At 34.6% G+C, this 72,089-nt stretch overlaps 5 protein-coding genes across 9 annotated transcripts; 2 read left to right on the top strand and 3 right to left on the bottom strand.

Moving 5' to 3' along the window:
* Positions 1-20,923: 20,923 nt before the first annotated feature.
* On the bottom strand, positions 20,924-22,560 carry LOC130981423 (uncharacterized). The gene is made up of 2 exons (XM_057905024.1): positions 21,850-22,560; positions 20,924-21,079 (listed from the first exon to the last, which is right to left on the bottom strand). The coding sequence occupies exons 1-2, from the start codon at positions 22,558-22,560 to the stop codon at positions 20,924-20,926; spliced, it is 867 nt and encodes a 288-aa protein (XP_057761007.1).
* A 7,138-nt stretch (positions 22,561-29,698) lies between these two features.
* Positions 29,699-38,477, top strand: LOC130981029 (protein FLOWERING LOCUS D). 2 transcript variants are annotated; one of them, XR_009086950.1, is made up of 7 exons: positions 29,699-31,727; positions 32,310-33,071; positions 33,196-33,241; positions 33,323-33,447; positions 35,205-35,262; positions 37,657-37,795; positions 38,032-38,477. XR_009086950.1 is itself a non-coding variant. In XM_057904668.1 (6 exons), the coding sequence occupies exons 1-5, from the start codon at positions 29,942-29,944 to the stop codon at positions 35,234-35,236; spliced, it is 2,751 nt and encodes a 916-aa protein (XP_057760651.1). In that variant the 5' UTR covers positions 29,699-29,941; the 3' UTR covers positions 35,237-35,262; positions 38,032-38,477. The 2 variants fall into 2 exon arrangements, 1 of the variants encoding a protein (XP_057760651.1); XM_057904668.1 differs by lacking the exon at positions 37,657-37,795.
* Positions 38,478-41,370: 2,893 nt separating this feature from the next.
* LOC130979248 (polynucleotide 5'-hydroxyl-kinase NOL9) lies at positions 41,371-48,434 on the bottom strand. Of its 4 annotated transcripts, none has more exons than XM_057902638.1 (9): positions 48,045-48,434; positions 46,395-46,713; positions 46,022-46,055; positions 45,615-45,784; positions 45,318-45,501; positions 45,007-45,187; positions 44,612-44,711; positions 43,726-43,853; positions 41,371-42,041 (listed from the first exon to the last, which is right to left on the bottom strand). In XM_057902638.1, exons 2-9 carry the CDS (start codon positions 46,675-46,677, stop codon positions 41,988-41,990), a joined length of 1,134 nt encoding a protein of 377 aa, XP_057758621.1. In that variant the 5' UTR covers positions 46,678-46,713; positions 48,045-48,434; the 3' UTR covers positions 41,371-41,987. The 4 variants fall into 4 exon arrangements, 3 of the variants coding, with proteins under 3 accessions (XP_057758621.1, XP_057758620.1, XP_057758619.1); XM_057902637.1 differs by having other exon boundaries at positions 41,372-42,041; positions 46,395-46,727; XM_057902636.1 differs by having other exon boundaries at positions 41,372-42,041; positions 46,395-46,704.
* A 12,243-nt stretch (positions 48,435-60,677) lies between these two features.
* Positions 60,678-62,728, bottom strand: LOC130981422 (uncharacterized). The gene is made up of 5 exons (XM_057905023.1): positions 62,679-62,728; positions 61,641-61,820; positions 61,239-61,332; positions 61,056-61,185; positions 60,678-60,967 (listed from the first exon to the last, which is right to left on the bottom strand). The coding sequence occupies exons 1-5, from the start codon at positions 62,726-62,728 to the stop codon at positions 60,678-60,680; spliced, it is 744 nt and encodes a 247-aa protein (XP_057761006.1).
* Positions 62,729-63,015: 287 nt separating this feature from the next.
* LOC130981421 (protein FAR1-RELATED SEQUENCE 5-like) lies at positions 63,016-63,741 on the top strand. Its single transcript, XM_057905022.1, has one exon. The coding sequence runs from the start codon at positions 63,016-63,018 to the stop codon at positions 63,739-63,741; it is 726 nt and encodes a 241-aa protein (XP_057761005.1).
* The last annotated feature ends 8,348 nt before the right edge of the window (positions 63,742-72,089 follow it).

The raw sequence follows: 72,089 nt of genomic DNA, 5'->3' as shown, positions 1-72,089 counted from the left end.
TATGTGTGAAAGTGACTTCTGGTTGTGGATTAGAGATTGTTACATTTTGTTTCGGTCCGTCTGCTGAGTATATTGCTCTAAACGATCTTTTCCTTGCCGAGTTTGAGTATCCTCCACTTGCGTATCCTCCTGAAATGCAATTAATTATACCTCGTGGTCTTTCATATTGGCTTGAAGATGCCTTTTCTTTTCCTCGGTGTTGTTCAGAGAGGTCGGTTGTTGTGGAATTAGGGCCGCGCTTTTGGATGTGACCACCAATGTATTTGTCAAGGTGTCCTTGTCGTGCCAGTCGTTCTAAAAGATCTTTGGCTACCACACAATCATCGGTATTGTGGCCGTGTTTCTGGTGGAAAGTGCAGTACTTTGATTTGTCCACGTTCTTTGCATCTTGGTATGTGCCAGCTTTTCTCGGTGGCTTGATTAGTTTGGAGTTCAAGATTTCCTTGATTATGTCTTCCCTCTTGATGTTAAACTGTGTATAAGAATCGAATCGAGGTGTTAGTTTAAAACTTTTCTTAAGGGATGAGCTCTTATCTTCTTCACGGAAATGTGACTTGTCGGATTTCCGAGCTTGTCTGAGCTCCTCGATGTCAATTTGCCCTTTTGCTTTCTCTCAAAATTCTGCTAGAGTTTTTGGTTTTGCCACTGCGATCATCTCTTGGAACTTCCCGGGTCGGAGGCCGCTTTTAATTGCGTGCAGATGGACCTCGGGGTGGAGGTCTGGTATGCTGATTGCGACCTTGGTGAAGTGAGTCATATAGTCCTTTAAGCTTTCATTTGGCCCTTGCTTGATAGTGTTCAGGTAATCGGAGTCGTGCAAATATATTGCGGATCCGGCGAAATGTTCTTCAAATAACTTCGCCAACTGATGAAAGCGCGAAATGGAACCTGCAGGCAAAGCACACAACCAATCAAGTGCAGGACCGTCTAAATAATTCGGAAAACAACGACATAAGACTGTATCTGATGCACCATTGACGATCATTATTGATCGGAATTTCTTTATGAACTTCTTCGGGTCACCGAGTCCATCATAAGGCGTGAGGGTCAACGGCAGGGTGAACCTCTTTGGTAATTCGAAGTTCATTACTTCTTCTGTAAAAGGGCCTACAGAGTCCTCAGACTCTTCTTTCTCGTCTTCTGGCTGCTGCTCTTCGTGTCGAGCGGTTTCTGAAACATGAGTCGGTTGGGATTGATGCTCCTCGTCTTCCGCCTGACGAGCATCGTTGTGTTCTATCCGATCATGATTTAGTTCGGCAATTTGAGCAGCCATTATTTGGTTCTCGTCAGCCATCCGTTGATTAGCTTGTTGTAGCTCAGCTACCATTCGCATGAGTTCGGACAGTGAAGGAGGCGGTACGTCAGCCATGGATGCAGATGGAAGCGATGGGACCAAAAGAAAAAATATGATTTCCTCGGCCCCACGGTGGGCACCAATTGATCTTGCCTGGTAAGTAGGTCGGCTCTAACTCCTTGAAATTAGCCGAGCTATGTGCTACCAGGTTGAACATCTGTCCCTCAAGGTCCGATCTTCCTGTGTTCGTTGTAAATATGAAAGTGCGAGCAATACAGAGGAGGCGGAGTGTACCTGCAAAGGCACTCCAATGCTTAAGTCAGTAATGATATCCAGTTCAGAATAATCCAAAAAGATACTTTACCTTCTCTTTTATAGATATTTACTCGTCCGTTACGTCTTTGATGATTATTCGTCCGTTTCTGATGATCGGTTTCGTAACCGACCCTATCCCTGCCGTTTGAGGCGTTGGTTATAATAGTATTGATTTTGCCGAGTTATAGCTCATAAGGGCCGAATAATAATGGCAAATGACGAGTTATGATTCGTATTAATGGTGACCATATCAGAGGGTATGATTCTTCGGTAAGGAAATGTGACCTCCAAAGACAACATAATCAAAATGATCCTTCGGTAAGGAAGGTAATTGAAAAACTTTTAGGATAAGAACCTTCAGTAAGGGAAGGAAACTCCCATCAATTTTATATAATAATATCTCTTTGTTGACACAACTCCTTTCTTGCGTAAATTGAACTGAGGGAATGATCCTTCGAAAAGGGAAGGTGACCCCAAAGACAAGATATCGATATGATCCTTCGGTAAGAGAATGTGATCAACCGAGATGATCCTTCGATAAGGGAAGGTGATCGCCACAATGTTTGGGATAAGAACTTTCGTTAAGGGAAGGAAACTCCCACCTTTTATACCGGTTTGAGCTCAATACCTTCCATAAAAGCGATGAGAAAAAGTAACGAAAAGAACAATGAAAAGTGTGATTATGATTGTTCTTCTTTTATCCTTTTTGTTCGATTTACGATTATATTTATTATTTCATCTTCTTTGATCTAAAGTTCTTTTTTGTTTGATTTATGATATTGTTTAAGATCTTTATTTTATTCAGATCCATTCTATTTTGACTTATCTATGCCAATATTACTATTCTTTTCTTATTTATTATTTATTTTATCTTGTTTTATGGCCAATAAAAACATCAAATCAAGATTTATGAGTTTGCATTCTATAATTCCCAAACTTCTTAGGGGTGATCAACACCTTTCAGTTACTATGTATTTTTAACTAAACATATTAGTCTATAATAAAAGAATTGAATATAAAAATTAATTTTTCTGACGAAATAAAAATTTAAGATTAATGAAATAATTATAATTTATTAAGAATCAAAATATCTAATTAATATATTTTAAAAACTAATTTTAATAGTGTCATTAATAAAATGATTTTTGTTACAAAAATAAAAATTAGGATTTGAAAAGAGAAGGAAGATAAAAGAGAATAGAGAGAATAAGAGATTATTTTATTTATAATTGATGTTGTAAACAGAATATCACAAGTTAGCTATTTATAGCTAAGAGCTCAACTTCTAGTGACTCAACTACGTTACATTTATAATTAAGTCTATCTACTTGAAATTTAAATTATAGTTATAATTTAGTACATCCATAATAAATATATTTATAATACTATTCTAATAAATATATTTATAACACTATTCTTTGAATGTCCTTAGTATAATACGTTAGACAGCTGCCTTGTTAAAAACCTTACCAGGAAGGTAGGAAAAACTCGGAGTAGGATAAAAATTATGGTTAGGAAAAGAGTACAGCCCGTATTACTCTCCATGATGATTACATCACTTGATATCTCTTAGACAGCGCATCCCAATCTTATATACTAGCTTTTCAACTATTGAAGTATGTAGTGTTTTAGTAAACAAATCTACTAAATTGTCATTGGAACGAATTTGTTGAACGTCTATATCAACACTTCATTGAAAATCATGAGAGTAGAAGAGTTTTAGTAAAGCATGCTTTGTTCTATCTCTTTTGATGTATTCCTCTTTTAGTTAATGTATGCAAATAGAGATGTCTTGGTATTTTCTTCAAAGGTAAACCACATATATCTTGAATATGTTGGGTGATTGACTTAAGCCAAGTATATTCTAAAGTTGTTTCATGAATGGAGTACTAATAGAGTACTCAATGGATGTGCCTTGTCTATGTAAAACTTTTTTCAAAAGTTTTTCAATATAAGTTGATTGATGGATGAATATACCATTATTTAAATGTTCAATTTGTAACCAAGACAAAATTTTGTCTTGCCAAGATCTTTTATTTCAAATTCTCATTCTAAATAATCTACAATTTTTTGGAATTTTTTCGGGTAGTCCAATAATGTTTAAATCATCATATACTACAATAATAATTTAGATTTAAATATTTTTATGAACACACATAGACATACACAATCATTTTTGTAACCATCTTTCAATAAATATTTATTGAGTCGTTTATACCACATAAGTCCAAATTGTTTTAATCTATACAAAGATTTTTGAAGTCTTATTGAACAAATTTCTAGAGAATTATTATATGCTTAAGGCATTTTGAATTTTTCAAGAATTTTCATATAAATTTCTTTATCAATTGTGCCGTATAAATAGTATGTAACAACGTTTATTAGACACATGTCAAGTTTTTCATGTACTGCCTGACTAATAAGATATCTTAACGTAATTGAGTCCACAACCGGTCGTGCTTTTCATGTACTAATCGTGCTTTATATATTTCTATTTCATTTTTTCATTCTGTTTGTGCACAAAAATTTACTTGTATTCCATTGGTTCTATATCTTCAGGAGTTTTGACTATAGGACAAAAAATTTTACATTTTCTAAGAGAAGTTAATTCAGCTTGAATTGCGTCTTTTTATTTTGGCCAATCATTTCTCTATCTGCATTCTTTGATAGATTTTGGTTCGTGATCTTCATCTTACTTTACTAGTTCAACAACAATATTATAAGAAAAAATGTTGTCAACAAAAATATGCTTTCAGTTTCATATTTTTTCAATAGTGACATAACTTATTGAGATCTCTTCATTTTCAGGTACCTGAACCTCTATAGAGATTTTATCAATATTTATATCTTTGGATCTCCTTTAAGTTCTTGCCTCCATATTATAACCATTATGATTAATTATCTCTCTTTTTTCGGGAATTGTTATCCTTAAAACCGATTGGTCTTCCATATTTTTTGTGTGGATTGCTTTCATTTGCACTAACAATTTATCTTTCTGAGACATTTGTTTTTATTGGTGCATTTGTAGTTAGAATGTGAGATTTGGTTACTCTCTTTAGGTCCGTAAATGCGTATGACAATTAATTTGTAATATTTTACATATGAATTAACTTTTGTACTTTTAGTTCACATTATCTAGTGTGAGGATCTAAATAGGATAATGGCAATGTATTTTAAGTAATCTTTTTTTTTAACTGCTTATTTTCTCCTCCTAATTTTGAAAAAATTATTTCATCAAAGTGACAAGCAGAAAATCTTATCTTAAATAAATCACCCATTGTGCGTTCAAGGTATTTTATAATTGACAAAAATTCATAACCAACATATATCTCCAATCTTCTTTGGGGTCCCATCTTTGTGCGTTGTGGTGGAACAATTGGGACATAAATCGCACATTCAAATATCCTAAGATAAGAAATATTTGACTCCTTACTGCAAACCAGTTGTAATGGAAAGAATTTAAGGTAATTTGTTGATCTGATGCGTATAAGTGTTGTAGCATAATAGCATGCCCCCATGTTGAAATAACCAGTTAGTTCTCATAAGTAATGGTCTAACTATTAATTAGAGGTATTTAATCAATAACTCAGCTAGACCATTTTGAGTGTGTACATGAGCAACAAGTTATTCTATCGTAATTCTAGTTGACACACAATAATTATTAAATACTTGGCACCTAAATTCACCATCATTATCAAAACGTATTGCCTTTATAACATAGTTTGAAAAATGAGTTTTTAATTTAATTATTTGAGCTAGCAATCTTGTAAACGCCATGTTGCGAGTTGATAGTAAACAAACATGGGACCATCATGAAGATACATCTTTTAAAATCATAAAATATTTAAACGGTTAATATGGAGGCAAATGGACCCACATATATCACTCTGAATACATTCCAGAGAAGATGGTAATTCAATCCCAATTTTTTCTTGTGATGGTCTTGTAATTAATTTTTCTTGAGAATAAGTAGCACGTGAGAATTCATTAAATTGAAGAATTTTATGTTCTTTTAAATGATGACCAGATAAATTCTCGATGATTCTTCTCATCATGATTGAACCTAGATGTCCTAATCGATTAAGTCAAATTGTAAATACATTTGTATTTGTAAACTTTTGATTTATTATGGTATGTGATTCCACATTGCTAATAATAGTGTAGTACAAATCAGAAGAGAGAGCGCATAGTTTCTCTAATACACATTTTTCTCCTGATATCATAGTTGTAATATAGAGATATTTATTATTTTCTTCTCTTGCGATTTTTACATGGTATCTATTTTGGCAGATATCTTTAAAACATAGTAAATTTCTATGAGATTTACTTGATAGTAATGGATTATTTATAAAGAACTTAATTTCTTTAGGTAATACAATAGTAGTCTTTTTGGAGCTTTCAATCATTTTTGTAGTACTAACAATCATACTTACATTTGTTTTCTTTGTAACAAAAGAGACAAAATGTTTTTTATCTCTAAGTATTATATGTGTTGAAGCACTGTCAGTGAGACATACTTCATTGTTAAATTTGAATGAAACATGAAAAATATTCATATCTTCATTATGAAAATAAAAAAATAAATTACTATTAATAAAAAAATGCAAAAATTTTAAAAACAAATAGAGACTGCAACTAAAAGAAAAAAAACTAACTATGAAAAAAGAAAACATATAAAAAAATGATAGATTTCTAATTAATATTTTTTTAAAAGAAATTTGATTCATCTAAATGAGTAACATCACTTGGTCACCAAAATAAGTTGGTTTAGATTTGCATGGGTTGCTAATGTCAAGGATGTCATCAAGGTTAAAGATATCATCCATGAATTTTAGTTCATTTTCAATACCATTAATTTTAACTTTATCTCTTTGTATAGTCAAATTGGTCTCTTATTTTTGTCTTTTATTTTTGATAAATTCTTGATATAGTTTGACAAAATGTTCACGGATACAGCATATACACGACCAATGATTTTTTAATGCATATTGGTAGCACAAAATTTTCACATTATGGATCGGAACACGCTTCTCATGTTTATTCTACTTTTGGTTATGAGTAGGAACCCTATTGTTCCATTTACCACGTTCACAGCCACAACCATGATTTCGACCGTTATTCTGACCATGGTTTCTTTTGTGTTCACGGGATGTCGCATTCACTTCAGGAAAATTGGTCGAGCCAGTTGGACGGATTTTATAATTTTTCATTAATAATTCATTATTTTGTTCCGCCAATAGAAGACAACCTATTAGGTCAGAATATCTTTTGAAACATTTTCACGATATTGTTGTTGTAACAGTACGTTAGAAGCGTGGAATGTGAAAAAAATTTTTTCATTAAGTCCTTGTTAATGACTTCTTGGCCACACAATTTTAGTTGAGAACTTATTTTAAAAAGTGAAGAATTGTATTCACAAACTATTTTTAAAATCTTGCAGCCTTAAATATATCCACTCATACGAGCTTTAGGCAATAATATAGTCTTTTAGTGTTTGTACCTTTCTTTTAAATTTGTCCACAATTCTTGTGAATCTTTAATAGTCAAGTAATCTATTTTTAACCCTTCGTGAAGGTGATGACGTAGAAAAATAAGTGCCTTAGTCTTATCTTCGCTTAAGAATTCTAATTCTTTTTTATGGTATCTCCAAATTTTTTGGATATCGAATGAGTTTCAGCATTAAGTGTTCATTCTAAATCATTTTTGCTCGTTAAATCAAGAGCAACAAATTCAAGCTTTTGCAAATTTGAAATGATAGATCTTAACAAAAACAAACAAAAACAAGTAAATAGCTAATAATAATAATATTAATAATTCATATAAAAAGAAAGAAAGATAAGTAAAAGAAAAAAAATAAAGGGTAAAGTATATTTTTTGTTCTCGAAATTTGACAAAAATTTTAAAAATACTCCTAAGTTTTATTTTGTTTCAATTTTATCTCGAAAGTTTTCTATTTGCATCAAATATATCCTTAACGGTTAAATTTTCAAAAAATTTAAGACCAATCTAACAATAATGCATGAAAATTATGCTTGATTTGCTTGTGTTTAGGGTTGTTCTTATGAAATTATTGTTGAATTGATTTTAAATTTTTTGAAAAATTAGCCGTCAATGGTATATTTGATACAAATCGAAAACTTTTGGGATAAAATTGAAACAAAATAAAACTTAGAGGTATTTTTGAAACTTTTGTCAAACTCCAGGGACAAAAAGTATATTTTACCCAAAAATAAATCAATTTACTTCAAAAATTTGATAAAATATATTATTTCTTTTAAGATATTAAAAATAAATAATTAAAATTATATATTCATTGCTGAGAATGTAAATAAAATTATGATACTATAATACTATGAGTGTTATATCTTTATTTAAAAGAATAATATTTTTAATATATATTCCTTTTAAAAAATTATTTATCATTCACTTCAGAAAATGGTTAATTATCATTTACTTCAAGAAATAATTATGTTTATAATTAATTATTATTCATTTTATGAAATAATTATCTATATAATTAATTATCGTTTATCTTAGAGAATAATATTAATATTAAATAAAATATTATAAAAAAATTAAATAACAATAATAATGTAACAAATAAGAGAAAAAAATAGAGAGAAAAGAGAAATAACAAACTAAAAGAAAAAATTAAAAGACGATCGAAGAAAAAAAAAAGAAAAAAACATGGCGTACATGTTATAGATTAAGAAGTAAAAATTACTATAAAAAGTGCATAAATTAATATGTACAGGATATATACTTCATATAATAAGTACGTACATGATATGCATATAGTAAAGGAAAGCATATCAAGCATCATAAAAAAAATTGATTCAATGCTATGGATATAAAATAGTTTACGTGTGGCATATACAAAAGAAACGTGAAAATATAAAAAAAAATAAGAATGAAGTTTAAAAATAAGGAAGAGGAACATAGTAATTGTGGGGTAGAAAAAAATGAGAAGAGTAAAAGGGATAAAAAGAAGATAATTATTTAGTCTTAGAATAGAATTTCATATTGATAACGTGTTATAAAAATAAAGATTAAGTTTTGAGAAGAGAAGGAAGATGAAAGAGAATAATAAGAATAAGAAATGATTTTATTAATTATTGGTGTTGTATATAGAATATTGGAAAAGCTCTATATTCATATAAAAATTATATGAATGTTACATAAATGGTATTCAAGTACCTTTCACTCCACGCGTTTTCTCCCACCCATACACTCGTTTGTTTTACACGCGCTCATATAATGTATAAACGTAATCCTTATTTTGCGTGATCAATCTTTCTCAACGTAAACCTTTCTATATAACGTAAACCTTTTTCGCGTTCTTCTTCTTCTTCTTCTTCTTTTTCTTCTTCTTCAACCTAATTAAATTCGTTGTTCTCCTCTATTCGCATTTTTCTTCTCTGCATTATGGATCTGGATTGACTTCAACGTAATTAGCTTCGTCATTCATCTTCTTCTTCGTTTTCTTCTTCGATCTACACTTTTGAATTGAAACAATGAATGAATCAACTTTAAATCTGTTGAATTAGTGCAATTTGGATAATTCTTTCAAAACGCATCAATTTGATGAGGTTTGGATTATTGGATTTTGAATCAAATTCAATGGAATGAAATTGCTAATTTTATTTGAAGTGAATTGAATAGACTGAGGTGATCTATATCTGAATTGAATTGAATTGAATTGATAATATGTAACTGTGAGTAACTGTGAGTGTGAGTCACTGTAAGTAAATGTGAGTAACTTTTCGGTTCGGTAATTACTAAAGAGTTGATTCACCATGTGCATGTGTTCGGTTCGATATGCAGAAAGGAGTCTAAAAATAATTAGACGAATATAGTGTTTAGAGTTTAGTATTCAGGATTCAGGGTTTATGGTTTAGGGTTTAGGGTTAGGATTTTGGGGTTTTAGGGGTTTAGGATTTATGGTTTCTGGGTTCAGTGTTCAGGGTTCTGGGTTTAGTGTTTAGGGTTTAGGGTTTAGGATTTAGTGGTTCAGGTTCAGGGTTTAGAGTTTAGGGTTTAGGGTTCAGGGTTTATGGTTTCAGTGTATTTCTAACTTTCGGTTCGCTCAGTGTATTAATTTCGATTCACCGTGTTCAGAGTTCATGGTTGAGGGTTTAGATTTTAGGGTTAGAGGTTTAGGGTTTAAGGGTTCATGGTTCAGGGTTTAGGGTTTAGAGGTTAGGGTTTTAGGGTTTTAAGGGTTCAGAGTTTAGGGTTTAGGGTTTAGGGTTTAGGGTTCAGGGTTTTAGGGGTTTAGGGTTTAGAGTTTAGGGTTTTAGGATTTTAGGTTTAGGGTTTTAGGGTTTATGGGTTCAGGGTTTAGTGTTCAGGGTTCTGGTTTTAGTGTTTACGGTCTAGGGTTTAGGGTTCAGGGTTCAGGGGTTCAGTGTGTTTCCAACTTTCGGTTCGTCCAATGTATTAGTTTCGGTTCATTGTGTTCTTTTGGAGTTCGTAATGTATTGGTAAATACACTTATTGCAATCACTGAGAACCTGAAATAAAACAGCAGCCAAACCGTTTAAACAGATATATAAATTAACATCTCAGATGAGTAATCCATCTTGAATCAAATATAAATATTAACATTAACATTTAGATTAATATTCACATATATACATTTGAAGTAAGCATTTTTTGTTTTTTAAATAAGTTAAACAAAATATTGTTAATTACAAACAGCTAATCATAGTATATGCTATTTACTATCTAAATCCCTAGATGTGAATTTACAATAAGGGCTGGAGAGGGCAGTGAATTTACTATTATAGTATATTTTTCTTTGATGATTAAGGTAGCATTTGGTAGAGAGACAGAGACTGAACGACTGAGACTGAGAGACAAAGACTAAGAGACAAAAATCAAAATAAATTTCAGTATTCTGTTTGGTGCAAAGTGAGAGACAGAAATTGAAACAAGAATAAAACTCTAATTTAATTTGCAAAAAAGATAAAATTAGAATTAATTAATTGAAATGAGAGTATTTTAGGTATAAAATGTTATTAAAATTTCAGTCTCCGTCTCTAAAATTTCAGTCTCTTGTGTCCCTACTTTTTGGAGGTACTGAAATACTGAAATTTTAGGGACAGAGACAGAAATTTTAGTACCAGTCTCTGAGCCAACAAACATGATACTGTGTCTCAGTCTCCCAATCTCTGTCCCAATACCTCAAAACAAACGCTACCTAAATGCTTATGACATTTTATTCAGCACATGAATGATGTTAGGTTCAGTAGAGTTTGTCATTTTGGTTCATTTCTATTCTGCACAATTTAAAACTCTTCCTCCTCACCTTCTACTGCTTCTTCACAAGGGAGAGAAAGAGGAAAATAAAAAAAAAATACAGCAGCAATAACAACAAAAGAATGAAGATAAGGAGAAAACACGTGAAGAAGAAGGAACACGAAAAAGAAGGAGGAGAATGAGGAGGAGGAGGAAGGCGAATCTCTGTTGCTGTTTTCGTTCGTTTCTAGTTGTTCCTTGCTAAATCTTCTCGCGATTCTTCTCCAATAGTAATTTTTCACAGAAAACGTGACTGAAGTTTGTGTAATTTTGAGAGAGATTCGAAGAGAAGAAGCGGTTTCATATTGAGGAAGAAATAACGTTTTTTCATAATGAGCGCAAAATAACGAAGAGTTTTCGAGCGCGTGTTTTCACTCGTCATTAATGCGCGTGACTCTATTTGGACTTGGGCCAACTTGATTACATGGTTACATAGATATGTAGCGCGCCCGACAGAATATTACACAAGACTATTTATAGCCAAAGATCTAACTCCTACCTGACTCAACTAGATTACATTTATAACGGACTCTATCTACTTAGAATTTAAATTATAGTTACAGAAGAATTTTTAATTTTGATATTGGATTTATAGAAATGTTTTTTAATAAGGTATGAAATTTGATATTTTATTTTTAATAAATATATATAGATCTGCCTCTCTGATTTATGAACTTTAATTTTTTTTTTAAAACACAAGATTTACTCTACGATTTGTGAAATTTAATTTTGTAAAATTTTTAAAATACAAAACCTGCCTTCTGATATGTGAACTTACACAAATCTAACTTTCTAATGTATATTTCAATATAAAAGAATTTTTTAAATATACAAATATGATCTTTTGATTTATAATTATGTTCATGCTAAATTAAAACACAATTTTTTTATAATATAACAATAATTTTTATATAAAAAAAAATAACTTAAGAGTCTAATACATTGTAATAAATATATTTATAACAATTTTTTAATTTTTGAAAGTAAATAGACTAAAATAGTGATGCTGTGATGGACATATGAGAGAGACGTGAAAATATTAACTAAGCAAAACAAGCACGCTTTCTCTTCTGGTTATGACCTTTCCTGTCTACGAACGAAACACCAATTCATCTGTCAGTAATCTTATTACCAACTATCAACTCAAGGAAAAAAGGTTTTTATGATTTTACATCATCACCGCGCGCAGACAAAACTTCTTAACCTTAGCTAAAATAATCTATGTGATTTTAGCTTTCATAAGAGTGGGGCACATTGCTGAACGATTTCACCCGTATTGCTTGGGAGTTGGGAATAAAGGAAGCTCCTTGATAAACTCACATTCGACATTTTGCTTAATAGACAAATTGGACTTTTTATAGTCAAACGACCTTATAATAGTCTCTGAAAAATATGTACTCATTTTGAAGTTGCCTAACCATCTTTAAATCTATGAATTGTATTTAGAAATTAGAACTCTAACCATTACTATCTCATATATCTTTATTATTGTTACATTATCCTGTACCAGCACCTAATGTTGCTAGTTGTTTAGCAATTTTTTTTTTTACCAATGTTATAATCAAGTTAATAAGGTAAATTTTTGCTATTCTTATCAAGACGTTTCAAATATGTCAAATCGTTGAAAGAAAATAAAATGACGTGATAACTGCAAAATTAAGTTAAAATAAAAAGAAAGTTACTGAGAAGTGAGAACCATAAGTTCAATAAAACAAATAGATCAAATATACCACAATAATTGGGGGATGTAGACCAAACATTGTTTTTTTATGAATTTAACTAATTTATCTTAAGAACATAAGTTAAAAGTACACATTGAAAATTTTTCATTAAAAATATAAAACATTTAAATTTTTTAATTTTAATATCTTTATTTTGAATTTATTAAAAAAATATTTACAAATTTTTATTAATAATAATCTTATAATATAATTTTAGTAAACATAATATCTATTAGCTAAAAGTAGATACTTCCATGATGACATCTTCACATAAAGATAGCATTGTAAACCATTAAATGAGTTGATATATTTGACTAAATATATTTGATTAATCATCTAAGAATTTATAGAGTTAAACACCAAAATAGTCCCTAAAATTCACAAAATACACCGATTTAGCCCCTGACTTTCCAATTGCACTATTTATGTCCTCGACTTTGGAAAAAATGCACCTAGTCAGTCCCTTCCCCCTTTTTCGTCGAAACTCCTTCCCGGTGGCAATGATGTGGCAATTTTTTTGCCATGCTGGACTATGAAAAACGGCGTCGTATTAGAATTTGGCGCTAAAAATGAAAACGACGCCGCTTCAAGAACGAAGGAGTTACCAAAACTTATAACCCCCATATTCAAAGAGATCACTTCGCCACTTCATTTCTTCATCACGTTCGAACTGAAAGCTCCATACCCTGGGTTTCGCTAGTCCTACTGAGGTTTTCTGTGGTGACGCAAATTGGAGAGGGTCGAAACATGCTCATCGGTCGTTCAAAATTGGAGAAGGAAATAAAATATTTTTTATTTATCTTTTATAGTGTTAAGGTATCCATTGTTGTGAGTTTGAAATGAAAATTTTGTGTTGGTTGATGAAAAATCATTGAATGTTATATTCTTAGGTAGGGTTTAGGGTACTGGGTGGTGTGGGTTTGGATTTTGTGAATGCTCTGTTTTCTCACAGTGAATGAAGGTGTTTCTACAATGGAAATGTGATGAAGTATCTGTTTTTAAACAATAATGGATTATTTTGTACCGTGGTTTGTTGATTATATTATCAGTAGCATACATTAGATAAATTGTTATACCTGTTTTTCACTGTAGATGAAAAAATTGCTGGATATCATGTTCCACCATGGTGGGACATTTAAGAAGAATGATCATGAAAAATTGGTTTACTCACTTGACAATAGAAATTGTTTAGGAGATTTAGATGAGGATACCCTAGATGTATTTTTCGTGAGAAACTATTTCAAGGAGCTGGGGTATGAAAAGGTAGTTGAGTGCTGGTGGCTGGTTCCCGGAAGGAGCTTGGAGGTAGGACTGAGAGCTCTGACCAGTGATGATGAACTAAGGGAGATGTGCTTCCATGTAGAGAGGAATGATGGAGTAGTTGATGTGTATTTTGAACATGGAGTTTCCACACCTGAACTGATGGAGGAAAAAGGGGCTGTGATGTTACTTGATTATGAAGCAGAAGAAGTTTTCCATGGTGACTTATAGACTAACAAGAAAACACCTGTAGATAGCTCAAATCAAACCCCAGATGACAAATCAACTACAAACCCAATTCCAAACCTCTCAACTGCAAACACAATTCCTTCTACTGCAACTCCCAGTCCAAACCATCCTGCTGCTGACCCCCTCACTACAAATCCTACCAATGAAGAGCCCAACCCCATGGATGAACCTGATAACCCTAAACCCAACCCAAAATTCAGTAGAAAATCCAACCCAGCTCCCATTGTGAAACATAATCACAAGCCAACTCCAAAGACCAAGAACCTTCTAAAACCCAACAAAACTCAATCAAAGCCCAAGTCCAAATTCACTTTCAAACCCAAACCCAAATTTAATCCACCTAAAAGAATAACAAGATCTCAAGCAAAGGGGAGGAGTACTAACAAAGGCAAGCAACCTCTTCATGTGGATTTAACTGTCAACGAATCAACAAGTGATGATGGCAACTCAGAGGATACATCTTATGTCCGAGTGCAAGAGGCCAACTCTAGCAATGATGAAGAATTGGTTGTAAGAATTTCGAAACCAATTAGGAAAGAGGTCAAAAAGGTTCAAAAGAAGGCAGACATGAGAAGATAGGAAAAGATAATATAATGCAAGATGATGATGCAATAGTTGAGGATTTATCAGATGTAGAGGTGGACCTAGATTTTGTAGGAAATCCAGGTGAAGGAATTTGGTATGAAGCTCTCGACCCTGGTGCAGAATCTGATGGAGCCAACTCATGGCACTCGGAGGAGATGAAAACTCCTCCTAACTCAGAGGATGAGTTGGAATTCGATGGGGATTCAGATGAATTTCCCATCTTCTAAGGGGGCCAGAGGTTTGGTGAGCTGCAACTTCAAGTGGGCATGAAATTCAATACCAAACAAGAATTCAGGGAGGCTGTGAGAGAGTTTACCATTCAGGAGGGAAGGGGGATTAAGTTCGTTAAAAATGATAACATCAGGTGTAGGGCAGTTTGCCAAGTGGAAGAGTGCTCATGGGTTGTGTATGCTTCAAGAGATCACGAGGACTGTTGCTGGCAGATAAAGACATTTTATGATGATCATACATGTCCAAGAAAAAAATCAAATAGGATTGCAAACAGAGCATGGTTGACTGGTAAGTTGGTTAAAAAGGTTAGAAAGTATCCTAATTTCAAGCAATGTGAGGCTGCAGTGTACTTTAGGTCGAAATGTGATCTGATTCTGCATAGAAACTCACTAGCTAGAGCCTTGGCCGATGCAAGGAATGTTGTTTATGGCGATGAGAAGGCACAGTATGCCTTGTTAAGGGATTATACTGAAACACTTCTGAAAACGAATCCCGAATTCACTGTGAAGATTGGGGTGATTTCATTGCATGATGGATAAGTCATGTTTGAGAAAATGTACGTTTGCTTGAGTGGTTGCAAGAACGGGTTCAGATCAGGGTGCCACCCATTAATTGGACTCAATGGAGCATTTCTAAAGACACAGATTGGAGGCCAGATATTATCAGCTGTAGCCCAGGATGCAAATCATTAGATATATGTGATTGCTTGGGCTATAGTCAATGTTGAAAATAAGGAGAATTGGAAGTGATTTCTTGAGCTACTCCATGATGATTTAGGAGACTATAAGGCAAACGGATGGTATTTCATTTCTGACATGCAGAAGGTAACCAATTCCTAAATATAACTTATTGTGTTATTCAATTAGTTACACATTTGTTAATTTGTTCATTTTCTGGACTATATGATACTGTATGAGATTGGTTCATTCTATTATAAGTAGTTGGTTGATTCCTGGATATTGCTTGATTGTCTGAATATTTCATACTGATTAATCCTATTTGGACTTTATAAACTATATGATTCTCCATTTAACATAAATTTACTGAAGTTTGCATAAATATGTGGAAGTGGTTGATCCTACTTAAGTAGTTTGGATTATATAGTACTGTATGAGATTGGTTCATTCTATGATAAGTAGTTCATTGAGCTATGGATATTGCTTGATTGTATGAGTATTTCATACTGGTTGATCCTACTTAAGTAGTTTGGGCTCTGCTACATGTGTTTGTCATAAACAGGGATTGATTTCTGCTGTAGAAGAGGTCATGCCACAAATTTATCATCGTTTCTATGTATGGCACTTATGGCAAAATTTCAACAAACAGTGGAAGGATCTTGAGCTGAGGAGACTCCTCTGGGATGCTGCTAGGTCAACCACATTTCAAGACTTTATTGATAACATGGACAAAATAAAAAGGGTCAGTGAGAAGGCATGGACATACCTGAACAAGTGGCCAAGGCATTCATGGACAAAGTCTCAATTTAGCCACAGGCCAAAGCTGGATAATATTTACAACAATGCATGTGAGGTGTTCAATGCACGAATCAATGAGGCTAGGAGCAAGCCAATCATCACATTGCTTGAAGAGGTAAAGATGTTTGTTATGCGATCGATTGCAAAGAATAAAGTAAAGTTGAACAACCATGTGGGGAAACTACCTCCTGTTATTCAGAGCCGATTGGAAAAGGTTTGCAAGAAATCAAAGAATTGGGTTTCTATATGGACTGGAGGTGAAGAATATGAAAAATTTGAGGTCTATGGACACCTAACTAACATGGTTGTTGATTTAGATAAGAGACTTTGCACCTGCCAGTTCTGGATGTTAACAGGTGATATTATATGCCTTTGCACCAACTTTATTCTCTTCTTCATTATAAATCGCTTTACTTCATTGATTATATTGGCTGGTGTAGAGTTGATCATTTCTTGGTTTATTCACTATAGACATTCTTTGTGTTCATGCTTGTGCTGCTCTTGCACGGGTGAACAAGAGACTAGAGGACTTCTGTCATCCCTTGGTCACCATGGACTCATACAGGAAGACATATGAACATCACATCAATCCTCTCCCAGGCCAATCCCTATGGAAAAAATTAGTCTACAATCAGCCCCAAGCTCTTAACATTAAACATAAACCTAGAAAACTGACAACCAAAAGACGAAAGGATGCTGATGAGGGTACTAGTGGAAACAAGAAACCTAAGGGAACCGTTACTCTAAAGAGACAGCTGAAGCCGTTCACATGCACATACTGTGGAATAAAGGGCCACACCAAGAGGGGATGTAAAGAAAAAAGAGCCGATGAGCTTGCTGCTGCAATAGCTGCTGTGGCGGCAGCCAGGTCCAAAACTATCCCAGCTGAGAGTACACCTGCAGATGAAGCTATGAACACCACCAATGTGGCACCACAAGTAGATGAAGCTCCTCCTAGTGTAGTGTCCAGAATCATGCTCAAGTGGAGGTTACAGACAACCTTCCACCACCAGTGGCTGCTACCGAGATTGACTTATCCAAACCAAATTATGATGGAACACAAGATGAAGTACATGTATGGTATATAATATTTTCTAACATTTTTTTATTGCTTCTTTTTCACACTAGTTTCCTAACTTTTCTCGGGCCCCACCACCACCACCAACAACAACAAGGCCAGATAAATTACCAACCAAAAGGAGGAACTCACCACCACCGTAACTGCTTCTATTGATCCCTGATGATTGGATTTTTGATGGTTTAGAATTTCACAAATGAAATCTCGTTGAAGTACAGTCTCTAAACCAACAATAATCCTTTCATGCAAAAATTTGTTTGTCACAAGTACAAACCCCTAAAATCTATAAACCGAAGTATTTAAACCTCGGGTCGTTCTCCCTAGGATTTACAATAAAGTGTCTTGTTATTGGTTGTGAATTATTTTTGGGGTTTTTGATAAGAAGCATGAAAGATAAATGGCAAGAAAGTAAACTAAGGCCTAAAAAGGTCTTGGCAAGGGTTGGTGGTCAAGGATCTCTATCCTAATCACTAACCACAATATGAGAATTGGCAAGAATTAATCTCATTAAATCATCCTCTAACTAGTAGTAAAGGAAAGTCAAATGAGCTATATCAATCCTAGTCCATAAGTCCTAACTCTCCACTAATTCAATTAGTGAGAACTAGGGTCAATGGATCCCAATCATCAATTACTTGGACATTAGTAACTCAAGAGTTCCTAAGTTACCTTTCCAAGCCAAGAACATAAAATTCTACTCTAAAATCCAACCAAGCATTTCATCAAACACTTGGAAGGTACAAAAGAAAAGCATAGTAAATCAACAACAAGAACAAAATTTAACAACAATTATTGCAAAGAATTAACAACTAACAAAGCAAAAGGAACACAATTATTATGATTTACCTTGAATTGAATTAAAAGAGAAAGGAAGGAACAAAAGTAGATCTACAACAAAGTATAAGAACAACATAAAGGAAATTACAACAAAAGAATAGAGGAAGATGAATGTAACAACAAAGAATTGAAAGGTAGAAGTAGAAGAAAGCAAAGATTAAAACATAGATCTAAGAACTAATCCTAATCCTAATCCTAGAGAGAAGTGAGAGTTTCTCTCTCTAGAAACTAACTCTAACTACTAAACTATGACTAATGGTAACTAACTTCCTCATCTCTCTTCAATCTTTGGCTTAAATAGCATTAGAAATGAGTTGGATTGGGCCCACAAGGCTTGTAAATTCGCTAGCCACGAGTTTGCATGAAGTGATCACGTGCACCAACGGTGCGTGCGCGTACGCGTCCTTATACGTATAGCAACTATAGAAAATCTTATATCGTTTCGAAGCCCCGGATGTTAGCTTTCCAACCCAACTGGAACTGCATCATTTGGACCTCTGTAGCTCAAGTTATGGTCATTTAAGTGCAAAGAGGTCGGCTTGACAGCTTTCTGGTTCTTTCATTTCTTTATGAGTTCTCCAACTTTTCATGCTTTCTTTCTTCATTCCCTTGATCCAATCTTTGCCTCCTAAACCTTAAATCACTTAACAAACATATCAAGGCATCTAATGGAATCAAGGTGAATTAAATTTATCTATTTCAAGACCTAAAAAGCATGTTTTCACTCTTAAGCATAATCAAAGGAGAATATACAAAACCATGCTATTTCATTGAATAAATGTGGGTAAAAGGTGATAAAATTCCCAAAAATCAATACAAGATAAACCCTACAAATGGGGTTTATCAATCCCATGCAAGGAGCAAGTGCAGCAACGTCTTCTAGGTTGGCAAACTTTTTGAAGTTTGTTCCAACTCCAGGGTTCAAACCACCAAGAAAGAAAAACACTAAGTAATTGGATGCTGTGGCTGCTGAAGTCTTATTGATTACATATGGAATTTGGGCACTAGTTGTTTCCTTATTTTTGTTATTTTCATTTAGGAGTATCACATAACCAGACTGTAATGGTTAACTTTTACTTTTGGTAGTTATAAACCGTTAAACTTGGAGCTCTTATTGTATTCCTTTTTGGTGCTGTATTATGGTGTTTATCAGGTGCTACTCCATTGACAGTGTTTGACAATATCTTAGTTATAATCAAAATATGGTCTTATCAATTTACTTGTTCTGTTCTATTTATTCAATTTCGTTATTATCTTTGTAAACTATTTACTCGGACCACACCAATAATCCAAAGATTGCCCATTCATTCATAAACAATACACACTTGTTACATTTTTACAATCACAACTAGTACAACAACTAACAGGAAAAAAAAAACAATCCTAACATTTATATTACATATTTCTGCCTCCTTAATTCAGCCTCCAAATTGCCAATCCTCAATGCAAGACTCACGCTCATTTCTTCATTGTTATATGCTGCAGCTTCTTCAAAATTGCCATTATCATCTTCTACAACATCTGCCCATCGAAAAAATCCATACCACCGTTTTCTACTACACTGTGAGCAGTAAATTTAGGGATTCAGAAGTTGAACATTAAAAAACAGAAACAACATCTCTTAGACTCAAATTCACATTGTAATTCGAACATCCGAAGAACGGCTTGTCTGGGTGGGTATCCGTTCCAGACCATCGGAGCACAGGGCATTTCCCACACCCACAGCTCTCTGGCACTCGTGAGGCTCTGCTGCGACTAGGCGTCCTTGTCGTCGATCGAATAGAACTCCCGTCTCCCTCATTTGCACGTCCAACCATGGTTAAACCCAGCACAGCAACGACGAATGAAACGAACATGGAGGAGGAATCGTACGCTACTCCATCATCAGTTAGGGTTAAAAAAGGACTCAGGGACCACATTGGGTTACAAACTTTCGATGGCCACGTCATGTAACTGTTAGTTGCTCCAGCATGGCTAAAAAATTGCCACATCATTGTCACCGGAAAAGAGTTTCGACGGAAAAAGGACTGACTAGGTGCATTCTTTCCAAAATCGAGGACATAAATAGTGCAATTAGAAAGTCAGAGACTAAATCGATGCATTTTGTAAATCTCATGAACTACTTTAGTGTTTAACTTAAATTTACAATATTATCTTTATATAAAGATGTCATCGTGTAAGTATTCTCCTTAGCTAAAACCCTTCTTTTTTATTAACTCCATTGTTCACAATGCCTTAATGCCTTGAGGTCCACTTTATAGAAGTCCTGGGAGATAATAATTACTACTTAATTAGTAAGGAAATATATGATTGTTGATGATCCAATGTTTAGTAGTAATGATAGAGAAAAAAAAAAATAACTCACTTACTTTATTTAATATTTATTAATTATAATTAAATAAGACAAATTTAATTGTTTTGGTCCTTTTTTTTTTCTCAAACATTATTAAGATTCGGTGTAATAATGTACAACGGATTGTGAAGCTACAAGTAGTTAAATACTAGTAATTTCTAAGATTAATTAATTAATATTCTATAACATTTGTTGTTATTGTTACAAAAGTCACACTCACTGCCTTCAACCAGTTTTTTGTACAGTAGTCTTAAACAAGAGGATGTAAAACTTCTGATCCATAGAGAAATAAAGAAATCCTCCAACTGAATGCGTCACAAAAGACCCAAAATTAGTCCCCACAATGCAGTGCCATGCCGGTCCATAAACCCCATCAAAATCCTGGAAAAGGAAAAAAGACGAAAATAAAACCACCAAACAAATCCATCTACCAATCAATCACAAGAAACAGACACTTAACGTTTAAACTTGCATAGTTGCACACACAGGGGAGGGGATGGAAATTGAAAGCCGAAGTCCCAGGTCTTGAACTTAACAACCGCAAGAACAGGTGCCATAACTCAGTTTTTCAATTCGTAGTAAGAGGGACAAGCAAGTGAGCTTTACACCTTTTTTGAGTTATTTCTCTTGACTTCTTTTTTGAAATTTACTAAATAATAATATTATAAAGACATTAATTAAAATTAGATATTTGCTTAAAGTTACAAAATATTATTTAATCTTAACTTTTAATTGAAGAATAATATTTAAAAAAAAATCAAAGGATAATAATTTTAATTTATATTAGTAAGCATTTTTAGTTAATAATCAAACACTTTTATCTCTGCGTTTCAGCATTACATAGCTAATATACTCGCTAATTGCAGGCCAGAAAAATAAATGTGCTGATCCAATATTATTGCTCAAAAATTAAAATTTTGATATATTCCTTTTTTTAAGAAAAAAACTTCTTGAGATATTTGTTAAGCATAATTATAGTAAAGAAAAAATATTCTTTCAATCAATAAAGTATTTTTTCATGCTAAAAATACGAACAGATAGACTCAACCCAAAATAATAATAGTAATAATAAAAAAAAAATGAAAATCCAAGAAGTTTAAAGTACCATAATAATAATAATAATGCAAGAAGAAGTGGTAGTGTAATCTAACCTTCTTGAGGGTGCAGGCAAGGGTCTTAGATGTGAACTTTTCCATGCTATCAAAAGCTTTTCTGGCAGAATCCACAGCATGGATCTGCATAAAAGGCGGCATATCCGCTGAAACAACTTTTACCCCATTCACTGCAAACACATCACCCAAATCCACCTTCGATGATCCACCACAGAAGGATCTCCTCCTCCCACCACCACAACCATTGTTAGAAGGAGGAGGAGGAGCCAGTGAAACAGAGTGCCTCTCAACTACCTTAACATCCTCAAACTGAACCCCTCCATTACTGTCATCAAGCTTCCTCCTTTCCTGTTCTCCCTGGCGTTTCTTGAGCTTCTCTTTGGAGGGTGCTCTCTTTGAAGGCATGTTCCTCTCTTTCTCATTCCTTGGTGGCCTCATGACAGCAATGCTGTCCTTGGAGAAATCACATATGGAAGAGGATGGCAAGGCCTTGGACTTCAAGTGAGGTGGCGATGGTGGCGGTGGCGGTGGCGGTGTCGGTGGAAGAGAGTGCTTGTGAGGGGAAGGTGGTTTGTGGGCTATGGCTATGCTCGACAAGTGCTTGAGAATGAAAGAAGGCTTATAATAAGGAAGAGTGAGATCTGGGTTCGGCGTTGGGTGGTGAGAAGTGGGATGGGGTTGCGGTGGTAGTGGTAGTGGTGGTGCAAGCAAGTTGAGTTGTTGTTGTTGGGAAGTGGAGCGGTGCGGCATGGTGAAAGAGTGGGAGTGTGTGTCTATTTGGGAATGGGAGAAGAGAGGGGTGGGTTGTGTAACTTTTGTTTCTGTCTGTTGCCATTGAAAAGGGAAACAATAAGTTTTGAATGACGTAAACTACTATATTTTCAAAAAAAATTTTAGAATAATTACCTCCGATTTTTTCTAAAATAAAATAAAAAAATAATTATTTTTTAAAATTCTATTTTTTCAACTTTAGTTTTTTTTAAATACGATTTTTTTATTTAAAGCAAGTTTGTCGCAATCCGTTACAGAGCTCGTCTAATCCCAAACAAACTTCACTTCAAATTTTAAAAAAATTGTTAACTCAAATTCTTATGCATGTTAGACAAGTGGTAAACGCTAATTGGATAGATTTGCAACACTGCGAGGTGAGTCCTCTACCTATAAAAACCGAAATTCGTTACTATTTTACTGTATTATGAGAGAGGTATTTTCTTCTACTGTTGGTGTCATGCAGGGCACTACAAATATAGTGATTTACTACAATAGTGAAGTTATACGAAATACATATGAGGGCGAGAGTTTTGCTTGTGAGTACATTTTTGTTTGTGGTTCTGTGTACTATAACGTTTGTGGAACTACAGTATGGGTTTTGTCAGAGCATAGAAAATGATATTTTAAAGAAGGTGAGCAACATTTTCTACCAGAGTCCTGTTGTCGTATTTGGCGGCTTGATACAGTTTAAGGTTATGCCAATCGTTGATGAAACTAGTATTCAACGGATGTTTCATATTCACCAACAAACTCAGGTGCAACATCCAAGGATTGAGTTGTATGTTGAGTTTAAGCATATAACTGTGGATGAGGTTCAACATGACCCAGATGTGCAAGATGATTGAACTGAAGCGTACAAAGGAATGAACAATGATAGTGACGAGGAATTCGAAGCTACGTACGAAGCTGGTGATGAGGACAAGGACGGCGATGGGGAGGTGAGGCAGTCGCAAAAACTTTAGTGGTTCCACCCGCAGTTAGTCAACCGATGGACGTTCCACCTTCTATGCGTAGCTTGGATCTTTACGCGATGCATGCACCGAAATTTCCTGAATATGCAAACATAGGTACGCGATGCATGCACTGAAATTACCTTCTATGCGAACATAAGTATGTTTCCTTAATTTTGTTTTGACGGATCGATGAGCGACAATTTATTCTTTTTATAGGTGTTGCTGATCTTGAGGATGGAGAGTTTAGGATCGAAATGAAATACGGTTCTAGAAAATCAGTCATTGCGGCAATTTGGAGTTACACTATCTCTAGAGGAGTCGATTATGTTGTTTATGAATCCGAGTCATAGACGTTCTATGCAAAATGCAAGAATTATGGGAATGTATGCGATTAGCTTATTCGAGCCAGCTTGATACAGAAGAAAGTTTGTTGGAAGATTTAGGGGTATAATGGGAGGCATACATGTTCCATGGGAACGATCTTACAGGATCACTCCAAGTTGGACTTGAACACAATTGCTGAGGCTATGAAACCATTGGTTGAATCCAATCCATCCATAAAGGTAAAATCTAGAATTGCGAAAGTTTAGGCAAGATTTAACTACATTATTAGTTACCAAAAGGCTTAGTTGGCAAAGCAAAAGTCAATAGCCAAAGTTTTCAGTAGATGGGAAGAATCTTACCAAGTTTTGCCTTTGTGGTTCTCCGCAATAGTTCAGAAGATGCTTGGTTCATAAGTCCAAATAGAAACATGACCCCTATATAATGGGAGTGAAGATGTGACAGGTGTTAGGATATTTCATCGGGTATTCTAGAGTTTCAATCCATGTATAAGAGCCTTCAAATAATGCAAGTCGCTGGTTCAAGTTGACGGCACCCACCTATACAAAAAATATAAAGGTTGCCTTTTTTGTTGTACTTGCGCAAGATGGGAATAAAAACATTGTGCCGATTTCTTTTGCCATCATAGAGGGTAAAACCGCTGATACGTGACACTTTTTTCTTAGTAATTTACGAAGGCATGTTGTAAGAACAAACGTCGTCAGTATAATCTCCAATCGTCATGAGTCAATCCGGGCAGCAATAAATCGTAGCGGAGGTGATTGAAAACCTTTGAGAGCATGGTGGATGTTTTATATTCGGCACATTAGTAGCAACTTCTTAAAGGAATTCAAGGTCCCGTATTTGTAAAAGTGTGGTCAACATTGGGTATTCAAGGACGATGGACGAATACAACGTCAACTACAAAAAGTTGCAAGAATGAAGAGAGGCATATACCCGTTGGTGCGACAACATCGAACTACCTCGGTGGTTATTAGTATTTGAGGAGGGACATCATGGGGTCACATGATGACAAACCTTATCGTGTGCATTAATTCAGTGTTGAAGAGTGCCTGACATCTGTCTGTCTTGGCGCTCGTCTGAGTAACATATTATCGATTGTATGATCTATTTACGTGGAAGAGTACTGAGGCTTACCAGCGCAAACGTGATGGATTTACTTACTCTGAGTTTGTTACTCAGCGGATAGAAACAAATATGCAGTGTGCAAGAAACATAGTCGTGCACCGATTTGACAGAAGAAATGAGGTGTTTAAGGTGCGCAAAATGCCAAGCAGAAGAGTGTTAGTAGTTGATCTTGTGCGACGGAGATGCGACTATGGGCATTTTTAGGTGGAGCGACTTCCATGTCACCATGTTATTGCGTGTTGTGCTAACCAGTGCCTTGATTGGCAGATGTATGTCGGTGATATATACAAGATGTCAAAAATTCACAAGGTCTACAGAATTGAATTTGTCCTGTTGGGCGACACAGAGATATGGTCTGATTACCTGGGATCGATGATGATCGCGAATCCTGCCTTGAGACGAACATCAAAAGGTCGTCCCAAATCGACTCACTATCTGAATGAAATGGATTCATGGGAAATGTGTGGTCCCCGGGTATGCTGTCTTTGCAGGAGACAAGGTCATAGTCGTAGTAGATGTTCGCAATGTGCTGGATCGAGTGGGATTGATGGCAGTGGTGGTTCATATGGTTATTTTCAATTGTAGAGGTTCATTGATCGTTGTAGTTGGATTCAGAATTTTTAATTTTATGTATTTTTAAGTTGATGGATTTGATTTTTGATTTTGAAGCTCATGATTTTGTAGATTAAATCAACTAAATTCAACTCGACTGAAGATTAATTATAACTAATACAAAGATTAAATAATAATGAGTTCGACTCAATTGAAGACACATATAACTAATACAAAGATTAAATAAAGTAAGTTTGACTAAACTGAAGATGAGTGCAAATAATACAAAGATTAAATAATATTGAGTTTGACTCATCTAAAGACGCATACAACTAATACAAAGATTAAATAAAGTAAGTTCGACTAAACTGAAAATGAGTGATACTAATACAAAGGGTAAATAGACTAAGTTCGACTAATCAACTCACGGCTTCTTCTTAAAAAGTCTCATCCCCTTGTTCGCTATCTTGTTCACACTCAATGGAGTGAACCTGTTCGGTAGACGGATATCTGTCCGTAGGTTGTACTGATGACCAACTGCCTGTCCCTCTATTGGACCTAACCCACCTGCTTCTGTCGAAGCAGAAGGACCAAGGATATACTCGTCAACAACCTCCTGTGTCGGCAAATTCAAGTCAAGACCGCTCGGAGCCTCTGTTGGCACATTCAGATGACCTCGATCAATTTCAAGGTGTGGATCGATGAAACCACTCGCTCGACTATTGAGTGTAGGTGTACGATGGCTTCGACGAGCCAAACCGTCCTTCGATACCTGGTGTGACTGCAATGACTGTTATGATGGCATTGCTGGAATGATATCCTCCTCAAGAGGACCACCACTAGCAAGGAAACGATGGATTAACGCATCATCCGCAAACGTATCTTCCTATGGTGACATTGGGGAGAAGTTTGCAAACTCGAATCCTAGATGGCTATGCTCATTGTGAGGCAAGATGTGGTGCTCGCTGTGGTGTTGGCTGTGATGCAAGCTGTGATGCGACGATTGGCCATCATGGGAGGTGTGATGCAACTGCTAGCTGTGATAGCTTGATTAGCCATGATGCAAGCTGTGGCGTTGGCTATGATGGTTGAGGTAGTTGCGAGCGATGATAAAAAAATGGCTAAAACACTGCATAAGATTGTGTTGGTTGTTGGGGTGGTTGTTATGAAATGAACTCCGACAACCTCAGGTACATCCAGAATAATCTAAGGTACCAACTACGGTAATCAGTAGACAAGATAAAGTCGGCGATTGGTTGCAGATTCCTATCTTACAATCGACTGTTGTGGTGGTTTCCCCATTGCTGAATCCATATGTCGAGTTTGGTGATCCAATCATGGCACCGTACTCTCTGAAGAGTGTAACAATGCTGGTAAAGAGGGATGGCCTGTGATGCTAGAGGGGGACTGTGTATACCCGTACTAGCAAACCACTCGGTCTGCAGGATGCAATTCGACAAAATTCGAATGAAAGCAACAGCCCTACCGTGTCACACCCATCAAAGTGATGATGTAGTTCAGCCGGATGATGATGTCGAGGTATGGTCGCCAGACACACTGCAAAATATTGCATGGGTTATTCTCAAGATGCATTAACGATGATGCATTTCAATTAAGTTCTTTCTTAAGTGGTTTATTCTCTCCCTCTAATGTTAAAAATATTGATTCATTAAAATGATAATCTGCAAATCAAGGTTTAAACACATCTCCTATTTGTATCTCAAGATACCTCACTATAGAGGAAAAATCATATCCCACATAAACTCTCAATTTTCTTTGGGATCCCAATTTGGTGTGAGAAGGTGGGATAATTAGAATATATATTGCATACCCAAATATTTTCAAATGAGAAATATTCGGCTGCTGGCCAAAAGCTAATTGTAGAGGAGAGAATTGGTGGTAACTTGTTGGCTTTAAGCGAATAAGTGTTGTAGCATATAAAATGGCATGCCTCAAACAGAGGTTGGGAGATTTGTTCTCTTAAGTAAGAGTCTAGCAATTAATTGGAGCCGTTTAATAAGTGACTCTACTAGTCTATTTTGTGTCTGAACATAAACTACTGGATGTTCAACACTTATACCATTGGCCATACAATAAGCATCGAAAGTTTGAGAGGTGAATTCATTAGCATTATCAAAACAAATTGTTTTGATTGAATTTTCTAGAACTGTGCTTTTAATCGAATAATTTGAGCAAGTAATCTCGCAAACGTTAGGTTGCGAGAAGACAATAAGCACACATGTGACAATCTAAAAAATGTGTCTAATATGACCATAAAATATCTAAAAGATCCACATGGTAGATGAATAGGTCCACATATATCTCCTTGAATCCTTTCTAGAAATTTAGGAGACTCAAATCCAATCTTTATGGGTGATGGCATTAAAATTAGTTTTTCCTGAGAATATGCAGCACAACAAAATTCACCATATTTAAAAATCTCTTGGTTCTTTAGTGAATGTTCATGGAAATTTTTAATAATTCTCCATATCATGGTTGTTTCAGGATGATTCAATCGATCATGTCAAATAAAAATTTATTTGGGCTAGTATACTTCTAGTTTACAATGGCATGTGATTCAATTGCACTAATTTTAGTATAATATAACCCAAATGATAGTGAGAGTAACTTTCTAATATAATCTTTTTATTTAAATCATGAGTTGTGATATATAATTATTCATGATTTTTCTCATTCATTGTTTCAATATGATATCCATTTCGGCGAATGTTTTTAAAACTCAACAAGTTTTTTAGAGATCTAGTAGACAATAGTGCTTATTTATTATGAATTTTGTTTCTCTTGAAAACAAAATTATAGCTCTTCTAAAGTCTTCTATCACATTGCTTGAACCAATAATGGTATTAACATATTATTCTTTTAGTACATGATGAGTAAAATATATATTACTTTTGAAAATAACATGCGAATTTGCACTATGCATAAGGCAAATATCTTCATTATATGTTGTTGCCATTTTTTTCAAAAACAAATAATAATAATAATAATAATAATAATAATAATAATAATAATAATAAAATGAGTAAAAATATATGCAAAATAATATTATATTCCTGATTGAACATTTTTTTTAAGAGACACTGTATATAGTATCATATACTAAAAAGTTTATTATTATTATAAAACTTGACACATTTAGTAATTTTGAAATTCTTAAATATAAATAATTGAATCAAGATGAATTTCAACATTTAATATTCATAATAAATAGTTATTTCCAGATATATCAAGAACATTGAATTTAAGATAAGAGAACTTTAACATAATAAAAATTTATTACCTGAATCTTCCTAAATTTCGTGCTGATAATACATTATAAAATAAATAAATAAAGAAAAAAATAAATATATAATAAAAAATATAAACAGAGATCTCTACTACTAGTATTAGCTAAGAAAGAGAAAAAGAGGATATTTTATTAGTTTATGTTTTTTTTTTTTTCTATCGACTGTGTATTTAGTCTAAGATTATGCTTTTTATTTATATATGTGTAAGGTTAATTTTTTCTAAGTCTTGAAAAAATTACACGGTTCATTATTAAAGGTGCGAATGACTCAAATGATTTTGACGGGAGAAATATTTAATGATCATTCATATTGCAACATATATATATATTGCTTATGTTTATTCAATTATATATTGTGTTTCTTATTTTGACAAATAAATATTGAAATTGTATAAATTTTATTTTTTGCTAAATTTTTAGTTATTAGTAGATAATTTATTTTATTTTTGTGTCGATGATGTATTAATTGTAGACTTTGGTTTCGGTTTTTCACTTTATAAGAATATAAAAGAATTTTTTTATTATTCCAAAAAAATAAATTTTAATTGAAAAAAATTTAATTAAAAAATATAACTCTTTTAATTATTTTGTATAATTTAATGAATAAATATATTTATTATTTAAATATAATATTATATTAATAAAAATAAAAATATCAATTATAAAATTTTAATTTATTTAATAAAATATTTTAAATATTAAAATTTAATTTAATTTTATAATTTTATTAATTTATTTTAAAGGCTGAAACTCAATTTTGAATGGAATTCAATTTAATTTTATATTATTAAAAGTTTTCTGCTAGTCTTTCGATTCCAATGATTATTTACTCGTTAAAAATCCATCTCCGTGCCCAGTGGCGTTTCCAGTGTGTGAGCCGCCGTTGGTCCGTCAGACATTGAACAATGGTGACGGCATACGGATGAGCTATTGAGCCATGTGCATACTGGAATTTCGGTCACAAATATGAAACACCACTTTTATTTCCATCATCTGTGAAATTCGTCCATCTTTGTAAGAGGAAGAAAAAAAAAATAAAAAAAATAAAAACGTTAAATTAAAATTATAGCACTGCGAGATGGATTCCCCATCCGAATTTTCTTCCTTCCCTCCATCCCAGACCCAGTTGCCTCCTCAACAAAACCCTAACCCTATCGTTTTCTTGGATCCCAACTCCGATTCCTTCCCAAACTGGGCTGAAAACCCTAACCCTAACTTGCAGAACTATCTTTCCTTCACCGTCCCCAAGAAGAGGAGGCGCGGCAGGTCCCAACGCAACCCGGCGTCGTTTCGCATCCCTCTCGACCCCAATGACGCTTCCAATTCTAACAACAACAACAACAACGGTTTTTCGTCTTCCGCTGCGGCAGTCCCCGTTTCGGCTCCTTTGTCGAAAGTCGTCATCGGAAACCCGCCGCCGCCGCTGTCGATGTCGATGCAGTATTCGGTGCCTGACAATTCTGATGAGATTATTGTGATCAACAAGGAGCCGAAGACTGAAGCCTTGATTGCCCTCAGCGCCGGGTTTCCAGCCGATTCGCTAACCGAGGAGGAGATCGAAGCGGGGGTTCTCCCGGTCATCGGAGGGATAGAGCAGGTGAACTACACTCTCATTAGGAACCATATAATTGCCAAATGGCGCGAGAATGTGTCCCAGTGGGTCTCGAAGGAGATGTTTGTTGACTACATACCTCAGCATTACCACGCTCTTCTTGACTCCGCTTATAACTACCTCGTCTCGCATGGATACATCAATTTTGGAGTTGCACCCTTGATTAAGGAAAAAATTCCGTTGGAAATGAGTAAACCGAGCGTGATCATCATCGGCGCTGGCCTGGCCGGATTGGCGGCTGCTAGGCAGCTGATGCGATTTGGCTTTAAAGTAACGGTCTTGGAAGGGAGGAAGCGCGCTGGTGGACGAGTTTATACGAAGAAGATGGAAGGAGGGAATAGGGTGTGTGCAGCTGCGGATTTGGGCGGGAGTGTTTTAACTGGTACCTTAGGGAATCCTCTTGGCATTGTAGCAAGGCAGTTAGGTGATGTGCTTCATAAGGTAAGGGATAAGTGTCCACTTTATAGTCTCGATGGAAAGCCAGTTGACCCTGATATGGATGTAAAGGTGGAAAATGCGTTCAACCGTTTGCTTGACAAGGCAAGCAGGCTTAGACAGTTGATGGGGGAGGTATCTATGGATGTGTCCCTTGGTGCAGCATTGGAAACGTTTAGGCAAGTGTACAAGGATGCGGTGAATGATGAGGAGATGAACTTGTTCAATTGGCATCTAGCCAATTTGGAGTATGCGAATGCCGGTTTGTTGTCCCATCTTTCGCTAGCGTTTTGGGATCAAGATGATCCATATGATATGGGAGGGGATCATTGCTTTTTGCCTGGAGGAAATGGGAAGTTAGTTCAAGCTTTGGCCGAGAACGTGTCTATTCTATATGAGAAAACTGTACATACTGTTAGATACAGTGGTGATGGAGTGCAGGTTATTGCAGGAAATCAGGTCTTTGAGGGTGATATGGCATTGTGCACTGTTCCACTAGGAGTGTTAAAGAAGGGGTCCATCAAATTTATACCTGAGTTGCCTCAAAGAAAACTTGATGGAATAAAAAGATTGGGTTTTGGTCTACTGAATAAGGTTGCTATGCTTTTTCCTCATGTATTCTGGGAGACGGATCTTGACACTTTTGGACACCTTACTGATGATCCAAGTCGCCGTGGGGAGTTTTTTCTGTTCTACAGTTATGCCCCAGTTGCTGGTGGTCCACTGTTGATTGCTTTAGTGGCAGGGGAAGCTGCACATAAGTTCGAGAGCATGCCCCCAACAGATGCAGTCACACGTGTTCTTCAAATTCTCAAGGGTAACTCCATGAAAACTGTAACCTAGATTTCCATTCCCCTCATAATTAGATAGTAGATTTTCTGGATACCAATGGTACCTAAAAAAAGGGGAAAATGAACCACAAGATAAGAAGTTGCAAGTCTGTCTTCGAAATATTTCAAGCAGCTGGCATGATTTCCTGAGTTCCCTGTGTACTTTGCTTGGTCTATTTATTTTATGCAAAATGTATAAAACCTAAACTGGATCATTGTTATAGCATGGAAACTCCACCACTAATTATATTGTTAAAGTTTATTTGCTATTTATGTAATTATAACATTTTCTTTAGTATATATTGACGAACCCACATATCCTTTTTTGGGGGGGGGGGGGGGGGGGGGCAGATTGTCGTAATTGTGTAGGCTATATATAACATCCAATTCTTGTATCAATATCAGTTAGTATATCAGACCTTTTTGAATGTTTTCCACAGTAACCGTTGTGAGTTTGGCTTAAAACTATTCCTAATAAAGTATTTTATGAAAATGAGTCAAACGTTACTCAATTTTCATTACCGTTCTGTTTAGGATAAATTTATGACACATGCTTTGTCTGTGTGCAGGTATCTATGAACCAAAAGGAATTAGTGTTCCTGAACCCATCCAAACTGTCTGTACTAGATGGGGAAATGATCCTTTCTGCTTTGGTTCTTATTCTAATGTTGCAGTTGGAGCTTCCGGGGATGATTATGATATTTTAGCAGAAACTGTTGGAGATGGTAGACTTTTCTTTGCTGGGGAGGCAACCACTAGGCGCTATCCTGCTACCATGCATGGGGCTTTTCTTAGTGGTCTTAGAGAAGCAGCAAATATGGCTCACTATGCTGATATTCGATCCCGAAGATTGAAGGTTGATAGGGCTCCTTCAAATGCTTATTCTTGTGCTTCCCTTCTTGCCGACTTATTTAGAGAACCTGATATAGAATTTGGAAGCTTTTCTGCCATTTTTGCTCGGAAGAATGCAGACTCCAAGTCACCAGCAATCTTGCGGGTAACATTTAGTGAGCATAGAAAGAAGAGTCATGAAGTTGCAAAACAAGACCAACAACAGCACTCAAACAAATTGCTTTTTCAGCAGCTTCAGTCACATTTTAATCAGCAGCAGCAGCTTCATGTTTACACTCTACTATCAAGGCAACAGATTCTTGACCTAAGAGAAGTAAGAGGAGGTGATGAAATGAGATTGAATTACCTTTGTGAAAAGATAGGAGTGAAGTTGGTGGGAAGAAAAGGCTTGGGGCCTAGTGGTGATTCTGTCATTGCTTCCATTAAAGCTGAAAGGGGCAATCGGAAACCTCTTTCAACATCTGCGATTATTAAACCAGGTGGGTGATGGTACACATTAGTTGTCCAAGATTCTTTGCTTATTTTCCTTTTCTTTTTGTTTCCATTTCTGTTTATGTGTGGATTCTTCTTCAATGTAAATAATACTTCTCGTTGTCTATAAAGGGGTATCGAAACTAAAAGCCGGCATTATTAAGCGAAAGCTAATCAGGTTTGTGCCTAAATTGTTGATGTTTATTTATATTATTCATGTTCTGTTGGACATGATGATAACTCTAGTTGATTCTCACAGGAAGGCGAAAGTGGTGAAGAAAACCCATGGATCCTTACTGCACACTAGCACAAATGTGGTGAATACCACTAAAGTAACGGAAGAGAATAGGACAGATCAAGCACTTCCTGGTGTGCCTGTTTTAGGTAATTGTTTGTCCAAAATTCTTGATTAAATTATGATAATTACATTGCATTACGTTAAGTGCTGGCACATAGAATGTGCATTGTCAAAATGATTTGGCGTCTTTCTCATTCCCTAAAGCCATCAAAACTAGTGAACCAACTGGATCAAAGTTCTATGGCAAACCTGACAAACCTGACATTCATCAGCATCATCAGAACAATGCAAAAATAGATATGGAACAGATTCAGAGCTCAGCAAAACAGTCAACAAATGACACACATTTAAAGATAGTTAGCCCTATGTGACATTGAGACATGCAACATAATTATTGTAGTAATTCTATTAAGCACTGTTTTACAAACGGATCCATAAAAAGGATTGAACTGAACCTCAAGGGGAGCTTTGGGCTTCCAAATAGGTCTATTAAGGTGGAAGCACTGAATGAGGTTCTGTTCAAGGAATGATTTAGGAACTGAAGGTGTGATCTGCAAGAAAACATTTCAGATTGATCTAAAGATCAAAACCTATTATTTGGGTAAAAACAATGGATTTGAATTAAAAGCACCCAAAAGAATAACTAATTTTCTGAGCTCCATATTCTTTTGATTTTAAAAGGAGGGGGAGGAGAAGTTACAAGAATAAATAGACTGCTGTACAATCTTTGCGTATGTTCTCATGAGATATGAGACTCATTCTGTTTGCTAGAGTTAAGGCCTGTAATCCTGTATGTATGCTTAGGCTTTGAAATCAAACTTGATATTTGTTGCCCTTCCTATTTACTCTACCATTTTGCTATACCATGGAAAGATAAGGGGTCATAAGGCTAAACTGATCAAGTTCAACTTTAAATGGTCAGGGTACCATATTCCTTCCACCCCATCCTTCTGAGATTTGGAAAAAAATGCGAGAACATATTGGTAATTTCTAGAAATATCTAGTTGGTAGGTGCAAACATATGGATGAAGCCGCACGTGTGTTGCTGTTAAAGCTCATGTAAAACCCAGCCAGCTTCTTTTTCTTACTAATCACTTTTTTCAAACAAATAATGTAATTATTTCCTTTTATTGGTCTTTTAGGGTGCCCCAAACTTTTAAGCATAAATGGGGTAATTTAGACATGGTATATGATAAGACACTAGAATTTTGTTAATTCATGTAGTTGATCCCACCTAGTGGTGGGGCAAAGCTTTGCTGTTCTAGTAGTTTCCTTGTTTTTGTTGCTTGATGCTTTGGATTATATGGTATCCTCCCCTTGTTGCACCTCACTTTAAATAATTATCTTTAGCAAATTTCTTTAGGTTTAATTGTTCTGTTAGTTTTTATAGTTTTATCAAATTTTTAATTAGGACTTACAATTTAAAAGTTTGTAATTGGATTCATGTACTAGATAAAAATTTGTAATTAGATTCTTACTAATTATTTTTCAGAAAAAAATGCAATAATCCTAGAATATTTTCTTTTAGAATATTCCATAATTCATCCTACATCAAACACAAAAATGAATATTCCAAAAAATAGTTGTATTTTTAACAAAAGAAAATAGTTAGAAAAGGCCTAATTGGAATTTTTTATCTAATATAAGGACTTAAGTACATACTTTTAAACTATAAGGACTTAATTAAAATGTGATAAATTATAAAGACCTACAGAGTAATTAAAGCCTTTTTCTTATTGTATAACTAAAACTGTCAAGTGTACATGCATTATATTTATGTATGTCTTTTGTAGCTATGGTTTTTGTCGGTATGAATTACAAAACTAACTAAAGGTATTTCTAGGTAACACCCAAAGTGGCTTGTCAAATCCGTGAAGCGAGCACCTATATTCATCCAGGAGGTAAGACACCAAACATCACCAATTCTTATAGTTTTTCTTGTATATGATTTCCATTTTTAAAGGATTAACTTGTCACGTTAAGGGGGAGGAGTTCAATGAATTTCATTTTAAACTATAATGAAAGACCATAGAGAATAGAGAGTATGTTTGTTGAACTCCAAAAGAAGACTTTTTTTTTCATCGTTTTGAAATTTTTTTATCATGTTTGGGTAATTTTGATGTAAGGGATTATGTGCTGTCCAAATTTTAAGTTTCCTTTCCTCTCCTTTTTATTTTTATTTTTTTTGAAAAGGGTTTTTGTTCGATGCACACATTATTGTGTTTTTGCTTGATAAGTCAATAATACAAATAATAACGGGCTCTTTTTAGTAGTTTTATCACATAACAACAAAAACAAAGTCTTGTCCTATTAGATGTGGTCGGCTACATGGATCAAATTATGCAATTGAGTTCTATCATGTATTATGTCTACGGAGAGATCGTTTACATGTAGATATCGTTTGATCATTTTATAGATAGTCTTTTTAGATCTTTCTCTGTCTTTCACTTCTTGTTCATCTTCCATTTTATTCACCTTCTTGACTGGGTGTTTTGTTGGTCTTTTTCTCACATGTCCAAATTATCTGAGATTCGATTATACTATCTTTTTCATAATAGATGCTATTTCAACTCTTTCTTTTATATCTTCGTTTCGTATTCTATCAAAACGCGTATGAATACTCATCAATCTCAACATCTTTATCTCTATTACACTTAACTTATGTTCGTGCTCCCCTTTAGCCGCCCAACATTTTGTACCATAAAGTATAGCCAGTCTGATAGCAGTGTAATAGAATTTGCCTTTTAAGTTTTAAAGACACTTTTTTGTCACATATAAAATTAGACGCACTCCGTCATTTTGACCAACCTGTTTGGATCCTATAATTTACATCCTGTTCAATTCTATTATTCTGTATGGTGTATCCAAGATACTTAAAACTTAACTTTTCGTAGGATGTGTTTTCCAAGCTTCACCTCTGTATTAGGGTTTTACCTTCGGCTGTCGAACTTACATTTCTTATGTTCTACCTTGCTACGGCTTATGCGCAGACTATATACTTCTAGAGCTTCTCTCTATAAATTCAGGTTCTTATTTAGGTCTTCTCTTGACTTTCTCATAAGGACAATATCATCGGCATAGGTGTAACTCAATACCAATAGAAAATTTCTCTGTCATACCACCTTGAGTTTTCACGCTAGTTGTAGCTCTATCATACATGTCTTTAATTACTCGAATATATGCGATCCTTACTCTCTTCATTTCCAAAACTTTTTATAAGACCTCCTTTGGCACCCTATCGTACGCGTTTTCCATATCAATAAATATTATATGTAGATCCTTTTTATTATTACGATACCTCTCCATCATCTTTCTTAATATGTATGTAGGTTCGGTAGTGGATTTACCTGGTATAAACCCAAATTGATTTTCTGTTACTTGTGTCTGTTGTCTCAGCCTTCGTTCTATCACCTTTTTCCATAACTTCATGGTATGACTCATGAGTTTGATCCTTTTATAATTTTTGCAATTTTGTATATCTTCTTTATTCTTGTAGATTACCAAGGTATTCTTTCTCTATTCATTTGACATCTTCTGCCATTAAAATCTCATGTAAAAGCTTGATTAACCAATTGATGTCTTTCTCTCCAAGGTCTTTGCAAACTTCAATCAGAATGTTATTAGGTTCTACTGTCTTGCCATTTTTCATCCGCTTTAGAGTCTCTTTTATCTCGAAGTCTCGAATCTTTCGATAGTCGATAGTAGTCGAAGTTTTGATTTTCTTCCCTCGTGCATAACCGACCAATGCTTAGAAGAGTCTTCTGTCCTTCATTAAATAACTCGTGGAAGTAGCTTTTCCGCTTTTCATTGATCTTCTCATCTTGAGCCAAAACCTCTCTATCTTTATTCTTTATGCACTTAACCTGATCCAAGTTTCTTGTTCTTCTTTCACGGCTCTTTGCGATTCTATATATGCTTTCTTATCTTTCCTTCGTGTCTAAAGGCTGGTAGAGACTCTCATATGCTCTTGTTTTTATTTCACTTACAATTATTTGTCTTTCTTAGCCGCCTTATATTTTTTTTTGTTATCTGCATTGCGGCACAAACACCACTCTATAAAGCACTCTCTTTTTGTCTTTATCTTTTTTTGTACACTCATTCTACCACCATGACTTCTTGTCTCTTGCTCTTATTCCTCTATATTCACCAAAACTTTTTTTATCACACGAAAAGAGTTTTTTTTGGTACAATCCAAACAAAACAAATTATCTCGAAATCCCTTCAGTTAAAACATTAATACGTAAATTGATTTTAACATAATCAATTATATAGTAAGTGTTTGTTTAAATCTTCAGGGTGCAATTTCATTAGAGATCTTGATGACAATGTCAGAGCGTGTTGGCTTTCAAATGAAAAAAGGGTATCTTTCTACGGGACATTGTTTTGCCAAGACAGGCACCAGTAGTATGTCAAATTTCATTCATCAACCTTGAGGTAGCTTTCTAGATCCAACTATTCTATGCGTATACCAAAATTAAGTCACCATTTAACTAATTCCTGTTCGAACACACATATATACAAATATATGGTGGCTGATTTTTTATGTGCGCATAATAGTTTTTTTTATCTGATTTTGTGTAATCTAATTGATAAAATTGAAGATGGCCTCTTGCTAATAATACCTTTGGTGTTTTAATGCTGCTAACTCGCATCCCACAAAATATATGCAGCTAACTAGCATCCTACTTTGAGGGTGGAAAAAATACCAAAACAAAACAAAAGGAGTCGCCCTTGATGAGAACCACAAGCTTACATCATAGTGAGCGTCAACAAATAAAACGGAGGAAGTAAAGGCAGGTGGGCGATGAAGCCAGTTTGTTTTTCTTTTTTAAGTGTGCAACTGGTGCTGGGGTGTTTCGGAGATGTGTATGAGATAGTTGGACAAATGAAGGTGGGAATAGTGGTTCTTCTAGAATACATCACTCACCGTTTAAGTCAAGTTCAATGATAATTTAGTCATTGGTATTTATTCCATAGAAAATGTTAGGATTAAAGTAGTGTGTGCTCCATTTCCATAGTAGGGATTCAATCATTTTTTTTCCTGTATGTAAAGATTTGATTAATTTTTAACCGATAAAAACTTGATTGCAATTAAATTATGATTAATTCTGTATAATATTTTTCTTTGGCCGGAGTAATAGTTACTTTTTCACTATCATACTTTTCACAATCTCTTCTACTTTTGTTGCCTGAACTTTTTGCAGCCTTGCTAATACAATAAAATCATGGCATCTCCTTAACAAACAATTGGAAAGTAAAACTAGGCATGGATGAGCTTGATCAACTTGTCAAAGAAAAGGGCATATTAATGGATCAATCTGGACCTGCATCAATCTGTTCAACCTAATTTTGCTTCTACATCGTCGCTAAAACACATTGCATCCTCAATATTAGAGTGTCTTTTTTCTCTCCATCACGTTCAGCAACATAGAACCAAAACTATAGGACAACCTAAGAGAGCATAATATGATGAAAGTTGTAAGCTGTATTCGAGGGAAAGTTATTGTCTATGGTTGGCCTTTATGGTAGACAATTGGGGACTGAGAGGCTGTAGCTTAACCTGTGACGAATGTCAGCGGTTCGAGTTTGCTTATCTTCAACTCGTGAACTTACCCGATAAGATGCGCTCTGGCATGTGTCTGAAATTCTACACCTCAAAAGTTTAAAACACTTGAATTTAAAAGAGTTTTGCTAATTCAACAAGGGAGAATGAAGTTGAGAACCAATAATTTAGAAACGTTTGACTATTTTATTGAAATTCTACACCCAAAAGTTGACAATCAATAAGACAATGACCCCCTTTTATTTTCTTACGCATCCATAACCTATAATTCCTTTCGTGCCCACTGTATCCTCTCACTCTTGCACACCCATAAAGTAACCTCTTTTTACCCTTTACTATTTCATTGTGCAAATAGTATTGACTCTGGAAATTTTCATTGGTATGTTGGGTACATGACTCCTATGGTTTAGTACACGGCCTATGTTCTAACCAAAAAATTATAAGGTTGTTGACATTTGTGTTGTGAATTTGTTGGAATTTAGAATTTCATTGTACAAAAAAAAAAGAGTTGGATATTGATTCTGGGAATTTTAGTTGCTACTGTTAGAGGGTACATGGTTCATGTGGCGTCCGAAGAATTGAAAGGTCGGCTCTGATGGCGAATCCCATTGCCCGCGGGTATGATTAATCTGGAAAACATTATTGAGGTTTGTAACTAGTTTAATTTCTTGTATAACTAAATTTGTGAAAAAATATATATTGATAGTTTTCTAGCACACAGAGAGGTAATAAATAAGTTAAATGCGGGCATTATATTGTGTTGTAAATTTGTAGGAGTTTAGAATTTCATTGTGCGTATAAAAGTGGGATATTTATTCTGAGAATTTTGGTTGCTGGTGTTGGATATTTTTGTAGGAGTTATTTTGTGGCAAACAAGAACTTGATTTTATTTTGGATTTGTTTAGCTTCTAACTAGAGTGGCCACTGGCCACGGCCTCCCATGGACATTTGATGTCCATGCATTATACAAGGTTGAAAGCACTACCCTCCCCATGGCACCTTGCATGCAGTAACGGATCCAGAAAATTTTGCTGGTGGGGGCAAATCATACACAATAAAAACAATAATTTTTAGGGTAAAGCGTATTTTTTGTTCTTAATATTTACAATTTTTTTTTAAAATACACCTAATGTTTAGTTGCATTCAGTTTTGTCCCTAATATTTTTTATTTATGTCGAAATTATCCCTAAACGTCAACTTATATAAAATGTTAGGAATAAATTGAAAGCTTATAGGGATAATTTTGATACAAATTAAAAACGTGTAAGAATAAAATTGAATGAATAAAATATATTAGAAAAAATTAAATAAAATTAAACATTAAAAATATTTAAAAAAACCTAAATATTGGAGAAAAATAATTTACCCTAATTTTTATAATTTCACAAAAAATTAAAATTATAATATGAATATAAAAACTCAGCAAACAAATCATAGAAAAATATACTAATAAAATTTTATTATACAATAACCATTAATCAAAAAATAAAAATATTACACAAGAGTATAATTATAAAATAAATGTAATATAATTTAATAAAAGAAAATTTACAAAAAAGATAAAAATAAAATTTTAATTAAAACAAAAGAAATTAAAAAATAAAATAGAGAAAATAGAAAAATAGAAAACTGGAAGAAAGTAAAAAAATATAGTAGCAAAAAAGTTGATTTTGAGAATAATTAAGGTTAGGATTATTTATTTTGACTTCTCATTTTTTTATTATTATTTATTTAATTACTCTTTTATTAAATAGTTAAAATTAAATTTTATATATTTATAAAATTAAATTTAATTAAATATCTTTCAATAACATTAAATTGTGAAGAGTGGGGTCAAAATTATTTATATAGTGGGGGCAAATAAAATTTAATACTACATACTACTTAAGAATTTTATAAAACTCAATGGGGCACTTGCCACCACAAGCTACCATGTAAATCCGTCCCTGCTTGCATGGGCCATGCCATTTAGGATTTTGAAACATCAACAAGCCTCGTAGTTTGTAACCTATTTGCATAACTTGTAACGACCATTTATTGTATTTATAACTAGTGGAAAATACTAATACCAAAAACAAAACTAGCGGAAAATGCATATATGCAGTTAAGGAAATCCAAATATAATTAAAGTAGTTTGGAAGAGTGTTGTTGGTTTACTTGATGTTGATTTCATAATTCTAATGGTTGATAAACTAAGGAAAACAAAATCAGCATCATCAAGCCTCAAAAAGTCAAAATCCTATAACAGGTTGCAGAACTTGTAACTACCAACTATGATGTTTGTAACCGATGACAAACATATGTATACAGTTAATAAAATGCAAACCTGACTGGATATCCCGTTTGGCTATAAATATAAAATACCAATGAAAACCAACCAAGTCTAGGAGCAATTTTGATGTAGACATTTATAAAACAAATTATCTTTATAATTATAATTATATAAATCAAATGTGACGGGTGTTATGGGAACTACTCAGCAATAAATATGCAAGATGTTGTGTTGGCCCTAATTTGCAATTGAAGTTTACACATGATCAATATAATGAGATTAGCTGTTTAGGTTACACAACTCCACTCTCAATCTTCACCCATGAATAACACAACTCCTTGGCTTTAAAACCCTAGGAAAAGAAAAATCTTAGTTACCTAACTCCACAAAACTCGCAAATATGAATCGTTATCAACGTCATAGTTCCCCAAACATATTCATCTCTAATTCAACTCATCAATTTAGCTACTAAAGTTTCTGGTTCTTATCATTGGTAAAGTAAATGATAGCTTGCAAGCTTTATGCAAGACAATTATTGCTAAACGGAATTCAGAACACTAGTAAGCTAATCCAATTTTCTATTATTATATTTCAGAGAAACGAATTAGCATCCCAATTCCCAAAGTTGTTATATTTTTCCACCTAGGAAACAAACTCTCAATCGAACACATATAATTATTATCCTGGGAGATTGTTCCATGGAAAAGGAAGCATCTACAGTAATCAAGAAGCCTAGTACGGCTATGTTACTGCAATGGTCATCTTTACCAACTCAAGACGATAACTATTAACTAGCTTGTGGTCAAAGCATTCGCTGTCATGTAAGGTGATATGCATCCATAAACCTGAAAAGGAACCATAATTGTTCATACGATGCAACTCGGTTAAGAGTGGTAAAACCGTAAAAGTGAAACAAAAAATAATAGAAAAAAATAAAAATAAAAATATTCTGATATACTCAATGCATGAAAAACTCTAAAAATAATAGAATAAATTCTTTGCTCCAAACATTTTGAAAATTTTTTTCAAAATAACCTTGACGCGTAATTTGTTTTAATTTTGTCCCTAACATTTTCAACGAATTTCAAGTCTACCTCTACCGTTAATTTTTTGACTGTTAACAGTTATTCAACTTTTTTTTCCAATGCTAACCCTAATTCTCATAATCAATTACTTTTTCTATCATCACCAACCCCCACCCCCCCCCCCCCAACCCTGGACAATGGTGGAGGAGGCAGATGCAATGGCAGTGCATAGTGGTTGAAAGAGGCAGGGGAGATGATGGTGGTGGTGGTGGTGGTGTGTGAGGGTGGGGGATTTGGAAAGAGGATGGTGTGGAAGAGAGGAAGGAAGGGTGAATAGAGGGAGGATGATGAATGGATTTTATGGGTAAAATTGGAAAAGAAGAGTTGACTAATTGTTGATCATAAAAAATTCAGTAAGGGTAGAATTGACACTTATTGAAAACGTTAGGAACAAAATTAAAACAAATTAGACGTTAAGAATATTTTCGAAACTTTTCGAAAACATTAGAGAGAAAAAAAAGTAAACTTTACCCTTTTTAATTAAAATTTCTACACGTGGTAACGCTAAGCCAAACCCAAAATAAGAGCACTATCTTAAGTAAAACCCGTGCTTCTAATCACAAAGAACCATAGGTGATTAGTGATAAGTGATGACTGTATCCTAGTTGTGTCTGAATGAATAGAAAACAATGGTCAGAAATAACATGTAAGTTTTGGACTTTGGATTTTATCATGTTCAAAATGAATATCACCTGTTAATAATATTCACATGTCCACTAATTTTTGTTATTTAGAAGAAAGTGTTAAAATGATACTCTTTTGGTCCCAAATAATTGTCAAGTTATAATTACGCATGTGAATTAAAGAAATGAAAAAATCTTGATTTTAGATAAAGTAAACTAATTGTGACAAAATTATCCTTGTTAATTTTGTTTTTCTTATACTTGCTCTCTTTTGCTACTTAATTCTCTTGCTTTCATTTAGAAAAATGAACTATTGCTGTCTAGTTTTCCTAAATGGACACTTATTTGGTACCAAAATCAAACTTTATAAATGGACAATTTGGGACTAGAGGGAGTAAACAAGGTTGTCATATTCATTTTGAACATGAAAGTATTCAAATCCCTTTTAACACCTGAAAAATAATGTGGTATTAAAAATACTCTATAATCATTAAGAGATGGACATCACCCATCATTTCCAGTCCCACCCACAACCTCATGACAAGAAATAGGAAACCATTCTAGCGTAGCTTCCTTTTCTAATATTTAGCACATCACATTTTAACAACTAATTACTTCTTTTCCTATAAGAGAACAAAAGGAAAGAACGCGAGTTTGGTTACACGTTTGAGAATGTGCCTAACGTTTCTACAAGTTAACAAAGAATATGATAACAATCAAGCCTTTCTTATTCTAAGCAAAGTTGGCTATCCGAGTCAAATGTCGCCACATGAATATTATTTAATGTTAAGAAAACAAAAGGATATAAAAGAGTGTCTTACTTGCAATAAGCAGGTAGGAATTTGTATATAACCCTGTAGGAGGAGGTTGACCCTTTCTAGAGAACTATGCGGCACAGGTGTAATCACATAGAGCACACCTCTGACTGTGTCAATTCCCCTCACAATCCCTGGATGGAAATCAAGCAGGTGTTTAATAGTGAAGAAATTTAGGGTCTGTTTGGTTTGGAATTTTGTTCTGTTTTTTATTTTTAATGTTCTTTTGTTTTCCAGATTTAGCAGAGGAAAAAAAAGAATGAATACAATAAAATCTTATTTTCTATTTTCACATTTTTATTTGCACAATATTCAAAACAAAAACATTGAAAAAAAAAAACAAGCCTTTAATATTATCTCAAATTATATTAACTAGGAAAAATACTTATTTACCCAATGCATAACCACTAATGGTCTATAATAGTGTGTAATAAATAGCACTGGTTGAAAGAAACACTTTGAGAGGAATATCACTTGTTATTCTTTTATCTTATGCATTTGTTTTAGTATGATAGTCACATGTGAGAGATTCGTTAACACATGATCTTAAAAATGTAACAACAGAATATGAGATATAATGGAAATACCCCAGAACTCCTATCACGATATTTTTGTGTGCCACAGACCCACCAAAAGCTTGAAACTGATATCGAGTTCAATAATCCATTTCATCTTTTAATCAAGATTCATGTATCGGAGTTTTTCTTTTCATTTACAAGGCATCAGAAGTTTTCCAGTTGTATAGATAGTAAACATGAAGAATCAGGGGCTTTCCACTTGTTTCCTACTACCAACATCTAAATCATAAATTTCATGTTAGTAGTTTTTCAATAAATGACCCTCCATAATGAGGAACATTTTGGAATTTGGAGACAAGTCTAAAATAACCTACCAAGGCCAAGACACCAAGGTAAACCTTCAGGTTCTTCAGAATCAACTGTTAAGCCAACAATACTAGCATTCAAACTGTAGAATATTTCAGAGCTTCGGACCTGCAAAAAAATAGTAAAACAATAAGAAAACAGCCTTTGGGTCTGGAAATGAAATGAATCAAATACACAGAAGAAAGTTCAGAACACAAAAATGGTGGCTGGCTAGTAACGAGACCCTGCCATTGTCAGGTTTAGGAAATGTTGGATGAAAACAGCCTTATCTTGAGAGCAAAGAGGTTGTTAGTGAAACTACAACCCATGAACATTCAAGTCAAAAGGCAGCAACATTCCTATTGCAAGAAACCATGAACCTAAATTAGAATTAGAACATACAAGGAATCAAACTGGATCCAACCTCACAATGAAGATGTCGAATCTTTATGCTTGCAATGGGAACTTCATAAGGGCAGTGAGAGGCCAAGGAATTTGCAAGTTCTTTGATAGTAGAAATATCTGAATCACCAGGGAAGCACTGTCTAAAATAAGCCATTATTCGTAAATCACGCAAGAGATGTGCATCCTTTTGAACAAGCACCCTGTGGAAACAAACACAGGATATACTATCAAACTTGATGCATAAGAGACTAAGAGATCAAAATAAAAGGCCAAACTAGCAGCATCAGCATCGAAAACAATCAATAAATTTCTAATCAGACTTAGACTTACGATCTATTGAATGAGTCTTGCCGAGCTGACTTTATCTCGATTAAGTCAATTGTTCCATCATGTTCCCTATCTAACCAGAATTCTCCAGCAGGCAAATTCTTATTTGTGGAGGATATGCCTATCTTAACAACTTGTGTGGGGCAAATATGTTTCAGCATATCCACCAATATGTCGTAACCAATGCCTAGAATTCAAGATAAATGCAAAACCCAGCTAAGTGTCATAAAAATATTATTCTAACATGTATGCAGCCCTAAGAAAAAGTCAGATTAATAACTGAAAATTAAATGGGTTTACCTTTCACCCAGCCAGGAGTGTTCACGATAAGAGGCACCAGAGTCCCAGGAGAATTGTCTTCTTCATCAAACATGTAATACTCCCTCCGGTAGTAATCAAATATGGAAAATACATAATTTAAGTATGTTGATGGATCTCTTTTAGAAGACACATCACCAAAATAAAGGCACCTACAAAATAAATGGCAGGTAGTAAGTCAAGAAGTCCAATTAATTGCTTCATATCAACAAAAGGCAAGAATAACTAATACATGAAGAACATGTATGACAAGGAGCATCTTGGTCAAATATTTGAATTTTTCAAATCCAAAGAAACATTACAACATGCAAAACAAACAAATAAATAAAACAAAAAAGAGATATTAAGTTCCCAAAATATTAAGATAAAGAAAATAAAACACTTCGTACCTCTCCGGTGTTTTCAGGCATGGAGTTGTCAAATCTAAAATAACAGGTAGGAAAAGAAGAGCAAGAAATAAGCTATTATGAATCAATACTAATAACAATTAAATTATGCAGGAACAATCAAAGATTGTGGCTGACAAAACTATCCATGAAAAAGAGAGAGAATTTGCCACTATACGCTTGATTCATTTGACAATGTATTCAAAATATAGGTATTTTTATTAGCAAAAACATGATCCTTCATGTACTTTTGGTTTTTTATTCTTCCATAGATAACTTTCAGCCAAATGTTACTTTGTGTAACCTCAGTAACTCAATAATATTAATAATAATAATAAAAATGGAAGGACGGATGAGGAAATATCTTTGATCATACCTGAAGTGACTTTGTCAACAATGGTGAGAGAGACAAAACCAGGAGGAGTGAACTCAGGCTGGCCGACATCGGTGTCAAGGTAAGCAACCTTGGCGTAGGAACACATGCCATTCTGCAACATCACATTCATGAGATGGCGGGAAAACGTTGTTTTCCCACAATTCTTGGCGCCGCAAATCAAAACAATAGGAGGAGGACTCCACTTTGACACGATAAACTCCACTGCATCCGACCATTCTCCTGGTATGTATATCTCTGTCAAAGGGCTCTCATTCGATCTCATCTTCAAGTTTCTGGAGTATGGATGAAACTGTTCACGCTGCCAAGTTTAGACTATGTCCATTGGGATAAGGTACTAAAAATATCAATCTTGGAAAAATAATGTTTGAGAAAATTGGGTAAACCACCAAAAATTCCCTCAAGATTTAGGCACCAACAAAAATATCACTGAAAGATTAAAAGGACAAACTACCATAGTTATCATAACCGAACCGGTCAAACTACTAGGTCATTGATTGAACTAGTTAACCCGGTGTCACTTAAATAATCAAATGTCCAGAGATTAATCAAGAAAAAGAGAAATCCTGAATATTAAAGTTATAATATATTAATATGAAGGCTGAAATTATGACTTTTTTGTTTTCCAGGAAATATTCCATTAGAAAATAAACTAATATAGCAGCATTCCAATATTTTTTTGTGGAGATGAACATTCCCCTAGAAAAGCCTAAGTCACATCCATAAATCCAAAGAGGGTGGTGAGGAGCAAAACAACTACAACAACCAGCAGCAACAGGACAAAAAGATACAACCAAAGCAAGAATACAAAACGCAGATCAATCAACACAAAACAAAGTAACTAGTAATCACTCCTAACACAAAAAAATCCACTAGCTACTGGCACAAAACAAAACAGATTCAATGATCAATTATCCTGTCTTTTGTGCCTCGTTTCCATGACTCCTTATAAAATGAAATCAACCTTTTCATCGCCTGTAAATTCACAGATTCATTGTTGAATATTTTCTTGTTTCTAGTTTTCCATACAGTCACTCTCTTGTTTTGCACTTTTTAGCATCTTTGTTTTAAAGATGCAAAGGAAAACAAAAGGGCCAAAGAACAGAACATGGAAGACCCTTCCTGAATGAAAAACAAGACAAATATAACAAGAAAAACTTCAACTCAAATGAAAATTCCATGTTGAAACTTAAAACTGCTAGAACCTTCCCATTTTCTCTCTTTTAAAAACAAACTCTTATTTATTACCATTGACCTCCAAATCAAACCATTGCAAAGTGATTAATCCACCGAGGAAATTAAAGAGTGCTACACAACACCAGAAGAAGACCTTTTTATTGAATCTTCACCATTTGATTATCAAGCTAGGAAACAAATTTTGTAGTGTTAATGAAAATGTCTTTTGCTCTATTATCTGTTTCTCCAACTTTAGTATACAAGCCTCAAGAAAGGAAAAAGAACAAAGAGAACAACAAACTAAATCAATTAGTTTTACATACAAATACAATTCATCTAAACCTATTACAAGTTATATCAATCAGTTTTACATACTAATACAATTACCATCAATACATTAAAATAGCAAAAATCCAGTATAAAAAATTAATAAGAATAACTAAAAACCAGACTCACCTACACTACAGTGCAGAAGCAGAAAGTCAGAGACAGAATCAGGGACGGTTTTCCAACTCTTGAGGCCGCTGCAGTGTTGCCCCGTTACAGAGCAGAGCAGAGCCAGCAGAGGAGCCAACACGATGACGACGGAGGAAGCAGAGGCAGAAGAGGCACGAGGCTGAGGCAGGCGAGGAACAGCGGAGCCAAGGCGGCCAGGACAACAAAGACGAAGAAGGCAGAGGCGAGCAGACACTGGCGGCGCCGAGACGACGCAGAGGAGCAAGCGATGGGAGTGACGAGTGACGTCCTCCGTTGGCTGCCGTTGTGTTCGGCGGTGAACGTTCGGAACTGCGGTGAGTGAGGTAGAGAGGTGAGAGTGAGTGAATCTGTGATGAGAGAGTGAGCTGAGACTTTAGGACTTTAGGTTGGGGATGGTTGGGCCTTGGGGTTGCCGTTGGGAAATTAGAGTTTTTTGTTTGTTTTTTTTTTTTAAACTAAAACGACGTAGTATTGGAAGGTTTTTTTTTTTTCAAAAAAAATAGACCGATCCGAATTTCAAAAACTGACCAGTTCCCCAGTTTCTATGAAATCTAGTAATATACACGGGTCAAATCGATTCTCACCGATTTTGATGCAAGTCCAGTCCTAATCCTATATCCATTATTCTATGGTGAATTTTAGTGTATAGAGCAAATTTGGTACAGATTTAAAGATTTGGTTACAACACACTTTTTAAAGCTACATTTTAAATCGTAACTCTTCACAAAGAAAAGCGTCACCTAATGAAAAAAAAGTAAATTAGAAGATTTAAGAGAAGAAATAATCAAGTTATCAAAATTAATAGATCAAAAATTAATGATTTTAACTAATGTTAACTGTAATGACACCGAATTCTTAAAATCAATACAAAATGATTTTTCTCAAAATCTTTATTTTACTATAAGTTTTATTGAAGGACTTCAAAAACCTGAAAAAACTTATTTTTCACACGGAATCCCTAAGAAATGTTACCATGGAAATGATTCTCCACATCTTCATCATACTTTTAACCCACAATTAAATTCTATAGTAGATATGCTTGAAGAAATATTAGTATCCATAAAACTTCAAAGAAATAAAGAAAAAGAGAATCCCAAAGAAGAAAAGTTTCAAAATATAATCAACATAACAGATCTAAAAGTAAAACCACCACTAAAATTATGAATATCGAAGAAAAATTAGAAGAAGTTACAATGCTTTTTAAACAATTAAAAATGGCTCAAGAAAATAATATTATGGAACAAGGATTTCAAATAGAAGAAGAATTAGTAAATTCTGAAAATATAGAAAATGAAGAACACATCCTAGATTATTCAAGTGACGAAGAACCAGCAATTCCAATACAAGTGAAAAATGAAGCTGGAACATCTAAAGATAACCAATCTCAATATAAATGGGAAACAGGTTTTGATAATTATGCTTTTAAAAAAGGATTTATAAATAAAGATTCAAAATATACAAAAATACCATCAAAATACGTTCCTAAAATCCAAGAAATGGAAGGAGAAAGAATGCTTGACTTAGACTGTAAAAAAAATGAAAAAGAAATTTTCGAAAACTGGTTGAATTCCTTCTTATTGGAAGCCTTTACTAATCCAAAACTTAGTGAATTGTCTGGAAGAGACATCTGGAATTACATAGGATTTCATACTAAAGGAACTATAAGAGATTATATGACATCTATAGAAAACCAAATAATAGAAGAATTAGAAACAAAAACAACAGCTTATGATAAGATATTATATATAATGATGATTCTATATAAAGAATTTTTTGAAAAAAATATTATAGATCATAGACAAGAAGTCTATAATAAAGAATATCAAGAAGCAAAAAACCATTTAGCTAATATTCAGATATATGATTTATGCAATATAGAGTCTTATATATGTGAATACAGAATACATTATTACAAACTAAAAGAAGAAGATAAAAATCATTATCTTAGTATGTATATAACAAAACTTCCATATCCTGCTAATGAATTTATAATGGGAAGATTTATAAGAGAAATAAATAGAGGAACAATTGAAAATAACTTTGGTGGAGCAACCTCTGCAATAAGAGAGGAAATAAAAGAACGTTGTATGCAAGAAGCAACTCAAAAAAGATTTGCAAATATAATTAGAATTTGCTGTCAGGATAATGAAGAGATACCTCAAAAATATGGTCTTAATAAAAATTTTCAAAGAAAAAGAAAATATCAATTTAGAAGAAGAAAATACTATCCAAACTGGAGAAAAAAGAGATATTTTAGAAAAGAAAATAACAATAAAAACAAAAGACAAAGAAATAACTATTGCCCGAATAAAAAAGAAAATTGTAAATGTTGGTATTGCCAAGAAGAAGGACACTACGCAAATGAATGCCCAAAAAAGAAGGATAAAAAGGATCTTACGAAACAAATAGAAATTGCTAAGTCTTGTTTCATGGAACTATTAGAAGAATCCGATGATAACTTAGACTATATTTTTGAATATGTCTCAGAAACAGACTCAGAGACTGAGTAATAATGCTACATTTATTACTATAAAAATAACAGAAAAGTTTATAAATGCTTTCATAGATTCTGGGGCAACACAATACTTTGCTAGTTCAAATATAAAACTTGATTGGAAAAAATTAAAGAAATCATTAAGAGTTAGAATAGCTGACAAATCAATACATAAAATTGACCAAAAAGCAGAGATGGTTGAAATTTTTATTCAAAATTATAGGTTCATTGTTCCATCTATATACATGTTAGATTCTGGAATGGACTTTATCATAGGAAATAACTTTTTAAAGTTATATCATCCATTCATTCAAGAATTAACATATATAGTTTTAAAAGCTCCACACGATTCTTCAATAAATCAAAAATCAAAACGTATAAAAATACCAACTACTACTATAGATAAGATCTTAAAATTTAAAATATTTTCTATATTAGAAACATGTTATTTAAATCTATACTTTCAGATAAATATTCCAAAAAATAATCTTGAAATAAAGATAGAAGAACTTTTGGATGAAATTTGTGCTGAAAATCCTCTAGATATTAAAAATACAAATAATGAATTAGTAAGCATTAAATTAAAGGATCCCACAAAAGAGATAAATGTTCCAAATAAAATTCCTTATTCCGCAAGAGATAGAGAAGAGTTCTCATTAGAATGTAAAGATCTTTTGGAAAAAGGAATTATAAGATTAAGTAAAAGTCCTCATGCGGCTCCAGCTTTTTATGTTGAAAATAATAATGAAATTAAAAGGGAAAAACGAAGGATGGTAATAAACTATAAGAAAATGAATGAAGCAACTATTGGTGATGCTCATAAACTTCCAAAAAAAGATTCTATTTTAGAAAAAATTAAAGGAGCAACTTGGTTTTCATCTCTTGATGCAAAATCGGGATATTGGCAACTTCGTTTAGACGAAGAAACAAAGAAATTAACTGCTTTTACTTGCCCAATGAAAGAATCAACAAGTGTATTGCTCTATGAATGGAATGTATTACCATTCGGATTAAAACAAGCCCCAGGTATTTATCAAAGATTTATGGAAGAAAATCTAAAAGAGTTAAATGAATTTGTTTTAGTGTACATTGATGATATACTAATTTTTACAAAACAGGATAAAGAAGATCATCTTCAAAAATTATTAATAGTTTTAGAAAGATGTAAGCAGAAAGGATTAGTTCTTAGCAAAAAGAAAGCAAGAATAGCAAAACAAGAAATAGAGTTTCTTAGATTAATTCTATCCACTCAGGGAAAGCTAAAACTTCAACCAAATGTTTTAGAAAAGGTAAATTTATTTCCTAATAAAATAGAAGATAGAAAACAATTACAAAGATTTTTAGGGTGTATAAATTATATTTCGGATCAAGGATTTCTAAAGAATATAACAGAATACACTAAAAGCTTATTTTCAAAAATAAGTACTAAAAAAGAATGGAAATGGGATGAAAAAGATAGTATGCAAATTCAAAGAATTAAGGAATTATGTGAAAAACTTCCAGAACTTTATATTCCAGAAGAAAACGACTACTTAATAGTAGAAACAGATGCTTCAGACATAACCTGGTCAGGATGTCTAAAAGCTAAGAAAGCTATAAAAAGTTTGGACAAGAAAAAGAATCACTAGATTCTAAATATTCCATAAAGGAATTACTTTGCAGGTATATTTCAGGAACTTTTACTCCAACAGAACAGAGATATACCACTCATGAAAAGGAAACTCTAGCAGCAATTAAATCTCTTAAGAAATGGAAAATTGATTTACTACCCAGAGAATTTACATTAAGGACAGATTCGAGTTACCTAACAGATTTCATACGATATAATTTAAATGTTGATTATAATCATGGACGATTGGTAAGATGGCAATTATTTTTGTTACAATATCCAATAAAAATTGAATATATTAAGGGTGACAAAAATGTTATTGCAGATACATTAACAAGAGAATGGAGTTCGTCTACAACGCTTTAGATCAAGAAATTCAGAAATACGAACAAGAACTTGAAAAATGCAAGCATTGTCAGCAAATAAGGACACAGATCCAATCCCTAAAGAAGGCCATCGAAGCAATGAAATCAACACAACAACCAAAACCATCAGAGTTCAGCCAGCTAAGCGTGGTGGACAAATTAGGTGAAGAAAAAATTCCAGAAAATAAAACAATTGCTGAAATTATCAAAAAATCCATCCAAGATAAAAAAATATTATGTAATTTATAATGGCCCCATAAAAGGAATATATGATGCCTGGGAAAAGGCAGCACCATTTACACATCAATTAAGGATAATTCATAAAGGAGGATTTTTAACACTGGAATAAGCAAAAGAATCCTTCAGGGAATATGAAGCTCTTCATCCAGAGCAAACCCTAAAAAAAAAGCAGATAAAGCTCCAATTCAAACCCAGAGAATAGGGATAATAAGAAACATTCCTACAAGGGCTGAAATCAAGGAAAAGAAAAGGGTCTGTAGATCAAATCTTAGAGAAACCCTTAACATAGTCCTGAATTGGACTGAAGAAAAAAGGGCAATCTTGGGATATTATCCTATTGCCAAAGAACAGCTAACAAAGCTGGTTATATTTCCAGAGGCTTCCCCATCTGACACCTATCAGTTTTTCCAGTATGGATTAATTGATACAATTTTAATTTTTAATGATTTGAAAATTATTAGTGAGTTTCCTGCAGGATTCGTTGATGCAGTAAAGAGATTTAAAAATATGATTGACAACATAAATCCAAGGGATATATCCCTAAAATTTACGAATAGTCAACCTATTTTTAATGAAGAAGAAGAATGCTTGGTTCCAGCACATCAAGTAATCTTCATGTCCGTCTTCCCAGGAAATTTTCAACCAATTGATCAAATTCAAGATTTAACAATCTACAGTCATGAAGGAAGACAAGCCAGCACACTAGCAAGGGTCTTCGAAAGAACTCAAAAGATAACAATGGAATCTCACACAAGAATCAATTATAAAAGCAGAAATACTTTGCTTGTGTCCAGTAAAAGGAATGAAATTGAAGAAAGAGAGATGAGACTCTTAGTGGAATTTGAATCAGCATTCTACAACTTATCTGGACTCTTAGAAAAGCTCCCCAAAGGGATAAAGAGGAATCTCTGCTATTTGATAAAAGACAGAGAAGACCACAAGTGCCAGCTATGTGTCTCAGAGTTATCTGAAGAAAGCAATAATGAAACAGAATCAACCCACATGATAAAAGAAGAAGACAACACATCTGAAGGGCACGTAATGAAAGAGGAGGACAGCACATCTGAAGCATCTCTCAACATTATTGCATAGTGACGTAAGCGCTTAGGTCATAGAGCACTAACAATGTAGCTGGTGCAAGATATTAAACAATGACGTAAGCAATGACGTCATAAGAAGGGTAAGGATGGGAATTGTCCATCAGACCCAACCATTATAAATAGGTTGCTTAGGCAATTGTAGAAGGCATCAAACCATAGAAAGCAGGAGGCTAAGAGTACTCATATGCTAGGAGAGCAAGGAGGAAGCTGCCGAGACGATTCTATAGTTTGAAGAAGAATTCCCTTAGGAAAAACCAATTCTAAACTCCCTTCTGGAGTTAGTATCTACAATCTCCCCTCTGGAGATAAAACATCTTATGTAAAATATTCTAAATAAAGGAAGTTTTTTTTTTCCAGAAAGGTACGCCTTTATCCTAATCTCATAGTTATGAATTATTTAGAAAGTTTAGAATTAACAGAAGAATCTGATTATTATAGATTATCTGCCTTACTAGATAATGAAAAACAGGCTGTTCTAAAAACAGAATTAAATCTCAAATCAAATGAAAATTTTAATAAACAAAATCTTTTAAAAGAAGTTTTTAATAGAAAAAATATAATATACTATGGAAAAATTCAACTTGAAGCCCCTATAAAGATAAAATCCGCCAATGGAGAACTTGAAATAGCTTTGATAAATGATAAAAAATTGAGTAAACAGATTGAGAAAATTAAGGATCAACAAAAAAGATCTAAAATTGGATGGATTCATATTAGTACTATACAAGTCTTAATCAAATCTACATATATGAAAGGAATTAATTCACCAATAAGCTTAGCAATCTGTGACAAAAGAATTACTGATGACCCACTAGATCAAATAATTGGAATTGTTCATGGAAACTTGGCAAACGTAAATGTCAAATTCAATGCCCATCTTGGATATGCTATACCTTTATCAACTGAAAATCTTGGAAGATCTATAAGTTTGGCATATAAATTTCACAGAAAGAATCTAATGGAACAAGACGATGAACCATTTTCAATTACATATGCAATAAATTATGCTTTAACAAATAGCCATCATAGTATAATATTTAAAAATAGAGAAAGAATTTATGTCGATGAATTATTTCAGAAAATTGTAAAGACAGAAATACCAAAATATAAAGCTATTGAAAATCCAGTTCTTTTACTAAAAGAACCATCAGGAAAATTAGTTTCATCAAATTTTCAAATAAGAGAATCCAAAATTAATAGCCCGTTAAGTTTATCTAAGTTAAAGATCAAAGAAGAAAATTCTGAAATAAAAGAATTAACAAGAAAGGTCGAAAAATTAAATGAAACCCTAAACACTAAGTTATGACAATAAATAAAGAAAAAATATATGTAACCTATCAAGACAAGAAACAAGAGCTCTTTGAAAGAGAAAATCGGTTGAATTATTTACAGTTTTCTGAAATAAATCAAAGAGCATTTAAAGCTCTAAAAATAATCTATGACAAATTGAAAATAGAAGTTGAAGAGTTAGAAAAATTAATAGAATCTCTAGAAAATAGTGATGAATCGATGATAGAATTTGCAGAAATTCTAAGATAAATAATGAAGTATACAAAGATTGAAAGACCAGAAAACAAAATAAAAGAAAAAGGGCGAAAAATTTAAAAAGTAAAATAAAGGAGTATAAAAGGGAATTAAATAATCTTCAGTTCGAAATTAATGACCTTATAATAAAAATGATAGAAATAAGAATAAATATAAACAAGTTGGAACTAAAAAATTTATAAATGACTGGAAAATCAAATTATGACTTAAAAGAATTAAAGCTGTTGAAAGAAAAAATGGAGAATGAAGTTGAAAAATTAAAAAGATATTTAGAAACAACAGAAAATGTAGAAATAAAAGAGGTTTTTAAGGATTTGAAAAATTATATTAAAGAAAAAGATAAACAGATAAAAGATTTTAAATACAATAATTCATGCAAAAAAGAATATTATAAACTAAAACAAGATTGAAAAACTATAAAAATGAAATCAGAATTAGTAATAGTAGAAATGGTCAATACTTTTTATGAAATTGTAAACTATAAAGTACCACCAACCAAATCTATACAAATTATAAACTTACTCAAAGCAAAATATGAAGAGTTAATAGAAATTTTGAAAAAGAAATTACATCTAAAAATTGGTATCAGAGCCAAGTTAACGATTAAGGGTAACACTTTCTTTTTAAGCAACACTTTTAGTGACACGCTTTTAAACCAATAAAAGACAAAAATCTGTAAATCTGTACAAAAATACATCTATACAGTAGATGAACCCTTATTCTATAGGAAGATGTTCACCTATACCACTACATCTATTTGGAATATGATATTTTAGAAAAATTTTCAGGTGTTACAATCACGTTACTGATACATTGGTATGACAAGTACTATCAGGTAGCCAATTAAAAAGTTGTTGTGTATAATATTGTGTAAAGACCAAAAAGACTATGGAAGGACACTCAATGAAACGGCTAAAGATAATCCTCAAAGAAAGCTTATTATGAGATAGCTGAATTGGAATAAGCTGGTGGTGGCTCTTGGCTAATGGGCTTTGATCGTATGCCCGTTTTTTTTTTGGACTAACTTATTTCTTTTAATTAATGGTTGATAATTTTTAGCCCAAACTGTATGATGAGTTTGAAAAAGAAAAAGAAAAAGAAAAAATATGTGAAATAAAAAAGTTATAACTAAACAAGTTGGGTTGGTCTAGTGGTTAGCTCACTAGTCCGCTTAAGCAAGTGTCGGGGGTTCGAATCCCGCCTTGTGCATGCAGCAACCCATTTACCGTGGGAAACCAAAAAAAAAAAGTTATAACTAATCAGATGTGTGTTAAAGGAACGCAATGTTGAGATGCATAATGCTATGCTGAGTTCTGTCATCTTCCCAAGGAGAAGAGCCGATTTTAAGATATTCCAGCAGCTGATTCCTCTCCCCGGCGATCTTCTCTCCAGTGGCTCACTCCTTGCGTCGCCGTCTCCCTCCGCTATTGAAGCAGCAAGGTTCTTATCTGGTAGGGCCTTGGATTCATTCAAGGAGTGCCGTAGGCTTATGTGCATCGGGATTGGGGAGGTAAGTTCCACTAAGAGGGAGTGTAGTTGTTGTTAGTGTTTTTGTTTTACATCGTATTTGTCTTTTGGGTGTGATTTCCGGTCGGCTCAATCTTAGGCCACCCTGCCGAATGCCTTAATAAAAAGAAAACTGTGTTTTCCAAAGAATATGATTGTTGGAGCAATAGTAGGGAGCTTACAAAGAGGAGGGAGGTGGTTTACCGACGTGGTGGTTTTTGGGGTCTTCCATTTCTGTGTTTGTGTCATTTGAATGTGTTCATCGAGTGGATGTAGTCAGGTATTGAACGGTTCCTGCCGTGGTGGGTACAGTGCTGGGCAGACGAAGTTGGTGGGATAAATACTCAGTACGACAAAGTGCGTTGTATTTAGAGCAATAGGTGAGTTTCACTTTAAAATCTGTAAAGTAGATGTTGTTAGCCTGGTGAAATAAGCGAAAAAGTGAACGACACATTAAGTATACCCAATTGTGCTAATTGTTGTTATGATTTCAATTTATTCATAGAGGATGGGGTCCTGCAGCCGTGTTGTAGAGGGAACGTGCCAGTGGAATGTGAGGAGCAGGGATGATTGGGTTCAACGCAGCGGTGTAGGTTTAGATGAGCAGGTACGTTCCTATTAGTGTTTGAAAGTATGCTTTAATCTCTGAATGTGACATAGTTGTTATTGGCAGGTTTAACATTAAATTTTGACGTGTTTGTAATATTTGGTGAATGTGGTTAGTCTTTGCAAGTGTTGTGAACCATAGGAGTACAATGAATTTAATGTTTTGTGATATGCATTGTTTTTTATTTGGCTTGAATAAGGGGTATTCATGGTTCTACTTTTTCATAAACGGAACTGAAACTGGTGAAACCCCGCGTTCTTGGTGTACTCTTCCACCTCTTCTATGATGGATTCCTCTTCTGCCATCTTGTTTGAGTCATTGTTCTCTCTGTTCTATGTATATCTTTATATGTACCTTGATCATGGTCCATAGTCTTCGACTTTGACTCATTAATGTTGGAGTTAATGTCAAGTTTCTCTAAATCAATAGCACCAATTACTAAGGCGTTGACTTCTTTGAGTAAAACTAAAACAGCAGCAACCCATGTCCCATGGTAATGCAAGTACCAAGTTTTGTGACTTCTTTGACTATAACCTATAGTCTATCAAAAGATTCTTTAGATATTTTTATTCTACTAATCAATATTTATTTGTTTTTACCTTATATTTGAATTAACACTAATCAACTTTCTTGTTTTCTTTTTACACTAAAAATATTAGCCTTCTACTATTCCCCATTTGTATTATGTTATGAAAGTAATGGGACTTGATCCGTCCGTTGGCTATAATTCGGCTCAGGACTATAAATCGGAATCAATCTGCTTAAAACTAAATACACATGTGCATCAATTTGGTTAAAACTAAATACACACATGGAGGAGTACGTGAAGAGTACATGTTTTACTCTCCTAACGAACTTATCATATACAATCAAATAACTACGTGCCAACCCAGATAGCACAGGAATCTCTCCACAAATCTCTCTAAATAAACTCATTAGAGCAGTTATCATATCCCACTAAGTAACAGCTCCACAATATTAGAGTAATCGTACTACAACAATTCTATAAATACGTCCACCTCCAATCTTAGGTACACAATACTATTCATTCTGAGTCATTTGATATTCATCTTATACTTTTACTAACTTGAGCGTTGGAGTCTCTTTGCAGGTCCCAACCTCCTCCACGGAAGAAGGAGTTATATCTCGGCACTAGAAGGAGTTATACCTCGGCTCAGATTACTGGACAGGAACATATGGCGCTCACCGTGGAGCCGAGTTTACTTAACCCCACTACCGTTTTTTCTACCGAATTATTTATCCTATTTTACAGGTTATAATCAATAGCGGATCGGAAGCTAAAGCCGCGGTGATAAACACCCAAAGCTCATCAGACGAGATACATACATTTTGTGGCAATACAAGTACAGGGAATATCTTTTTCTCAAAGGTGTATTTAAACTAAGTTCATACGTTGAAACGCAGTTATGTGCTCTCTTTTTAAAATATTTACTTTTTTACTTTTAATTTTTTTTTATTAATCTTCCTTGATCTATAAGCCATTCAGTACACGATCAGATCAAAACCGAACTATGCTCCAATTTCCAAATGCACAAGATACCAACCTATCTATTATGTCTAATTATCCCTAATAACCGACCATAAAGATCGGACACTCAAGTTCAAGTACAACACACACGTGATACTTTGATGCAATCATTCAACTTCAAATATCAATCCTAAAAATACCAATAAAAAAAACAAACTCGATTAGCAATGATCGTTACTTTGATACATGGGTGATGGACTCATCTCTTTTATTTTTCTATTTTACAATAATTTATGCATGTTTACTTTCAACCCATTTTATTTATGTTACAAATCTTTATTATTCAGTCAATATTCAATAATTAATTGCTTTGGACAAGAAATTCGTCAATAAATTATTGTGGGTCGGAAAAATTCTCAAAGACAATTGATCATTACATTCTCGGATCATACAATCAATTCGATCAACTAATACGAACGAACTTTTCAGTTCGTGTCAATCAAATACTATATGCCATACATGAAAAATTGTTCTCAAACAGAAAAGTATCCCCCACATAATTATATTGATCGAACAACTCTTACCATTCAATTGTTTTTGAATAAATATCGACTAACTGGCTAAGTTTGGGGGCTACCACTGATTGAATAGCCATAACTATCTCACCTTTTTTATTCATCTTTATTTATTTGTTTATCTATTTCATCTGTTACTACCAATTTTTTTTTTATTTTTCTCTCTTTTCAACAAGGTGAGCTTGGGGGCTGCCATAATCACAATTCCGATTTATAGGTCGGAAGCTCAACCAGTTTAATTGAAAATTTTCACAGGTCAAGCTTGGGGCTATGATCTGTCCGTTGGCTATAATTCGGCTCAGGACTATAAATCGGAATCAATCTGCTTAAAACTAAATACACACGTGCATCAATTTGGTTAAAACTAAATACACACATGGAGGAGTACGTGGAGAGTACATGTTTTGCTCTCCTAACGAACTTATCATATACAATTAAATAACTATGTGCCAACCCAGATAGCACAGGAATCTCTCCACAAATCTCTCTAAATAAACTCATTAGAGCAGTTATCACATAATTATCCCACTAAGTAACAGCTCCACAATATTAGAGTAATCGTACTACAACAATTCTATAAATACGTCCACCTCCAATCTTAGGTACACAATACTATTCATTCTGAGTCATTTGATATTCATCTTATACTCTTACTAACTTGAGCGTTGGAGTCTCTTTGCAGGTCCCAACCTCCTCCACGGAAGAAGGAGTTATATCTCGGCACTAGAAGGAGTTATACCTCGGCTCAGATTACTGGACAGGAACAGGACTCTTATTAACAAAAGAAAGAAATAAATAAATAATGGTTGTTTGAGTTCATAAATCAAAAACCAAAAGCTATACAACTCCAAAAAGAAATAACAAAAGAAAAATGTGTAAGACATAACATTTTGCCTCTCAATAATCTTGTAAATCTTTTGTCTTTTAGGAAACACAGATTTATACAGAACACATATGACTAGAGGATTAGGAAGCATTAACAAATTAAAACTAACTGAACTGCCCCATCTTCGAAACTATAGTTAAATTCAGCAATGATTAATGTAAGCAAATTAAAGAGAAGAAAAAGAAAAATAAGAAACTCAATCTATATCTCTCCCATATGTGTTTTTGTTCCATATACAACTTGATGGACTTGGCTGTGTTTTCATTCTCTGCTGCATCTTTGTTACATTATTATTTTCTTCTTGACGAGGACTACTATTTAGAATGCTATTATTTTCTTTAACCACATCAACTTTGACTATGTGATGATCTGAAGTCCCTTTGGAAGAAAGCACAAGATAGGACCCTGCTACGAACTTATATGTTGAATCTGATGATGATAATATGTAATCTACCCTTGTTCCATACTTACATGTCCCTTGCACACCTGCATTATAATTTTGAGGATTAAAGAGTTTTCAAAATTGATGAAATGTATGTCACATAATTAAAAGCTTAAGGTATTCTTATTTTACTTTGTCCTGTGGCAATCATCACAAAAGATTCACATTCCCGTGAATAGTCCTTAGCATCCGTGTACTGCTTACTCTTTAGATATTTCATCACTTCAACCTTTGGTATTGGTTTTCCAATCTCTTCATAGTACTGAAAAACAAAACAAAGAGAAAAAATAATATCAATTCATACATAGGACTAACTTGACTTAAGTTTGTATCATTACTCTTAGTTTTCTGTTGACGTATATCCTCTGCAGTTACTCGGATTGAATCAGTGATCGATTTGTAGGTTTCACTGTAAATCTTTTCAGTTACTTCCGATTACGTAAATCAATCATCAAGTCACATTCTAAAATAGGTCATTTTCTATAACTTCTGTAATAGAAACAATGATATCTCCAATTATAATCCCTTTGGATGTAAAATAAATTATTTTATGGAATATTTTAATGACTAATTTGACTATCGTGTGACTTATTAGGAGGCCAATTTGGACATTAATCCCATTTTAATTAACTCATATTTACATTTGACTATGGTTAAAACTTTAAAGCTTACGGATAAGAATATACCTTAACAATATCAGTCCATCTTTCTTGTGACTAATCTGATTCATCAAGTGAGTTAAGCCCTCCAGCTAAGGTGTGAGGCTCATCATTATTAGACTGGATTATTGCATTAATCAGCTTCATCCTCCAATTCTCATCAAGATGATCAAGATGGGTGCAGTAAAGGTTCATTTCACCAGCTTCAGGTACATCGATGGTGGCCTTCAGAACATTCCTGTTGCCAACAAAATTAGTGACATTCGCACTTGTTGCTCCATCATTTTCTCTAATCTAATCTATTTCTAACCCACCAGAATTCAGAGTCTTTTCTTGTTGTATTTTGTTTAATCTTCAGTTTTCACAAGCTAGATTTCCACTAATATTCCCATGATCATATTCTCTAGTAGATGGTCAATGCCAAGAAGCTGGCTTTGGAGTGAAGTAAGACAAGTTGTCTTGCTTCAATTATAGCAAGAAGAGTTTGTAATATTGTTACTCTTCTTTAAGATTAGGCAAGGTCGATATCTACCTACTCCTTCAAATGGCACCATTCATTGCCAAACTAAACTATGCTCCTTGTAATGAGGCAGCATTGTTTGTGGAAAAATGAGAATAAGTGTAGGAAAAAAAATTTATTAATTAACATTAAAAAATTTTTAATGATGAAATTATTTTTTTAACTTTAAAATTTTTTAGTGGAGGAATTTTTTTTTTCAAAAATAGGAGTTAGACTCGAATCCGAGACCTTTAGGCGAATACAAGGGGATTATGTCATTTGAGTTATAGCTCCTTGACTTTTAGTGGAGGATTTATAATTAGAATTTCAGTCTTAAAATATAAAATTCAGAATAGAATTTAAGATACAAAATTTATTTTAAAAAGATTAATTCATAATAGCTGAAAAAATGACTTTTTAAATAAACTTATGATTATTTTAGCCTTCAAAGTAGTATGTAGTAACTAAGTTAGTCCTCACTTTGAGTGAGCTTATGAAATAGGACCAATTTTTTTAATGCCATAGGATAATTATTAATTCTTGAGGTTGTCTTATTAGCCAATTAATCTTTTAACACCAATCAGAAACTATTAAGACCTGAGACATGAAATTAAAGCACAGACTATGGCTACTGTATATGACGTCATAATCATTTTATGCTATCAACAGTAAAAAAAGTGCATAGTATTGACATTACTGTAGTGAAATTAGATACCAGTTTTGTTGGGTTCAAACCTAATTGAACCATAAAAACTAGTTTTTAGCAAACTCGTTTTTATTCAAACAGTGTAGTTTCAGTTTACTGATTTTGTTTAAAAATTCTGGTTTATTAAAGCAATTTATGTGCAGTTTTGTTAAACTGATTTTCTTCACCACCCGTGGCCCCGATGATGAATAATGGATTTCATTAATTATACAGGAAACATTATATGACATGGGAATTGAAGCAGAGGAATACTTTCGTAACTATGCAAGTAAGGATGATGGTCGTAATGAAGGGTTCGATTCGGATGAAGGAGTGGGGCCAGATGATGTCCTTCGAATGGAATTTAACACTCCAGATGAAGCCAAATCCTTTTATAATAACTATAGCCGATTAAAGGGATTTTCTACGAGGCAAGGGAGGAAGGTAACAAATAGTGCAGGGGATATTGTGCGATACACATTTGTGTGCAATAGGCAAAGGTATCGGGAGAAGAAATGGCTACAGATGGCTAATCGAAAACAGGAGCACAAGATTGTGACTCGTTGTGGTTGCCTTGCCGAGATGAGGATAAAGAGAAAAGATGGGAGTGGCAAATGGTACGTGTCTCGGTTTGTGGATGAGCATAATCATGAACTCGCATCTGGCAAGTTCGTCGATTACTTGAGGTCGCACAGGCGGCTATCTGAAGTAGAGATTGCACAAATGACTAGCTTGAGGGAGGTTGGTATCAGCATTCCTAAAATATATGAATCCTTCGCGGCACAGCTTGGGGGTTTTAACCTTGTGACATTCACAAAGCAAGACATGTATAATGAGGTGAGGCGACAAAGAGAACTGCAAAATGGAGATGTAAGTGCTGCAATTCGATACTTGGAAGGTGTTTTCCGTGTAGACAACAGAATATTTTGGAGGTACAAGGTTGGGTCTGAAAATAATCTTTGTGACCTATTTTAATATTCTTATTTATTACGAATTTTACAGACATATTTTTTGTATAACTCTAGCACAGGACATGAATACAACAATTTATAATTGACAGATACATAATATATAAAATTGAATTTTATTTTTTTATTTTTTATGTCTAAGTTATAATTTATTGGTATAGAATTATACATTATATTTCTGTTAATTAATTCAAACTTGAGTTTCTGGTGTCTCCCGCTTCAACTTCGAAAATAGGCTCTATTACTAATGAATCGACCCGTAAGTCATACTCATCCTTAATTAGAATATATATTGTGAATGAATTTCATGCATTCATAAATCGAAGATATCCATTTCGATTTGTCTTTATTTCTACTAATTTGAATCATACTGTTTCAATTTAGCACCAGAAAAGCTAAATCAAATTTGGTCAATTCGATTTACATAAATTTTTGTAAGAAATTTGTTCCTGGGACATGCACTAGTAACTTTTTTTTATTTAGAACTTTTTGATAACACGAAATCCAACTTGATTTATTAATATTATTTATCCGAAAAAATATTCTGTCCTTTAAGCTTAAGCTTAGGCTTAAAATAATATTTTTATGTTTTTATTCTTTTAAAATTTTTACTGCTTATATTCATTTAACATCAACTCAAACTTAAGTTAAACTCAAATAAAAATAAAAAAGATATTTAGCTCAAATAAATTTTTTTCCCGCTTTCTTTTCAATTATGGAGTACTAAAATTACATACACAAACTTCTTCTTTTTCTCTTAATAAATCTCCCTTAAAATTCCATATAATTTTAGAACACTAAATCACGGGTTAACTTAATTAACTCATTTATCTAAATTGATTCTTAAATATGTGTTGGTTCCTTTCTTTTATTTAATTCTACCTTTCTTATTTTCTGAATTAACATTGACGTACAATTTGTTAAAACTAATACTATATCATTTAAAGAAATAATTTAACAATGAAAATTATGTTCTAAATCGATAATCATTCATGAAAGTAGAATACGGTGAAAATTTAAAAATATCAACAACAAACTTGGATTCTTATTTTAAACTTTTATTTCCTTACCTTTAACATTTGTTTATTTATTATTTTGTTAATAATTTTTTTGCTAAAAAAATGTGTTAATATAAAAAAATTGTAATATTAAATGATTAATTCATTCGAAAGTAAATCTAAAGAATCATCAACAAAATAAATTTATTATTTTTCCAATTATTTTTGTTTATTGTTATAGAATGTCATGATAAAAAAATCAACTATATATATATGAGATACCAAATTTTTTAAATTTGCATGATAATACAGTAATTTATTTCATGTTAATTGTGTATAAAAAATAATTATTCATTTAAAAAATTTTAAATACCAAAAATCGATGCTTAATAAAGATATATTTTGTCATTCTAAAGTATTTAAAATATATTTTTAAAACAAATAAACCAAACGTAATTTTAGTATTTTTAATATTTGAAAATCTATCTTCTTTTTTAAAAATTTTTTGAAAAATTTATACTGTGAAAACTGAAAAGTTAAACATAAAATTTGTTTTTGTTAAAACAAAAATTAAAAAAATTTTGCAACGGAATGCTTTCAAAACTTCCATTTCACACGTGCTTTACATTGCTGCCTCCAATCAAACAAACCATTGTTATCTCATCTGCAATAGAAGAGCGGGATTTACATCCCTGCCCATGACGATTTCCCGTACATTGAACAATGGTTTGCTTGTGCACCACATGACATCAATCTTTTTTATACTGGTAATCATTATCCTATTCTAGAAGAACACATCACGCCATTTCTGCAGCAGAAGATAAAATCTGCACAAGATTTGTTATCTGCCTCCTACAATAGGGAGATTACTTTCGGCGTGAAGCCAGTCATCAATGGTAAAATCCACCGGTACATCTGCGTTGATGTATCAACACACAACCAGGGCTAGGAGGCCCGAATGGAATAATACTGAAACACAAGTTTCCTTTGATCCCATCCATGACACATGAATGGCCACGCTCTAACTATAAAATCTAACGGTGAAAGACACTTCCAGCCGTATCCGATTTTTTTTTATCCTCACTCCTAACGCCACATGTTGGAACAAAGAGTTTGTACAAATACATTCTAATCATAAGATTTTTTAAAAATATTGGAACTCTGCATGTGTGCCTCTTGATCCCACCACCATATATGTGAACGGTAAATTATTGAAGTTTTTGGAACTTAATTAAAAAAAAAAGTGAAAATAAAATAAATAGTATCTTAATTTTCAACAATTGTTTTGTATTTTTATTTTTTAGTAATTTTTTACCTTCAAACATCTTTTAAAAACAATGACAATGCTAATTGCACTGATGTATTAAATAACATGTCCACCACCAATCACTCTTAATTGGTCATGCAGTTAGTAAGACCACCGTTTACCTCTCATTCAATCCGAATTACATTATTTTTTTTGGTATGATATTTTGATTGAATTTACGTTATAATAATGTCACTCATATTCTAATTATTTTTTGTAAATTTAATTTTGATTAAAAATAAAATCGTGTTAATGCAACTTATGTTTGACAATTTTTATATTAAAATAGATACTAATAAATTAAATATTATTTGGATTATACTACTAAAAATTACTTTTACAAGATAAGATACTAAAAAACCATGAATTTAAAGAATTAATTTATTTTATCTTATCATGTTAATTTACATTTTTTAGATAAATCTTATTAACCAACTTTATAATAACAATTAATATTTACTTGTTAAATTAACAAATACAAATTCTAATAGACAAAATATCAAAAACAAAAGACATATATGAATAATATATCAATATATAGTTTATTAAATTATATTATCTATAATTTTTTTTATTACTCTCACTATTTTTTTATTTAGTATTCTTTTATACTGTAGATTTTTATTACTTATAATTCTATTATTATTTATAGTTAATTTTTTATTTATTTAGTATTTTATTTATTCGCTAACCCCTCCATTATTTATAACTATATCGATCTACTATTACAAATTTACAACTACTAACACATGCTTATAAGAAACCAAGTCATACCAATAAAATCCACATCAGGTTTTTCACCGAAGAAAAAATTTTCTGGCCTGCTACAAGAATACTTTTTATTTTTTATCAGGATATGGGACAAACAAATTTATCTTAACAAAGTAACAATACAAGCCCATCAATCAATCCAACTGGCTATTCAAAAACAAAATAAGAAGACCCACTCCACTAAATAAAGCTCACAACAACAAAGCCCATCCAACAATTCATTGGCTTTGAACAAATTCAGCCACAAAGCCACTGCGCTATGAGCCGTTCACGAATGGCAAAACTCCAGGACACTCAACTCATCGATTTTTGGTTAACGGGAGATCAGGTTCTTGTCTATCCTTGCTCTGCAATTTATTAGCGCCACCACACAAGCTACCTTGACGATCTCAGCCATCAACATATTTAATTCAATATCTTCACGGTTTGAAATCATGTCATATCAGTATATCAAAAAAGTACACTGATACATTGGAAAATCTTCCGATATTTTAATTTTTACAATCATTAAAATTTATATTAAACAATACATGTGGTCAATATTTAATAAATAAAAATGTGGTGTACAACAATTATAGAAAGTCCACAAAAAATCTGTAACAGATTTTTCCTTCTCTCAGTTCGGAATTGATGAAAATGTCCAATCTACCCAATCTGAATTGAATTGTTACATCATGATATATGTTACGGATCCGGTCCACGGACCCCAAACCCAAAGCCGGCTCACCGGGTCAACCCAATTCGTCTCTCTAGAAGGCCCCAAATCGGCCCTCTAGAGCTCCTAACCAACTTTTGAATTCAAACGTCCCCCTTATCTTAGCCAGATAAGATAAAGATAAACACCATCATCTATAAATAGAGGACCCAAGTCCCTCCAGGTATTCATTCATTCCTCACACCTTATACCCTTAGGTCCATTCTGACTTGAGCGTCGGGAGTGTCTTTGCAGGTACCTCCCCTCCTCTACATCCGGACGATCCAACAACTGGCTCGACCCCCGGGTTCCCGATCCTCCCCCCAGATCGTATCAGAATCATCCTGTACATTGGCGCCGTCTGTGGGGACCTGCGACGGTCGAACGAGATGGAGGGCATCTTGGACGAAAATCCATCAAGCCAAGACGACTCCGGACCACGTCATCCCACTCCAGAGCAACAAGAAATCATAAACCAAGCCCGGATGGCCAGCACCATCCACCGAACAAACGAGCACATGGTCACAGATCCACAACATCCCGAAAAAGCAAAGGACAAAGCAACGCAGATCATTCAAGATCTCTGCCTCCGAGTCCAGGAACTTGAAGGTAAACTCGCCGACAAAGGAAAAAACGCCAACCAACACGGAAGCCAGGCAACATCCAGGCCACGATCCTATCGTGGAAGGTCGCCACACGACTACACACGAGAAAATGATCGTAGCACTTCACGTACTACCGACGAGAGGTCGCCAGAACGGCCACAGTAAAAAACACCACCACCGCAGTGCATCCCACGATCTCAAACCGTCAACACGATTCGGACGAGACCCGACATCGGCACCCAAAACGCACGAGAAACGACCACGTCATAATGGGAGCCACGCCTTCACAGAAAGAATCTTAAAGCAAAGCTTCCCAGGCTTCGACACCCACCGACATGAAGTACGGAACCAAAGATCCTCAGGAACACCTAACGCTTTCGAAGCCAGAATGAACTTGGAAGGAGCATCCGACGCAGTCCGATGCAGAGCCTTCCCGGTGACTCTCGCCGGACCAGCGATCAAATGGTTCAACGCCCTCCCGAATGGATCCATAACCAGCTTCCACGACACACGAGAAAATTCATGGCCCAATTCACGACCCGAATCACCAAGGCCAAACACCCCATCAGCTTGCTAGGGGTCCAAAAACAAGAAGAATCTACAAGAAAATACCTCGACCGATTTAACGACGAATGCCTGACGGTCGATGGACTCACGGACTCCGTTGTCAGTCTCTGCCTAACTAACGGACTCATGAATGAAGACTTTCGCAAACATCTCACCACCAAACCAGTATGGACCATGCACGAAATCCAAACGTCGCCAAGATTACATCAACGACGAGGAGGTTAGCCAGGTTCGCTGCCAACAAAACGGCAGCACGGCAACCCGACTCCACGTCATAACCCTCCACCCCAAAGAAAACCAACGAGACCACCTTAAACCGACCCCGACCACCAAGAATAGGAAAATTCTCCAATTAACCCCCCTAACAGCACCGATTACTGAGATATACCACCAATAGCAGATCGAGCGTCATCCCCAAAGCACGACCACTCAAGGAAGAACAGGAGGAAGCAAAGCCCTCTACTGCGACTACCACCGAGGTTACGGACACAAAACACAAGATTGCTTTGACCTTAGGACGCTATCGAACAGGCCATACGAGACGGCAACTCCCGGAGTTCGCCAAATTCATCAGAGAGCCGAGGCGCGCCAACATCGACAAGTCACCAGAAGGAGAAGGGCGCAACCCAAGAACCCAAAAGCCCCCCCCCCCCCCCCCAGGGAAAACCCCGAAGAGGATCCGACCATCATAGTGAACGTCATCACAGGCAAGGACGTACCAAACAAGTCAAAGCTAACAATGAAAAAGGACCTCAAAATAATGGCCGTCAGGCACCACGACCCAGTCACCATAGCCGACAGCACGATAACTTTCTTACCGGAAGACTGCCAACACGGCACTTCGGCCGAAGACGCCCCTTTCGTCATATCAGCCCGAATCGGAACAGGGCTAGTAAGAAGAATATTGGTAGATACTGGAGCCGACTCTAACATCCTTTTCCGAGGAGCTTTCGACAAACTCGGGCTCCGCAACGACAACCTCCAAACACACCGTCACGGCGTCACGGGCCTCGGAGACAACTTCCTCAAACCAGACGGGTCGGTTACCCTTCCCATCACCATAGGAACAAGCAATCAGAGAAAGACGATCTTGTCCGAATTCGTAGTCCTAAAGGACTCCACAGCATATAACGTCATTCTCGGGAGGAAAATAATCAACGACTTCTCCGCAGTCATTTTTACCAAATACCTCCTCATGAAGTTCAGGGCCGACGACGGCACCATCGGAACCATTCACGGAGACCGGGAAGTCGCGGCCGAATGCGACAACAATAGCTTAGCCCTAAGAAAGAAATCCCGAGACGCAGCCGGAATATTCCTTGCCGACCTAGACGCACGACTAGACGGCCAACCCAGACCGGAACCAGAAGGAGACATGGAAAAACTACAGATAGGGCCAACCAAAGAAGAATACACCTTCATCAACAGAAACCTCCCATACGACCTCAAAGAAGAACTCTCCCAACTTCTGAAGCAAAACAGAGACTTGTTCGCATTTACACCAGCCGATATGCCGGGAATAAGCCCCGACCTTATGTCTCACCACCTGGCGGTGGACCCCATAGCCAAACCAGTAGCACAAAAAAGACGAAAAATGTCACCAGACCGAGCCACCGAAGTCCGAAAACAGGTGAAAGCCCTACTCGAAGCCAACTTCATCCGAGAACTCCCTTATACGACATGGCTGGCCAACGTCGTACTAGTTAGAAAATCTAACGGGAAATGGCGAATGTGCGTCAACTACACAGATCTCAACAAAGCATGCCCAAAGGACGCCTTCCCCCTACCAAACATCGACGGGCTAGTAGATGCGGCATCCGGCCACCGATACCTCAGCTTCATGGACGCATATTCCGGCTACAACCAGATCCCGATGCACCGACCAGACGAAGAAAAAACAGCATTTATCACCCCAGACGGAACATACTGCTATAGAGTAATGCCCTTTGGCTTAAAAAACGCAGGAGCCACCTACCAACGACTCGTTAACAAGATATTTCGCAACCTATCCGGAAACAAAATAGAAGTTTACATCGACGATATGCTCGCCAAGACGGAATCCGGGGAACAACTAACCGACGACCTCAAGGTAATAATGGACACCCTGCGAAAACACCAAATGCGACTCAACCCAACAAAATGTGCTTTCGGAATGGAAGCAGGAAAATTCCTCGGTTTCATGATCACACAACGCGGAGTTGAAGCAAACCCAGAAAAATGCCGCGCCGTCCTCGAAATGACGAGTCCCAAAAATCTCAAAGAAATCCAAAAGCTCACCGGCCGACTAACCGCACTATCCCGGTTTCTCGGGGCATCGGCCCAAAAGGCGATTCCTTTCTTCAAACTTATGAAAAAAGGAACCCCCTTCAAATGGGAAGCGGAATGCGAAGAAGCCTTCCAACATTTCAAAAGAGTTCTAGCGGAACCTCCAATCCTCGCAAAACCCCAAACAGGGGAAACACTATACCTATACCTCTCCATAACGGAAGAAACGATCGCCGCAGCACTCGTCCGGGAAAACGAGAAAAAAGAGCAGAAACCCATATACTTCATAAGCAAGGTCCTTCAGGACACGGAAGCTCGTTACTCACGCCTGGAAAAACTAGCTTTCGCACTCCTCTCGGCGTCCCGACGGCTACGACAATACTTCCAACTCACCCCATAACGGTCCGGACCGACCAAGCGGTCAAACAGGTATTACAAAAACCCGACCTAGCAGGAAGAATGCTAGCATGGTCCATCGAGTTATCCCAATTCCAGGTCAGGTTCGAACCCCGGAACGCCATCAAAGCGCAAGCCTTAACCGATTTCATCGCCGAAATGACCCCGATCAAATCCACACCCGAACCATGGAAACTACACGTCGACGGCTCATCTAACTCCACTCACGGAGGTGCCGGAATTATACTCGAAAACCAAAACGGGATCATAATCGAACAATCAATACGATACGACTTTCCAGTATCAAATAACCAAGCAGAATACGAAGCTCTCTTAGCAGGCCTAACCCTAGCCTGAGAAGTCGACGCAAAGGTACTCGAAGTAAATACGGATTCCCAGGTGGTCTGTTCCCAAGTAAACGGAAGCTACCAAACCCGGGATCCCTTACTCCAACAATACCTCAACAAGGTAAAGGAGTTGAAGGAAGGATTCGAAAACATCACCATACAGCACGTCCCCAGAGAACGAAACGCCAGGGCGGACCTACTTTCCAAACTAGCAAGTACAAAATCGGGACACGGGAACAGATCGCTAATCCAGGAGGTCGTTAGGTCGCCTTCCGTATCGACAACGATTAACGCACATCTAACATCCTCAAATCGGGAGTCCTGGACATACCCAATCCTTCAATACCTCCTTAACGGAAACCTACCACCAGACCCAAAAGAAGAAAGGCGAATAAAAAGGGAAGCC

Source organism: Arachis stenosperma, chromosome 5 (genome assembly GCF_014773155.1).
Source record: "Arachis stenosperma cultivar V10309 chromosome 5, arast.V10309.gnm1.PFL2, whole genome shotgun sequence".
NCBI classification, from domain to species: Eukaryota; Viridiplantae; Streptophyta; class Magnoliopsida; order Fabales; family Fabaceae; genus Arachis; species Arachis stenosperma.
This window is presented reverse-complemented; position numbering and strand designations above follow the sequence as displayed.

Excerpts from the sequence above, each read along its gene's own strand:
- LOC130981423 (XM_057905024.1), bottom strand. The coding sequence starts at position 22,560 with ATGCCGCACCGCTCCACTTCCCAACAACAACAACTCAACTTGCTTGCA. Across the intron at positions 21,080-21,849 it reads TTGCCTGCACCCTCAAGAAG|GATTTTGATGGGGTTTATGG; the intron begins GTTAGATTACAC and ends TTCCTTTTCCAG.
- LOC130981029 (XM_057904668.1), top strand. The coding sequence starts at position 29,942 with ATGGATTCCCCATCCGAATTTTCTTCCTTCCCTCCATCCCAGACCCAG. Across the intron at positions 31,728-32,309 it reads TGTTCTTCAAATTCTCAAGG|GTATCTATGAACCAAAAGGA; the intron begins GTAACTCCATGA and ends GTCTGTGTGCAG. Across the intron at positions 33,448-35,204 it reads TCCTGGTGTGCCTGTTTTAG|GTAACACCCAAAGTGGCTTG; the intron begins GTAATTGTTTGT and ends AGGTATTTCTAG.
- LOC130979248 (XM_057902638.1), bottom strand. The coding sequence starts at position 46,677 with ATGAGATCGAATGAGAGCCCTTTGACAGAGATATACATACCAGGAGAA. Across the intron at positions 46,056-46,394 it reads TGTTGACAAAGTCACTTCAG|ATTTGACAACTCCATGCCTG; the intron begins GTATGATCAAAG and ends CTGTTATTTTAG. Across the intron at positions 45,785-46,021 it reads TGCCTGAAAACACCGGAGAG|GTGCCTTTATTTTGGTGATG; the intron begins GTACGAAGTGTT and ends TTTATTTTGTAG.
- LOC130981422 (XM_057905023.1), bottom strand. The coding sequence starts at position 62,728 with ATGACGTCATATACAGTAGCCATAGTCTGTGCTTTAATTTCATGTCTC. Across the intron at positions 61,821-62,678 it reads GCTTTAATTTCATGTCTCAG|GAATGTTCTGAAGGCCACCA; the intron begins GTCTTAATAGTT and ends TGTTGGCAACAG. Across the intron at positions 61,333-61,640 it reads TCACTTGATGAATCAGATTA|TGAAACCTACAAATCGATCA; the intron begins GTCACAAGAAAG and ends AAAGATTTACAG.
- LOC130981421 (XM_057905022.1), top strand. The coding sequence starts at position 63,016 with ATGGGAATTGAAGCAGAGGAATACTTTCGTAACTATGCAAGTAAGGAT.